The sequence below is a fragment of the Pyxicephalus adspersus genome, chromosome 6 (genome assembly GCF_032062135.1).
Source record: "Pyxicephalus adspersus chromosome 6, UCB_Pads_2.0, whole genome shotgun sequence".
Classification (NCBI taxonomy): Eukaryota; Metazoa; Chordata; class Amphibia; order Anura; family Pyxicephalidae; genus Pyxicephalus; species Pyxicephalus adspersus.
In genome coordinates, this window is record NC_092863.1 from 34598779 (window position 1) to 34670867 (window position 72089).

Below are 72089 nucleotides of genomic sequence, written 5' to 3' on the forward strand. Positions count from 1 at the left end.
ACATGTAAAAGTTTTTATATTAAAAATACAACATTAAATAAACTTTTAAAGGTGAACCTTCTGGTCTGATTGGGTGTAGTATCCATTACCTGATCTATGCCATGGAGAAAAATTTGAATCACAGTGCAGATTCTTGCTGCATAGGTGACAGGCCCCCCATCACTGATGGTGATTACAATATTCTGCAAATGGCACACATACATCTGCTTTATTTGATGAGCCTGTGCATGGGGAACACAACTTAAAGCAATTAGCACAGGTTATTCTTACCATTTCCTTGGAGACAATCAATCTTGTTCTAGAATAAACTTCTTTGAATGCACTTAAGTTTACATTAAAAAAAGAAAGTTTCAAGATTGGCAGAAACTTTTCCCTGTTCTGGTAAAAAAAACCTGTAGCATGTAGACTAGCATTGTCAGCATCCCCTAAAAATGCTAGGTTTGTTGTTATCTAAAGTAAACAGACTCATTTAGTGAAAAAAGTTTAAATTCTTTACTTAAAATGAATTATTGCTAACTTCAATTTTTCAATCATGCAGAAAAGAAAATTCCTATTATTTTTAGTTGCACATGATTGGATAATTGAACCCATTCTTCAATCTCTATTTAAGTCAAGCTTCGTAATCCTTTTAGTAAATTAGTTTGTTATGTTCAGAGGTTTCTAAGTAACTTACATGACACTTACTGGCATTTGTGACTTCATTGACTCAAGTATGCTGCGTATTTTTTCCAGTTCTGTGACTCAAAAGTCAGACACAGTCAAGCAACTGGGGTTTCTCAACCAGGGTTCCTCTAGAGAAGGGGTGTCAAACTCTGGCTCGCGAGTCAAATCTGGCTCGCAACATCCTTTTTTTGTGGCCCCCAAAGGAATCCCAAAATTGAATTGCAGCTGGCCCACCGCTACTACAATTCCCGGCATCATTTGCGTCTATAGACCAGCGGCCTCCCCGCCTATGTGTGGCCCTGCATTGGACTGTTTTATAGTCACAAGTAATGCTGGGAGTTGTAGTAGTGGCTTTACTTGCGTTTATAGACCAGTGGCCTCTCTGCCTATGCGTGGCCCCGCATTGGACTAATTTTGGCCCACTGTGTATTTGAGTTTGACACCCCTGACCTAGAGGTTGCTAGGCGTTCCTTGGGCAGTTTGTGGTCAGTTACCACTGACACCAAGGATCTTTTTGGCTGTGAGCACACAAATAAAGCACCATTTTGATCTTCCAAATAAAAAGATGTTTATTACCTATTAAGGTGGGGTTGCAGTATCATTACATAGTAATAAAATATCACAAACATTTGAAGATATGTCTCTTTTTTTCTAAATATTTAAATACATGTAAATATTAACAGATTGTATACTAACTCCTATAAACATTTCAGATATCGGTCTTACCACCATTACATATTTATAAAATCGTGAATACTCCTTCTTGATGTTACATTGGGTGCTCAGAGGAAATAAAAGTTAGTAAGACATAAACAAGATCTTTAAGAAAATCCACCCTTGCATATCTGCTTATTTGTGGTACACTATGGTACACTATATGTATGACTGATTATTGATGAGATGCATTTGGCTTTGTGGATAGTTGGGATTTTTTTATCCATATACGTTAGCTCCTAAACATCTTGTTACTTAAATATATTTTTTCTTTTTCCATAAGTATTTGTAGAGCTGACTATGTTAAGCATTCAGTTGCAGCATATATTACACCAGAATTCCTCCAGAAAGAAAACTAGCTTTAAAATTTGGCTTTGGGACTTTGGCATATACTGTGTAGTCACTGGTCACCCTGTAGACATTAGTCTGTATTTTCCATACCAAGGTGCCAAATATTCCATAGAGTTCCAGTAGTTTCATTTATATTTAAGTTAAAAACATGATTTTTTTTACCTGAAAATGCCATTAGAAAAAGAATCTTGGCTTATTATACTCAGGTCACACCACTAGATGGGTGATCCAGCAAACCTGAAAGGCATCTAGTCCAGGACTGAAAACATTTGCTAACAAATAGCAAATTACTTTTAGGAAATTTATTCCAGGTTAGCGTCACTGATGAAAATGTATTCTCTCCAGCCTTGGAGAGATTAAATAAATCAGGCCCAATTATGTCACTGTTACCAATTGGCAAAGTGTGACTTGTTATATTATTCATATTTATATATTTTATTGTGGTAAAATAGGTATTTAAGTCAATAAAGTGCTTGGAGTACATATTTTATACTACTGGCCAATGACAGTTACTGACAAATCCCTGAGTCAAATCTCTCCTCTGTGTGGTGCGGGAAATACCAAACCTCCTATTTAGCATAATGAATGCTTATCTATGATGAATATATATTCTTGTCATCACAGGTAAAGCAATGTCACATTTCTGGGGCAAACACATCGATTGATGTCGTTTCACTATGTTTTTTTGTACTATGCTGCTGTTGCTATTTCCTTAACAGGTAGTTTTAATATAAATTATGGTAAAGTATAGGAAATGGTAGTTTGTTTGCTTAATTCTCATTTATTGTCCTAAAACAGGGATCTGCAAAGCAGGAAATGTCACACAGTCAGAGAAAGCAATGAATGCAGAAACAGGGCAGAACATCACAATAGACTGTAAATATTCAGCAGGACATATCTCTGCTTTAATCTTCTGGTACATTCAGTACCCGGGGAAGAGTCCCACGTACATCCTAAAAAGTCTAGAAGACACAGAACAAGTAATGGAGAAAAACAAGTATTCAGCAAGGAACAACCTGATTAGGCAAATCTTCCCCCTGACGGTGCTTGATGTCAGTGTGTCTGACAGTGGGGTGTATTTCTGTGCTCTGTTATCCACCACAGTGCCTCAGAATAATATACTTCCTTGTCACAAACCTGTTTAGTGGAAAGAATAAGAAGAGATAAAACATCAATGTCTCCTACACCCAAAACCACCTGTTTTCATTATATAACGTTCAGCAATGCATACTTGTTCATAACAACAACCCATTCTACTCTAGTACTTATCTAAAAAAAAATTTCAATACGTGTTTAATTTATTTGGAATATTAGGTTTTATTTTCAAAGCTTTAATGTTTACTGTATTTTCTATTTTTATTATTTCATTAAGCCAGTGTTAAACTTCTATTCCAGAAACCTGGAGACATAAAACCCATTGTCCCAAAGGAGTACCATTCTAACCCCACTGCACTCTCGCACCTTGGTCCTCCTAGCTTTATATCCTAGCACCTTGCCTGCTGAAACCAACTAGCCCCCAAACATTAGTGGAGCGGCAAACTTTCCTTCTCCTGAGGTCTGAGAAGCTGATCAGGCTCCCTGGGACAGAACTCTAACAGGGACAGACATTTGGGGGCTTGTATTTCACTTGTATTTCAGGAAGATCAAACACTACCAACGTCTCAATCTTCCTATTACCCAGTGCCCTGATATCCTCAAAATTATCCCCAGTAGATGTTGTATATACAATTTTCACTAGTGTTAATATTTATTTATTTTTCTGTTTATATATATTGTTCATATTTTTCAGTGCAAAATTTAAAAAAATATTTGGCTGGAACACTGTATTCTTTGTCTTGGAGGGCCCAATGTTTTCTTTAATAGAAAACAGTAGATATTAGCAGATTACACTGGTCAACAAACATTTTCTTGCCAAACAAATTAAAGTAATTTAGGTTTTGTTTTTCATAGTTTTTGAAATAATTACCTCAATAATAACCTTATAGAAATCTAATGAAAAATGGAAATTAGGCAAAATAAAACTAGATACCTAAATACCTAATGTCAATAGATTCTATATTCTATATAATAGCACCCACATTTTTAAAGTTTAAGAGCAAGTTTTGTACCAGTTCTTCATAATTTTGTGCCTTATGGTTACCCAAGTTCTTGACAACCATGACATAGCTGTGCCAGGCAGAAGCTTCAGTATCAGTCATGTAACTTGTGAAATTTGAATCATTTATCAGTTTCTGAATCTGGGGTCCATCAAAGATTCCTGCCTTAAATTTTTCAGTTTTCTATCCAGGGGAGAATCTACAAATGTATTTGAAGCAATCACCGTCCTTGTTCAGAGCTCTAACAAATTGCTTCATTAATCCCAACTTTATGTGTAGTGGAGGGAGAATGATTTTTTCTTTGTCAACCTTTGGCTCGTTAATGATGCTCACTGCACCTTTTTTCATGTTTTCCCTTGGAGGCCATGTCACTTTTTTCCAGTGATCCTGCTTTGCTCTACTATCCCACAAGCTGATGAAACATGGGTACTTTGTGTATCCACTTTGCTGTCTAAGTAGGAAGTTCACCATTTTAAAATCAACATATACTGACCATTGGTGTTCATGACAGCAAATCTTTTGTAAGACCATTTTGATATTTATATATTCTTCTTTAAGTTTTGTTGAGTGACCAATTGGAATTGATGCATAGCAGTTGTCATTATGCAGTAAAACAGATTTCAAACTTGAGTGGAACTGTCTATGAAAAGCTGCCAGTCTTCTACTCGGTATTCTGGTACTCCCATATAGGCTAGTAGTCCAGGGATGTTACAACAGTACACAAAGTCTCCATCTTGACTGAAATATGGTAGGAGTGTCACCTCTCTTGTCCTATAAACCATTACTTTAACTTCCGATCTCAGGTAGCTCTTTACTTTCAGCTTGAATGCTAAAAGTTCAGATGCTTGTTTTGACAGACTTGGGTCACATATTAAATCATTGAGCTCTTCTTGGGAGAACTTCTGGTTTGATGAAACACTTCCTTCATATTCACTTCCACTTCATATTCAACACCTGGATTACACTCCAAACCCTGTAAATCCTCCATGTCAGATACAGGAATATTGGGGAGTGTACTGAACACTGGTATGGGAACATCAGCACCATGCGGCACAGGTTGTCTTGCTGATTCCAAATCACTCCCACTTGTTTTTCTTGTACCGATTAAAACCTTTTGCATTCACATGTATGAATAAAAAGAAAGCAAATGAAAGTGTCATGAAAATAAAGTTACATTACAAAGAATGCAAACCATCAGTGTAATAAAGATTGATAATAATATGCTGTGTTAACATTTGTTGTTGGTAAAATCGTCTACTCTGATTCCTGTATACCAAGAACTAGAGCCAATTCAATGAAACTGATGTCATTCCTGGATTCAGCAAACCTGAAATACACTAAATATTATAAAAAATCCTTGGCAAGTGAAAAAAAATGCTTTTTGTTGAGCTGTGTTATTATTCACTTTGCCTTTCCTAGCTCTGATACTTGCATACCCTTTTTTACATTTCTGCTATAAGCCTACTAATTGTGTATTGGTTTTGTTTTTGTTTATGGTATTGAAGTTAAATATATGTATGTTTTATACAATAAAATAACCCAGTACAATAATATTTCCTCTATTATTCTCTAACTTAGGTATGATTGATTTTTCTCATGAATATCTCCCTAGAGTGTTTTTTATTTCAGATGTAATCACTTTTTTCTGTATGTGTCCTTTTTTGGAGATTTCCTGACTTTATTTATAAAACAGGGAATCTGATATTCCCTAATAGGAATCAATTACTGCTATTGAAACACATCGACTTGGAAGGTTCCCAGGAGGGAATGTTTGAGGGAATATCTGACTCCATGTTTTATAAATAGCCCAAAATGTCTCATAGAAAAAAATAATGGGTGAGATAATCTATCCAAAGCAAGGGAAATTCTCTATAGATTTCTCCTCTGTGCATGTTTTAGTGAAAGTTTAGATTTCCCCCCACTTTTTATTCCACTGACCATAATTATTATGATAAATCTTCAATGGGAATCTTCCCAGTAGGAACACAGATAAAAAATAAATGACTTTACGTAAACTTAATTTTGTTATAAGATTCCGATACACATATTTCCTTTTTTCTAGGCTTTAGAAACAGTAAGAAATATAGAAAAATAGTAATTTATAGAATCTTATGGAAGTAATCTGTTTCCTTTCATAGACTGTAAACCCAACAGCTACTGCGCATCTCCAATGAACTTCGTTACTTTAATCTTTTTGTTAATACGTAGCATTAATTAGTAGCATCTCCTCTCTATGACAAAATACATGTAAAAAAAAGGTGTTTACAATAGAATACTTTTATTAGTAAACCAAAGGGTTAATAACTACACATGCAAACAGGAACCTGGAAACAGAGCCCGAAGAACTCCTTGTTCAGGCAACATCATGTTGCCAGTCACTTCCTTATATAGGGGAGGTCATGTGACAAATGGAGATCATGTGACCAGCAGGTAACAGAACCCATCCCCTGAGTCCTGCAGTAGAGGCAGCTCAGGTGATGTTCACACCTCCACCAGCATGAAGCGCTAGTCCTTTGGGATAAAGGGGCAACTCTCAGGAAGTCACATGATTCAGATCAGGAAGTGACCAGTGAATAGAATCCCTGGGTGGAGCTGCTGCTGCTGGCTGAAGAGGACTGCAAGGTGGGTGACACAGAAGACGGCACAGATCCCCAGGTCCTGAACATTCAGATCACTGAATTTGAATGCTTGAAGCTTTGGGGCACTACTGTATATAGAGTATCATTATAAACTAATTCCTGCTCCATTTTAATAAATATATCTCAATTTTTTTTATATTTACCTGGTATTTTTCAAAAAAAATAATGGTATAGTAAGTTTATTTAATTAAATTCATTAATTATTCTGAAAGTATTCCAAGAGAATTCCTTACCCAGGATACAACACAAGGGATTATATAAATAGGAGTTTAGGTAAATAATCATCGGGTAATATTGTGCTTGCATATGTCACCAATGCACATAGTCCACCACTGTTTATCTCAATAGTTTGTATTTCTCCACATTAACCTCCTGGGAGTTTCACTGATGTCTGGATTTCTGTACCAAAAGTGGTACACTGTTTTTCATGACATTTTTTTTTTTAAATTGTAGACCTGTAACTTACAGAAATATGTCCGAACAAGGGTCTAGTAGATATCGTGAATATAATAAAGTTTGAAACAAACAATCATGTAAAAAAAAAATTAGTTTTATTATTAAAATTAAAAAAACCCCACAAAAATCAGCCTAAACAAGAATGCATAAATAAATAAAAAATACTGAAAATGCAATAATTCGGTATACTGTATAGTAATATATTTTTCTAAAACACCTCCCTAGTGTGGTAAATTTTAAAACAGAGTCCAACATACCTATAGACAATACCACATAAATATATTTTGTATTATTTTGTATTGGATTGGATACAGGACTTTGTATTGAATCCAATACAAAATATTTGAATTTCCCGCTACGACCCCGTCGATAGGCGTATGTACTGACATCATCAAGAATCGAGGGAGAGGGACATCATCGAGTCGAGGGATGCGTACACGAACGCCGGGTGTTCTATCTCTTTCCGTACTTCCATGCAAAAAGGAAAAAAAAAAGAAAAAAATGTATTTTAGATTGTAGGCTATAATTCTTAGACATAACTCACTGAAATATGTCCAAAATTTAATAAATTTCATAATAAACTTTAAAAAAATTTTTTATAAAACATTATAAAAAAAAAATCTTTAAAAAAAAAAAATGTGTATAATGTAATGTAACTGTACAGTAGCTTATATAATATATATATATAATACAATTATATATATATATTATATAAAGATTTCTTTGTATTGGACTCAATACAGCTTTTTTGTATTGAGTTCAATGCAAAGTTATTTGAATTTCCCGCCCGTACCGACGCTTGCAGCAACGTCACCGGGAAACCCCGGAGATCGTCACTGCACACGTCGGGTGAAGGCTGAAGAGAGAAGACGTCTCCGGAGGAGCTGCAGGGACAAGGTAAGTGTTTTTTTTTCAGTTGTAATCCGATTGTCATACATTGTTGTATGACAATTGGATTGCACTTTAACACGTTTCTATTTTTAGCTACCCCGAGCCTGGTTCGGGGTAAACGATTGTAGCAAGTTTACTTACCCCGAACCAGGCTCGGGGTAAATGCCCAGGTGGTTAAGGACAAGGTGATTTTCTATCTCTTTATAGATTTCATCCAATGTATTAACAACTAGACAATTTTTCCAAGTTTTGGAAAAGATGTTAAAAAAAATTTTACTATTTTATTTTTCAATGTTACCAGAAAATTTTGTAAACGTTGAATTCCTAGTAATGTGGGGAAAAAATTAAATTTTGTTTTTTTTTTGTTAATATTTTTTACACACCTACACATTATGTAAATATTAAAAAAAATTACTAAATACGCTGGTGACATCATTTTTAATGATATATTAACAGTTATATATTGTATTTATGTTTTGTTTGTATGTTGTTGTTTTATTTTGTTTTTGTTTCCTAATTTATGTGTGTGTCTGTTCTTTTTACTGATTTCTGTTTAGTTTACCATTTATCTTCCATTAGGCTAAAGAAATAACATCAATCTTCAAAATCAAGGCTTTTTAAAAGAGTTTACTCTTAGTGGTCTCTCCTATTCACCTAAACTTCAGGTTATTTTCTTTGTCTTGTTTCTATCCTTATATTTGATGACATTATCAGGGAACCTTCTCATCATCACAGCAGTTTATGTTGATCCCAGTCTGCATTCCCCTATGTATTTTTTTTTCTCAGTAATATGGTATTTAACTGTCACCGTCTGAGTTATGCTAGGTTATGTTATATGAAATTGAAAGACTATTTTATTTAACCAGTGCATATCCCAACTACTCATTCTTCATCCATTTGGTGACACAGAGTGCTTTCTTCTGACTGTTATGGCATATGACTGCTATGTGGCTGGAATCCACTATGGTATCACGTTGTCATGAATTCCAAGTTTTGTTGTTGGCAAATGACAATTACTTGTCTTAGTGGTTTCTTATACTCCTTCTGTGGTCCAAACAAGATAAATCACTCATCTTCTGTGATGTTCACCTACTAGCTGCATTGGCCTGTTCAGACACATTCTTTATTAATATAGGCAACAGTGGAATTATTATTTTTTTTAAATATATTTTTATTGAGATTAACAGTAAAAAAATAAATTACAAACATTTCTTTTGTATTTTACAACCAGCAAACATGAATAAAAGAAAACAAAATAATGCAAAATAATAATTTACAACGCTGGTGTAAACATTACACGTTTTTATGGTAAACCCTGAAATAGGTCAATACTTGTCACAATAATGGTATTACAGAAAAAAAGACTGAACTAGAAGTTACATAACAATAGGGGGTCATTTGGTAATTCTCTTTCGAGGTACCATGTAGTGTGATGGAAACATTTGTACAATTTGGATTATTAGCTTAATTTAGTGTGTCAATAAAACTTTCCCAAGTCCCAAAAAATATTTGAGTTTTAAAATTCTTTATGGAAAGAAGTCTCCATCCATTCCATATTAAACAGGTCTTGTAGTTTAGTAAAAAAGAGAGGCATTGTTAAACAGTGGAATGATTTAACTTATTTGCTTTGTAGTGGTCTTGTTTTCCTACCTCATAATCATAACCATATTCCTAAAGATCCATTCATCAGAAGGGGGGCGTAAAGCATTCTCTACATGTGCTGCTAACCTCCTGGTTGTTGTCTTCTTCTTTGGGCCAGGTGTTTTCATCTATCTGAGGCCACTAGTGAACTATGCAGCAGATCATCTGTGCTGTCTACATTACTGACCCCCCCTACTAAATCCTATTATCTACACACTTAGAAACCAGGAGGTCCAAAATGCTATCATGAAATCTTTTAAAAACAGGTTTTCCCTACAAGATCTAAATAACAAAAATCAGCCAAGTACTACAGAAAAAAAACAAACAAAGGGATTTTCATTATTTCCATGTAACTGTAATTTGGTAAAGTTATATTTAAAGCTTGGGTTTAAGTCTTCCAACCGCCCCCTGTGTGATAGGGTAAAGTAAAAAAATTACAGCAAACTGTGCATCAGGTTTCAAGGGCTATTTGCAAATGTCTTTTATTACTATTATTATTATTAAACAGGATTTATATAGCGCCAACATATTACTCAGCGCTGTACATTAAATAGGGATTGCAAATGACAGACTAATACAGACAGTGATACAGGAGGAGAGGACCCTGCCCCGAAGAGCTTACAATCTTTACCTTATAACCAAAAAATACTCAAAAACTTAGCATTAAATCAACCCCGTAAATTTTTAGTACTAAATTATCATATATTATACTAGTGTTGGCCTATATATGCCTTGGGAGATTGCAGCAGTAGCAGGATCTGCTGAGGTTAGGGGACTTTTCTAATGTTATCAAAACACCAGATTATATTATCACATATTAGTAGACTCATTATGACTTTAACATCAGTTTGGCAATCGTGAATTGTGTTTTTAAAGCATATTTGCCACTCTAGAAGAGTAAAAGATATAAACCAATTTTGGAATTCAAATCCACTACCGTGACACACTTTTTTGGTGGGATGAGCAAAGGAATCAAGCTATATGAACGTAAGAAATAAGTCTTGCATCTGAGAACCACAAGCAATAAAAAGGGATATTGAAGGGCAAGGGATTAACAATCAGTGAGATTACTTTAAAGAAGATTAGACTTTAAGAAGTAAAAAAACATGACAGTCCTATTTCCTAAATACAAATATACTGAAGGCAGGACAATAAATATCTGGAAAAAAAAAACTCAGAAAACCTAACCAGGTAATCATTCTGAATATTTATAAGTTTGTGTCAATAAATAATAGCTATGTATAACAGGGTATATAGCTGTAGACTATTTTCTGGTTATGCTTTGTTCTTTTCTATAACTTTTTAGATATGTTATGACTGCTTCTCCTCAAGCGGATTCTGACCTATTTTAGAATGATTAAAAAAAATCATTATTTAGATCAAGGTGCTTCTGCCGTGTGTAAGCCAAGCTTATTGTTGCAGTTATAAAAATCCACAACCAGATACGCGCTACTGGTGATCTTACTGGAGACTGGAGAATGGGCTAAAGCCTTTCTTTAATTACTGTAAATAAACTGGGTCTTATTATGCATCTTCAAGGGCAACACTGAAATTACACACATTTAAAATACCATGCTTTTGGTATGTTATTTTAAATGTGTGTAATTTCAGTGTTGCCCTTGAAGATGTATAATGAGACCCAGTTTATTTACAGTAGGTAATGAAAGGCTCTTGCCCTCCGTCAGTGTTTGTCAGGACGCCAATTCTCCAATCTCCATTCTTCACGTTTAGCAAAGCTTACACTTTGGGGGGCCAGTTGCACTGTCTCAGCACACAGTTGCCCCCAGAACTTCTGCGCGCAAAGGATGGCATCTGGGGAAGGAATAATAGAGAATCAGGAGCCCGCAGATAACACAGTACAGGCCCAGCAGAGATGCCCAAAATACAGAACCAAAGGTCATACATAGGTAATCACTCCACCAAACAATATATCCAAAGGTAAGGACCAAGCAGATTCAGGGGTCACAGGCAATAGGAAACAGGAGAGTGAGCAACAGTAAATCCAACAGTTAAAGACACCAGCAGCAGGTCAGTCAAACTTTACACTGCAAAAGGCCCTGTGAGCAGAAAGGCTATAAAGTCCCAGCAGCCAATAGCAGGGCGGATGAAGCAAGGGACAAATCTGCTCCTAAAATCCCCTTCCGCTGTGCATGGCCTCAGAGTATGGGGTGTATGGGCCTGTAGAGTATGGGATGCCAACAACATATATCTCGGGCTGCACGGCTAAAGGGAACCAGGAGATGCTGTGAACTGCTGAGCAAAGGTCAGAAATATCCTTGTTCTCCCTGCTGTTTAAATTGACCGCACTAGAGATAATGGAGCGTTATATACAGGTAGTCCCCGAGTTAAGGACTTCCGATATCAGACAACTCTTAGATACGAACGTAGCTTCCCTGCTCCCTTGTGTGCAGGATGGAGGCTTGGAGCGGGCGGTTTGCATGACTTGCTGAAGAAATCTTTTTCTAAACATAGCTGAGGTCGTGGGTGATCTTAGGAGCTGAGCTGTGGTGATGCATAGCGCAGGATAGCCCAGATAAGCATCTCTTAACAGTAAAATAGAAAGAATTAATACATAAAGTTCGCCTGCTACAGTATTTAGTAGAGCTTGCCACGGATGGTAAATTACATTCACTGGAAATCTGGACATTAAGGCCCCCTGGAACAGGGTCAATTGACAACTGTGAGCGGTGACTTTCTAAGAGTGGTTTTAAGTTAAACAAGACCGTAATCTACTCCTTGCTATATCTAAACGACAGGAGGGAAAATCTCACCAATCAAATTCTCTACTAAAAATTAAAGGTAAAAAAAGTTCAAGCTTTTGACAGTAAACAGTAACGGGTTTAAGTACTTTACACTTTAAAGTACTCTTTATTTTTTATTATTTTTTTAATGATATAAATAAATACATATAATAATGTTATTGTTAATTTCATTTAATTAAATGAAATATTTCTTTTGACAAACACTCCAAGGGAATTTCTCATCTGAATACAACACAAGGGATTGTATAAATATCAGACAAGGTAAATCATTACACAAAGTTATGCTTGCCTGTGTTAACAATGCACATATTTTACCAGTGCTTATTTTACTGACAGCGTGTGTTTGTTTAGGTATGAGGTGCTTTTATATCTGTATTACCTGTATTCTATGTGCTTTATTGTTATTTTTGACTATTAGAATGCAATATTTTTTTAAGCTTTTCTCGTTTTAAAAAGAATTTAGTTTATTGATTTGCAAAAGTTAACAGAAATTGGTCCACTAAATATGTTATCAGGAAAACAATACATTTAAATGTTCTGTTGTAAGGAAGACAAGTTAATGTATTACACCTAACAACAGTCTAACAACAGTACTGTGCCAGAAAAGTAATAAAAATTACTAAGAATGTCAAATATTCATATGCAGGAGAATTTAAAAAGTTTCCCTGAACATGATTAAAATTTATAAAGTGAGCACAGCTTTACTGGGCTAAGTAAACATGTTGGTTACTTGCATTTTTATTGGTTGTATTTTGATTTTTGAAATATTTAAATACATATAGGTAAAAATTATCCACAAATGCCCCCCCCCCCCCCCCAAAAAAAAAAAAAAAGAAAAAACTAATACAATTTCACTTTACTGTACACAAAGAAAAAAATGTGATTTGTCCCAAAAAAATTTAAGCAGTAAAGGAAATGGCCCAGAAACATTAATTCCATTATTGTGTAACTTTTTTTTTTGTTTAAATTTCAAATTTTCAAAGTCAAAAAAGTAGTAAAAGAGTTCTGAAAAGTTCACTGGAATTGAAGTTCACTGGCAGATTTTCACCTTCTTTCATTAGCAGCAAGGACTTTGCAGCTTGGCCAAATGATAATTTAAAGGGAAAGAGAAATACTAGCCAACCTTTTTTTTATTTGGGTTATATACAGTAAAATTAAGTTGTATTAGTTGCATTAGGTCATGAAACACTGTGGATCATCCTTACCTGTATGTGTTTAAATATTTATGCAGTTAAAAACTAATTGAAACCAACTTTGAGTCCCTGCTGTTATCTGTGAAAATAAATTACTCAACAAAGCCTGCAGATACAGAGGAAAGTGAGAATATGTTTTAAAGTGAACTTTGAGAGTGTGCGTAGAAAAATATTTTTAAAATGTATATAATTTTGTGTCCAGAGGGTGGATACAAATGCACTCCAAATGCATTTGGAAATATTTCCTCATTTTGTTTTTAATCCAGCCTCCTGTAATGCCTTACACATCAGCAGACAATTTGAAACTGGAACTGGAAATTGAAGGGGTAGCATTATTAGCCAAACAAACTTTACTGAAATGCATAATGCTTTAACAATTCTAACAAATGCTGGTTAATGATGTCAGAGAAATGAGTACAAAATTGTATTTTTTAGTCATTGTTTTTAATTGCAGTACAAAGGAATGATCAGAAAATTATATATCACCTGGCAAGGTTGTCTGGATTAGAAAACCAACTGAACAGAATTAATATTATTATTATTTTGCAGGTAAGACAACTGTTTAACTGTGTATTTACTTGTCTGACTAGAAAAAAATTTTAAATACTTGTTTGAATTTTAAATTTGTTCTGTTGCAGATCTTCATAACTCTTCATAATTTCCTATATACCTGTAAGGCTGAGGGAACATGGATCTTCAAAATCAAAGCTCAGTCAAAGAGTTTACCCTTAGCGGACTCTCCCATTCACATGAATTTCAGGTTTTTTTCTTTGTCTTGTTTCTAGCCCTGTATTTGATGACATTATCAGGAAACCTTCTCATCATCACAGCAGTCAATGCTGATTCACGTTTGCATTCCCCTATGTATTTTTTTCTCAGTAACTTGTCTATCTTGGATATGTGTTACTCAACCGTCACCATCCCAAAGATGCTGGCTAATGTCATATCAAGTCAAAAGACTATTTCATTTAACCAGTGTATATCCCAGTTGTTCTTCCTTCATTTATTTGGAGGCACGGAGTGTTTCCTTCTGACTGTTATGGCGTATGACCGCTATGTGGCTATCTGTAATCCTTCATGCATTCCTTCACCCAAGCTTTTCTCACCTACCAGCTGCCATTCTGTGGTCCAAACAAGATTAATCACTTCTTCTGTGATGTCCATCCACTAGCTGTACTGGCCTGTTCAGACACTTTCTTTATTGATATGTTTATTATAGGCAACAGTGGAATGATTTCACTCAGTTGTTTTTTAGTGTTATTGTTATCCTATCTTGGAATTCTAACAACAATTTTAAAGATCCATTCATCAGAAGGGAGACGTAAAGCATTCTCCACATGTGCTGCTCACCTCCTGGTTGTTACCTTCTTCTTTGGACCGTGTGTTTTCATCTATCTGAGGCCACCAGTAAACTATCCAGCAGATAAACTGGTTTCTGTCCTGTATACAGTACTGACCCCCCTACTAAATCCTATTATCTACACACTTAGAAACCAGGAAGTCAAAAATGCTATAAGGAAATCTTTCAGAAACAAACTGTCCCCACAAAATCCAAAGCATACAGACACGAAGAACACCATAAAAGAATGAAACAAAGGCATGAAATTAAAATGAACTATTTCTACTGGGTATCAAAAGTGCAACCTGAAATATTAGTCATATCCCAAGAACTCCTACCCAAGAATAAAGTATGTTTTTGAGAGAGTTTCTGGACAATTTTTATACAACTGCTAAAAGAGGTGATGTAATGCATCATGGCCAGACTGATTGATTTTTCAACCTCACGTCATGTTTCCATGTCACGACAGTGCTGAATGATACCTGGCTAACTACCTACCTATTGTCTTTACATCCCTTTAAATTCTAATGTAAAATCTAGAGCAAACACTATAGTATTTTCCAGTCACAGTCCAGTCCTAGTATTCTTCTGCTGTCAGTCCCGTTCTTACCATAGAGGCATTTATACATCAGAATTGATTTAATACGGGAAGTTAGTCTGTTTTTTTTAGAAATCTATTTTTATTACTAATCTGTATTTATATAGCACAAACATATTACACCTTGTTCTACATTAAATAGGGGTTGCAAATGACAGACAGATACAAACAATGACACAGGAGGAGAGGATCTTACCCAAGCAAGCAACATATATTTATGAGGTTTTTTTTGCCTTCCTCTGGATCAACCAGGCATACAGGTTTCTATCTGGAGAATTTGTTTTTTTTAGATATTTCCTAACTCAATTTTCAGAGAATTCTAGAGATAAGAGGTTTCCTCCTGACAACACTTGTGGATGCCAGCAGCCACACTTGTTCTGTCTTTCTCTAATTGTACTGCCATGAATTTTAACATTTAAAATGTTAACTAAGGCCTGAGGAGTCTTAGATGTAGTTCTTTGTGTTTATTTGGGCAAATTCTCTGAACAATACACAGTCTGACCCTGGGGTTAATTTGGAAGGACAACCATTCCGGAGATGACTGACAATTGTTTTAAATGTTTTTCACATGCAAATTATCATTCTCACTGTACAATGATGGACTTTCAGTTGTTGAAAAATGGCATATATAACCTTTCTTCTTCCAGATTGAGGGGCAACAATTGTTTCTCCAAGATCATTGATGATGTCTTTCCTTCTTTGCATTGTGTTAACACACACCTAACTGTTCCTGACCTGTAAACTGCCAAAGTTTACAATTTTATGGAGGTCACACTTGTTGATGATCAGGTAAACAAGTGCATTAGATTAGCAGCACCTGGCTGCTACTTACCCTCTTTACTGCACCTTTTTGACTTATCATAGTCTTTGTTGAATAAACAATGACACAGTGTATATAATATCATGTGTCAATCTGGAATTGTATTTACCTAATTTTAAAACCTGCTAGGGACAACAATATTTTTTTTAATAAGTCTTAACCTCCCTGGCAGTATTCCCGAGTGTGGCCTGGGGTTAATTTTCAGTGCCAAAAGCAGTAACCCCGAGCCACACTCGGGGTGGAATTGCCAGGGAGTTTACTATGTCCTTCTTGGTTCCCACGTTCCAGTGGTGTCCTCCAGCAGTTCCCGCAGCATCCTCCAGCGAAGTCTGCGGCGTCCTCTAGCGGTGCCCGGCATCTACTTCCCCTGGCAATGCTGGCTGGGCATCGCCTCGCGAGCCTCAGGCTGGAGGGTGGGACTGTGAGGCTGGTAGGCTGGACTGGGCAGGAAATTCAAAATAATGAGGATTTTCGAATGTACTGCTTTTACATTTAAAAATTCTCATTTTTCAGACCGCCTTATCTCATTTTTCTCATGACGGCGTTGTTTAAGCAAAAAAATAGCTTGTCTTGCTTAAGCAAGTAAATACCTTTATGTACCTCTCAATTTGTGATGCAAAATCAGGTTTACAATCTTTAATGGAATGCATGAGATGTACCAGCGTAAGTTTTTGATCCAAGACAAACTAGAAAAGCAATTATAATTTGTTAGGTAAACATACAGTATGTTAAACTAAATTTGTTGTCCAAAATAATCATCACCATTATCTGATGTTTCGGTTGCATCAATACCATTGCTTTATAAGTAAAATATTGTTTTCACAACTGTTCTATATTTACCAGAGAGCATTAACTTTTATTTATTAAAATAATGGTAAAGTTTGTTTTATTTTAATGAATTTTTCTTCTAAAAAGTATTTCAATGGAATTTCTCACCCAGGATACAACACCAGGCATGATATAAATATGAGATCAGGCCAACTGTTAGACAAACTTGTGCTTGCCTATGTCTCCAATAAACATATCACACCAGTGTTTTTCCACCAACCCAAAGCTCTTTTCTTTTCCAATGCAACAATGTTATGTTCCTGTCTTCCTCAACCTCTCACCTCAACCCTTGCTCAGTAGCAAAAATTCAATAAAACACAACATTGGTAAGTCAGAATGAGTGTCATGTGACCTGACTGCTTCACCTCACCTGTGGGCCAAACCCAACTGAGCTAAACACATTCCGGTCAGCTAACCAACTAAGGGTCATTTTCCAAAGGCTCACATTAGCTCTTAGGTATAGTTGAAAGGACAATAGAGCATAGTCAGAGAATCTTTTAAAGAAGAGTCTACATCTACCATGTAGGAGATGATTTGTAATTAAATTAAAGTGGAACTTTAAAAAGTAAAAAATTGGGAGCAGGTAGGTCTTTTCTGAAACAGAGAGAAATGGAAACCTTTACCTTAGTTATCCAGTTGTGTAGATATAACAGGTCTGCAAAGGAGAGACAGTGTGCTTTGGTTTTTTCTCTTCAGCCACTTACCTAAAAGAAAAGAGAGAGTATTTACCATTTGCCACAGGCCTGACCTTGGTGGGGTATACCATAGTGTAAGCATTCAATTTATTTTTCCATGACGTCACTAAAGGGGAATTTTTTATTCCTTTTAAATGACACCCGGCTCTCTGCACATGCTTGGTCTGGAGCTAGTAAAACTTAGTGGTCTGCTGGTCCGAAAAGGTTGGCGACCACTGGTCACCTACTGGCCACCCTCCTAAGATGACCTCTTTGTCTCGGAAGTTAAAGAATTTGGTTAAAAGGGTCTCAGATTTGCTCCAGGACGATATGGTTTAAAATAAGTAGTACGAGTGGTAGGGAATCTGAGTTTTTTTAAACTAGGTCTTTAACAAATTTTTTGTCATGTTACATTTAGACCTTTCAGGTCATCAAATAAAGAGAAGGGTGTTTCAACTACAATTAATTTTATTTACAAGACATTAAATTGACTTCCATACGTGATACCATCTAAATATATAAATTGAATAAATATAATATATATATATATAAACTGGGATCGACTGTAGCTATGGGGAGGCAAAATGGTCCAACAATGAGACATCAGCCTTCCACCTAAAGGCTGTAGGCTCCTGGCCTGTATCTTTATTATAGCAAATATAGCACTTTTCAATGAAATGCATGGTATGTGCCAGCATTAAGTTTAGGGAAATCGTTTTACTTACTAGAAAAGTTTACTTACTAGAATAATTTGATTGGTATACATTCAGTACGTTAAACCAACTTTTATGTCCAAAATATTTATCATCATTTTCTGATGTTTAAGTTGCAATTTATTACTATTATTCCTATTGTTAAGCATTCCCATAAGTAAAATATTGGTTCCACAATTGTTCTTTATTTAGCAGATAGCATTTTTTTTTAAATTAAAACTATATTATAATTAGTTCAATTAGTTAAATAAATTATTTCTTTTTATAAGTATTTCAAGGGAATTTCTCCCATTACCCAGGACACAAGACAGAACATGATATAAATATGAGATTAGGCAAATCATTAGACAAAGTTGTGCTTGCCTATGTCACTCATGAATATACCCCACCAGTGTTTATTTAACTGTGTGCATCTCTTCATAAAGTAAAAGGTGTTTTTTTATTTTTAATATAGTCTCTTTTGTCCAATGCATTAACGACTACATTTTTTTTCTATTTTAGAAAAGTTAACAGAAAATTAGGCATGTGTTTCAGAAAAACAATATTTCTAAATGTACTGATTTACCAGCAACCAGAGAATATATTACACATATAAGGTACGTTACATACAGTAAAACAATAGTCAAATCAAAATTGATTTACTAATGGTAGAAAGTTCCTATATTCTAGTGACACTTTGTATACTTTAAATACCTAGTCATGTGAAAAGAAATTAGAAAATATAAACTTCCGATAAACTGGGCTATTGAATTGGACACAGGAGTGATTGAACATTACCCTCCATCAATAAATCAGCCACATGATTGTGTTATATATATATATTTGGGAACATTTTAAAACAAAGATTATTATTCAAGTGCAGTAACCGATAACAAACAATAGAATATCCCTTTATTGTACATCTAAGGGAAAAAATAATTCAAATGATTGGCCATAAATCATGTTCCGGATATTTAATTTTTGTTAAATATTATTTTGTGACATTGAATTTTTCCTATAAGTTATACAAATATTAAAATAAATTACAAATTAGTTATTAGTTACATTAGTTATATTAGTTACATAATTTCTCATTACACATATATATTTATTGCAATATATATTTTCTAACTTACATCTGTTTAGAGTCTGTTCTTGTTCCCTAACTGATTTCTGTTTTGTGTTTTCATCTAGAAGAATATGAGAAGACAGAAGAATATGGATATCCAAAATCAAAGCTTGGTAACAGAGTTTATTCTTATTGGTCTCTCGCATTCACATGAATTTCAGGTTATTTTCTTTGTCTTGTTTCTATCCCTGTATTTGATGACATTATCAGGGAACCTTCTCATCATCACAGCAGTTTATGTTGATCCAAGTCTGCACTCTCCTATGTATTTTTTTCTCAGCAACTTGTCTTTCTTGGATATATGTTACTCTACTGTCACCATCCCAAAGATGCTTGCTAATATCCTATCAAATCAAAAAACTATTTCATTTAACCAGTGTATATCCCAGCTGTTCTTTCTTCATTTATTTGGAGGCACGGAGTGCTTCCTTTTGACTGTTATGGCATATGATCGCTATGTGGCTATCTGTAATCCACTAAGATATCATGTTGTTATGAGCTTTAAATGTTGCTGTTGGCTGGTGGCATCCACTTGGCTTGGTGGTTTCTCACATTCCTTCACCCAAGCTTTTCTCACCTACCAGCTGCCATTCTGTGGTCCAAACAAGATTAATCACTTCTTCTGTGATGTCCACCCACTAGCTGTACTGGCCTGTTCAGACACTTTCTTTATTGATATGTTTATTATAGGCAACAGTGGAATGATTTCACTTAGTTGTTTTGTAGTGCTTTTGTTGTCCTACTTTGTAATCATAACCACAATCTTAAAGATCCATTCATCAGAAGGGAGACGTAAAGCATTCTCCACATGTGCTGCTCACCTCCTGGTTGTTATCTTCTTCTTTGGACCGTGTGTTTTCATCTATCTGAGGCCACCAGTAAACTATGCAGCGGATAAATTGGTTTCTGTGCTGTATACAGTACTGACCCCTCTACTAAATCCTATAATCTACACACTTAGAAACCAGGAGGTCAAAAATGCTATCATGAAATCTTTTAAAAACAAGTTTTCCCCACAAGATCTAAAGCAAAGAAATTTGACACATACTACAGAAATAAATCACACATAAGGGATTTTATTTATTTCTATGCAAGTGCAGCTTGGTAAAATATATTTAAAGCTCAGTTTTGGTTGTATTTTATACTTTATAAATTCACAGCGTGTTGCACAGTGGTGTTATTCTCCCAGTGGCGATGGGTTGTTTTTCATAATGCAGAAAGGGGCACTGAATCTCCCCTAAAGGGGGGGGGGGGGTACCAGACATGACAGGATGCCTTCTGGGTTGAATGAAGTTGGGTGTGTTATTCTGGAAGATATAGTCTATAGGTGGATTTTGCAGGAAAGCCCCAACAGATTCAATATCTGAATATCTGCCTAATTTTCTCACATGCCCAATTGCAGTGTAAAACTATGTTTTAGGGTACAGGAGCAAATAAATGTTGTACTACATTCATGCATGTAACAGTAATAGTTTGTAAATACTATTAAAAACAAGAAAAAAAAAGAGGTAGAAGTTTAGTTCTGTATAGGCATTCTTTGTCTAGGAATGGGGTGTAATCCTTCAATTGTACGTCTTGTGAGTGTGAACAACACCCTTTTAACCATTAAAGACTTTCCTCGCTGGGAGTTGCTGATGGATACATAAGAGGCTCATTGCAACTAGTGTCTTCTTGAGTTCTGTGTCCTGCTTTAATATTAGAAGAATTTGTTGTCTTTACTCCACTAAAAGGGTGCCAGTTGCCTGGATATTGGAGTATTTACCTTGAACATAGACAGTTAGCCCTTTGATGTATTAGGGTTACATAACCATAGGCTTACTGATTCTATACCTGTTCTGTTATTCTTAACTTGTTCCACTTCTGACAATGGCCCTGATTTATAAAAGCTCTCCTAGGCTGGAGAGAATACACTTTCATCAGTGAAGCTGGGTGGTCCACCAAACCTGGAATGGATCTGGTTCAGGATTCAAAACATTTGCTAGCAAATAGCAGATGATTTTTAAAATTCCATTCCATGTTTTCTGGACCACCCAGCTTCACTTCTGAAAGTGTATTCTCTTCAGCCTTGGAGAACTTTCATAAATCAGGGCCAATGTCCGCAAGAACAGCAGGGTGGCCTGTGTTTAGCAGTGAGCTTATCAAATGCAATGTTGCTATTAAGTCCCAAGAATATTACTGTTACTGTTGCTTCATCTCAGTTCAACATCTTTATGTTACTTATGTACTGTGGGAATATATATATATATATATATATATATATATAGATGTTTTTTTTTCCCACTCTCTGTGCATGCTTTTCCATGGTCCATGGAGGTGTTGACATTGGCGCTTGGTGACATTAGGCTAGGGGATTACTTTTCTCCTTCCACTGCCTCTTTGGTGAGCATAGGTATGCTATTGAAAGGGATAGCTTTGTCAATGATGTAGACATGGAGCTCCCTCATGGGGCCTCTTTATGTTTTTTTCTTGAAATGTTTTTTGGAGCTAGTAGTGCTCGTGGGTGGGGGTGTCCCTTTTACTTTTATTGGGCAGTCATCCATAGTTATCTTTGGCCCTCTTTTATGTGTCCTTTACCTCTTAGCATAGCGTGGGTGTCTAACAGCCTGCTCAGGTGCTTTTTGGCCCTTTTTGTCTCTTAACCTTCTCTATTCTCCTTTTCTGTAGAGTGCAGCTTTCCCTTAAGTGTCATTATTGCTACTAATTTATTATCTGTTTTTAGTTCTGATATGCCTCCCACAGCCAATACATTTCCAGTGCCTTTAGTTTGTCACAATTTTGGGTCCTGAGGTATGGGTCTGTTCTTCCAAACATGTTTTGATATTTTGTTTTTTAATATTTCTCCCCTCCTTCTGCCCCAGTCCTCCTTTTCTGGTGGAGCCTGCCTCACCAGATTCCATTTAATGTAGTGATTCCTACTTTTTGTTGCCATCATGGAGTATATTCTGGGTCTTAACTTTACTTTAAAATTCACTAAAACTGTCCACTATTTTAAATATATCTGGGCTGATGTGTTTGACTACAGGAGACCCACTTTTTTGAGACTTTGTTTCCTAAATTTGTGTGTCCACATTATCCACAGGCCTTCGGCTATTAGAACTTTAAAGCAGAGAAGTGTTTTAATAGCATTTCATGAGAAAAAAAATCAGGAGAACACAATGGTTTACAGTAATTATGAATGCCACATGCCTGATTTCAAAGTCCAATATTTTACATAAAAAATGGATGTTACATATAGGCATAAAAATATTGAAATACACTGGTACAAAGTTCTGATGAACTGACAAGTTTTTTTATAGATGTAGTCTGTCTTATTAAAGACTTAGCTTTAAGTACTTTTTTATATTTTCTTTCCTCTAAAGCCTCATCTTTCCCTTTCTCCTCTCCATTTCTTTCCAATTTGGGTCAATATTTTGCTTTTTGAGTTTTATCTCCTATAATTTCCCCTGGAACCCATTGACACATATCAGAACTGTCAAATAATCTTCTACCCTTGATGGTTGATCTGTTTTGTCTTTTTTATAATACATCATTTTGCTGGTTATATAAGGGGTCTTCAAAAAATTTCTGCACTTTAATATTTTCATTGGAAATGGTGAAGGCGAGAGGAGTAGCATTTGGTCATGTCTGAGAGTGTCTTGTGACTAGGAAAAATACATTGCAAATTATGGACCACATAAAAAAGTGATTTACTTTGTTTTTTTAAAATTCTTAATAAATAGAGTTTAAAAAGTGAGGAAACTGTTTAAATCTCTTTGTATATCTCTTTGATTGTACGCTCTTCGGGGCAGGGTCCTCTCCTCCTCCTGTGTTACTGTCTGTTTCTGTCTGTCATTTGCAATCCCTATTTATTGTACAGAGCTGTGTGATATGCTGGCACTATATAAATCCTGTTTAGGAACCCTTGTAGTATTATAGTATTTAATAGAGTTTGCCACGAATGTTAATTTGGAAAACTTTAACAAACATTTATTGGGCAACTGGACATTTAATCCGTGGGTTTGAAAGTAAAGATAAACTCAGTACTGGGTTGCCATTGGAACAGGAACAAAGAAAAAGCTTTACCTTATTTAGAAGAAATCTCCATTCACTACTTGCTTTATCTACAGGACAGGAAGGTCAGGGTCCGAAAAACTAGCCAATGGAGTACTCTATCTAAAAGTAAAGATGACAAAAAGTTTTAGCTTTGGACATACTTTATACAAGGAACTGTTTGCTTTTTATTTTTTCAAATACAAGAATAATGTTGTAGGTAATTAACTTAATTAAATAAGAAATTTCTTTTGACTAACACTCCAAGGGAATTTCTCAACTGAATACAACACAAGGGATGATATAAATATCAAACAAAGTAAATCATTACACAAAATGATGCTTGCCTGTTTTACCAATACACATATTTACCAGTGGTTTTCATACTGATAGTGTGTTTCTTTTGAAGTACAAGGTGCTTTTATATCTGTAATAGCTGTATTTTAAGTGCTTTATTGTTGTTTTATTGTGAATTTCACTATTAAAATGGAATTTTATTTCACATCTTTAGTAGGATTTAATATAATCAATCTCCCTAGATAATAAAAATTGAACCAATAAATATGTTATAAGGAACACAATATATTTAAATGTACTGTTGTAAACTAAACAAGATAAAATATTACACACACTGGATATATTGTATACAGGCTAATTTTATTGTTCCATAATTATAGATTTATGCATTTTGTAGTATTAAGAAATAAATAAAGTATAACTTGCAAATGACATATGTTACACAAACAGCATTATTAGACAATACATTATTCCCAAAAACTTAGCAGTATAATGGCTTTATTACAAACCATAACACACCCCTGTAGCTTCAGACCCTATGGATAAAATCATTTGCAAAGTCTACAGGAATTGCAGCTCCAATTTCCATTAGCAGTAGGGACATTGCAGCCTGATCATCTGCTAATGTAAACTGAAAAAAACTGATTGAAACCAACGTTAGAGACTCTGTAAACATGAATTACTGATCAGTGCCTGTAGACACACAGGTGAGGGTATGTTTTTAAAATATATAGGATATATTTATGAAATGATTAAAAAAATGTATATATTTTGTGTCTAGAAGCTGGGTACAAATGTACTCTGAATGTAAAAAAATCCCTCAATGTGTTTTTTGATCCAGTAATCTTACTCTTCAGCAAACAAACTGGCAATTGAATTGGCAGTATTATTAGCAAAACAAACTTTGCTGAAATGCATAATGCTGTAAATCTAGCAAATAATTTTTTCCATGTTAAAAGAATGAAAGGTGACTTTATTGGTCATTGTTTTTGATTGTAGTAGAAAAGAATGGTCAGAACATTAAATGTCATCTGGCAAGGTTGTCTGGATTACAAAACTGACAACAGAATTAATAATATTATTATTTTGCAGGTAAAACAGATTACCTGTGCATTTACTTGTCTGCCTAGAATTACATTTTAAATATTTTTAAATGTTTCTACTGTACTAAATTTGTTCTTTTGCAGATATACTTATTGTACATAATTTCCTATATACCTGTAAGGCTGAGGGAACATGGATCTTCAAAATCAAAGCTCAGTCAAAGAGTTTACCCTTAGCGGACTCTCCCATTTACATGAGTTTCAGGTAGTTTTCTTTGTCTTGTTTCTAGCCCTGTATTTGATGACATTATCAGGGAACCTTCTCATCATCACAGCAGTCAATGCTGATTCACGTTTGCATTCCCCCATGTATTTTTTTCTCAGTAACTTGTCTTTTTTGGATATGTGTTACTCAACCGTCACCATCCCAAAGATGCTGGCTAATGTCATATCAAGTCAAAAGACTATTTCATTTAACCAATGAATATCCCAGTTGTTCTTCCTTCATTTATTTGGAGGCACGGAGTGTTTCCTTCTGACTGTTATGGCGTATGACCGCTATGTGGCTATCTGTAATCCACTAAGATATCACATTGTCATGAATCACAAATGTTGCTGTTGGCTGGTGGCATCCACTTGGATCGGAGGCTTCATGCATTCCTTCACCCAAGCTTTTCTCACCTACCAGCTGCCATTCTGTGGTCCAAACAAGATTAATCACTTCTTCTGTGATGTCCAACCATTAGCTGTACTGGCCTGTTCAGACACTTTCTTTATTGACATGTTTATTATAGGCAACAGTGGAATGATTTCACTTAGTTGTTTTGTAGTGCTCTTGTTCTCATACCTTGGAATCATAACCACAATCTTAAAGATCCATTCATCAGAAGGGAGACGTAAAGCATTCTCCACATGTGCTGCTCACCTCCTGGTTATTACATTTTTTCTTGGACCATCTGTATTCATCTATTTAAGGCCACCAGTCAACTATCCAGCAGACAAGTTGGTTTCTGTCCTGTATACAGTACTGACCCCTTTACTAAATCCTATTATCTACACACTTAGAAACCAAGAAGTTAAATTTGCCATCAGGAAATCTTTTGGAAACAAACTTTCCCCACAAAATCCAAATCAAAAAGACGTAAGCAACAATATAAAAGAATAAAACAAAGGCATTAAAAAGGGAATCAACTTTTTTCTACAGAGTTTAAAAAGTACATGACATTTTCTTTTACATGACTTCATATCCCAAGTCCGCTCAGGAAAAAATATGCTTTTAGGACTTTTTTTTTTTTGGACACTTGACTTATAAACATTATAAAATGGTGTATTTAACAAAATAGCACACATTGTTATAATCTATAGCAGACATTCAGAATATATTTTTTCTGATATCATGACAGTGCTGAATAATTTAACTTTAAAAAGCCCAAATTAAAAAAATATATTTGACTTTTATGCCAACACATTCTCTCCTTGCCCACTGTAAAGTTCCATGCTATTCCTTATTCTGTAGCACCCACTGTCTGAGTATCAGATATTTCTCACAGCTCTCTAACAAATCGACAGTTAGGACAGGTACAAGGAGATCTGAGACAGGACTGAACTGTTTAAAACAAATGTTTCAGTTTTTCATTTTTAGAATGGGTTTGATAAAAAGACGTATTTGGCTTATAAAGAGGTACAAACTTATTACTGCTATATAGAACCTTTTAGGTTAGGTTAGGACCTTTTTACTAAGATTGGGCCTAATTTTGAGATTTATTAGACAAATGTAAAATAAAGGGTATGCAACTATATAACAAAAAATTAGGAGAGGGACATTTCTTTGGGGAAAGTAAAGTATTTTAGTTTCCTGAGAAACACAGGAAACACAACATGCTGAGAACAGTATATTGTGGGCAATTATGGTTCAAAGTTAAAAAGTATTCTTGCCATAAAGTGTAACATTTTATAATCTAAAAACAATAAGGGATTTTGTATTGCCAGGAGCTTTGCTGTTAACTTTTCAGACTCTCGACGTAAACTCTAGAAAAGAAAAAACTGAAAATGACATCTTCACAACAAGTTGGGTTCTGCAAACACAGTGACTAAGAAAGGAAGCAGAGTCATCCAATTACACAAGTCTGCCGCCTGATCATTACCATGGTGCAGAGAGTGAAGTAGAAGTGTAGGATTTGTTGTAGCGATTACCTGCATACTTCATGGTGTATAAACTAGGATTGGTTGGGTGGGGGAGGATATTGGATTGTTCATGTTGCAGCATATTTTATGAATGACATGGATATTAGGAAATTAAATTTAAGTGCAGAAATAAATATTTTTCTGATTACAAGGATACTGAGTAGCTAACTATGTGTCATACACATAGTTAGCTACTCAGCACTTAGACACATGTCATATGTGTCTAAGTGCATACATCTCTTGATGTATGAATAAAGGTAGAGATGAGGTTCAGGTTTGCCAATATTGTGTGTTAGAGGTGAGTCACATAGGTTTATTTGTAGTCATGGTAAATTTATGTACAGGTTAGTTCTGCATTATATGTACTGCATTATATCACACCTTCATGACCCACCCTTATCCCTATACACTAGGTAACCTTGTTATTCTTGACTACAAATGTCCTGCTGCTAGATATATTTACACTGCTTTATCCTGTGCAGTATCTTAATTCTTACAGCAAGGACTCAGAAAAGCCTTACTTGTCTTTTTGTGTAAAATTGTACTTCTGGCCAACTTTACACTGCTTTTGTATCTACTGTGTCTTAACTCTGGCACTAAAATATCTGCATGTACTCCCTTAAAAATTTCTAAATTCTTAATGAAATGTGTCAGAAATTGGCCAGTGGCAGGACAATTTTTGCATCAGCATGATTCTGGACAGCTTCATTGACCAGTTAACTCTGGAGAGGATACATTTTCATCAGTGAAGCTGGGTGATCCAGCAAACTTAGAATGGATCTGGTCCAGGATTCCAAACATTTGCTAGCAAATGCCTTCAAAGAAATCTATTCCAGGTTTTCTGGATCACCCAGCTTCACTGATGAAAGTCTATCCTCTCCAGCCTTGGAGAGCTTTATTAAACGAAATTGGCCAGTGGCAGGAGAATTTTTGCATCAGCATGAATCCAGACAGCCCCATTGGCACATTGGCCAAATACTTTCTGTTGGTTAAAATAAAAGAGTTTAGTATCTTTTGTGTAGTTATGCCACTTAAACTTTTAAATTTATCTCTATGTTGTGGAGAGTAGATATAAAATTTTCCATAATTTGGATTACTGGTACAGTACATAGCCATCAACTAATAAGACTGTTGAAGCTTGTTTTAATTTAGAAAAAATTACATAAATCAGGAGTTATTGCTTTTATTAATTCTTTGTTATGGGGATCAGATATAAGAGAAAGAAAAGCATCAGGAACATTTCCTAACTGGATACTTGTCAATTTGTTAAATATTGATTTTACTCTGGACAAGAAATTTCAAAGTATTGGCTAGTCCCAGGAAATAAGCATAGGACCCAGTTCTTTTTCCTAACATTTGATCCTATTAAAATGCAATTGAATAGTATCGTTTAAAATCACAGAGACTCTCACTATTGGTTGTAATACTTATTATTCCCCACAATGTGGCCCTGACAAATCTTAAAATAAATATGGATATAAGTCTACAGATTTATTATACCATTTGACTCTGATATAAAACATAAAAAATATATGTTCTTATGTTAAAAAAGTATTTTGGCAAAAGGTAGATTGAAATATGTACATGCTTTGTTTCAGCTCAGAAATAAAATAATGGAGGTTTTCATATTTGTATTATTTACTATTAGGTGGAAGTGTCCTCATTTGAACCACTAGGTGATGCTGTTGTTTAAACAAAGTTATTAGAATTTATTTCCTTAAAAGACAGCTAAAACATAATGGAGACTGTCATTGCTGACCTTCAGAATATGCACACTGTCTGGCTATCTCTGACTCAATATTTATGTCATTTACCTTGGCAAAGTTCCAGTGCCTCCTAATCTATGTCACTGTTCCAAGCCAGTAATGTAGCAATTATTAAGCAATTTGATCATTATAACCAGCAGAGAGCAGAAGAAGGTCAGCAATGTTGGGCTCTACATTACCTTTTAATTTAGCTTAAAGTGAACCATTTCCAAAGACAAAATACATTTCAACATTACTGGATAAATTATGTTTTGTTACATCTTACTCACTGCTCTGCGCTCATTCATGGTCCAAACAAGGATGGCATGACATTTTGGTGACAATTAGTATTTTGGCATATGACATCATTAGACATTTATCAGAAAACAAAATGTCAGAATAATGAATCAGAATGATGAAAATCCTTTTTGTGTCCCAAAGAAACATGGTTGTCCATATATAATTACTAAATGCATAAAAACTGTTTTTAATTTTAATTCATTTAGATTATTAGAATACAAGATTATTTGGAAGATATTTTCATATCTAAAACAATTTTGAAGCAGTTGATTAGATTTATATTTGTTTAAGTCTTTGGATGAAATTTAGAACAAAGTATTTATGTTTTGCATTTTTTAGGCTTTTAGGAAAAATGAAGCCTTTTGTGACACCATACTACTTATATTTTGTGTAAACACAAATGAATTAATACAAACACTGTAATTCATTTCCATGATAGATTCTTCCCCAGTCTTGCTGAGATCTAACTTGGACCATTTGCCCAGGGCTGACCAAGGATTGGGGTTGTTAGCTCATTCCCTAGTTCTTTGTTAGGGTTCCCTGTGTTCTCTATTCTAGTAACCTCACATGAATATATGGAATTAAATGTAAAGCTAAACAATAAACTTATGTTATATTCTTCCTTGTTATCTGGTGAATAAGCCATTTATATCTGTTTAATAAATGCACATAATATCTGTTGATCGTGTCAGAAAATTGATGTTGCATTGTGTCCTCTGCTTAGTACTTATATTATTTAGTAAGATAAATACCTACCAAAAGAAATTGTGGGCTTAACCATTCACTTTTTACATAATGATTTCTGCTGGTCCATACTACTGCCACTCACCACTACAATGGATTGCAGCGATTTATGCAGCTATATCACTACTGGTATTACTGGTATCACTTGCGTCTATTGACCAGCGGCCTCTCTGCCTATGCATGGCCACGCATTGGACGTAAGTAATGCCGGGAATTGTAGTAGCAGCATCACTCACATCCATGGAACAGCTCTCTGCCTATGCATGGCCCAGCATTGGAGTTTATACTGACAGGTAAGCTCATTATAAAACCTTAACAGAAATAATTAGGAATTGCATGTAGTAATTCATTTGGTTTCACATTGCATTCTCTGACAAAGTAAAACAATCTAAATAAGAAGAAACAAGAACACATGGGAAGAGCATGCAGTAATATGCAGTGGATAGATCTAAATTTGTTCCTCGGCACAGTAACCCTATTGCCACCCAATGCCCGATTCATCAATAAAATCCGCGCTCGCTGGAAGCGCGAAAGTACGCGCGGCCATCGATCGCGGATTACCGCGGTCCGGCCCTATTGCTTATTATTGTGAAGGCAGGAATCCGGCTGGCAGTGAGGCGAGTGTACGAGCACACTCGAGTCCGGACCGCGGTAAACCGCGATCGATGGCCGCGTGTACTTTCGCGCTTCCAGCGAGCGCGGATTTTATTGATGAATCAGGGGCATTATCTTACAACTTCATGCAGATGAATGACAGCAAAGCAAGAACAAGGCACTGTCATGCAATCCTATATCTAGGAGCACCTGTGCTTGCATTTATTTACTACCGGCATTATTATAATAATACAATACAATTCGTGCCACAAGATCCAGGTACATCAGTCTGCAAGAACCGGAAGGCAACTGTAAATTCAGTGCAAAGACAACACCATCCACCTCCATTTTAAATATCGCCAATCTGGGTCTGACAGACAGGGCATTGTAATATTGTACAGTTGGTGATGCTCACACTGGAACTATGCATTGTGAGACTGTGCAAATACATTAGTGTTGGCGTTTGAATTTGGGTTGTCCTTATATTTGACCCAAATATATCTGTTTGGATTCAGATAGACCCGACCTAAAAAAAACAAGATTCGATAGCAAAAAAAATGTGTCAAAAAAACTAAAATTAATGTTAAATTAATTTGAGTGTTTATGTTTACCTATTTTTTTTTACAGGTTATCCTACAATGACATGGGATATCTCTTACTCTGTAACACACTTTCCAGCACAGTAATATTATGATACCTTTGTTACATTTTTCTTTTATTCTTTTTACTGTGCTGGAAAGTGTGTTACAGAGTAAGAGATACTTGAGGGGCATCTTCTCAAGGATTGCAGCCGAGTCTGCAATCATTGAGAAGAGTGTGCAATCCCTGGGGCACTACAGGGTAATTAACCTGTAGTGCCCCAGGGATCGTAGTGGAACTGCAGAGTTTATCTGCAGTTCAGTTCAGTTCAGTTCCCACGGTCACATGACCGTGGGAACTTTGCTGTCACAGCTGTGACTTCAGGCGATCCCCGGGCACTGGAGGTTGAATGGGGACATCACATCTAGTGCCCTGTGTTCTTGGATAGAGAAACTCTATCCAAGAACTTATACAACTAGTAAAGGGCTGCAAGAGCAATCTGATTACCCTTGCAGCCCTTAATAGTCCCAAAAAATAACCCAAATTCTCCCACCATTGACTTCAACGGTGTTCAAATTCGGCATTCGATCACCTGAACAACATCTCACTATTCAATAAAATAGCTGTCGAATCGAATAGTGTGATATATTTAACCCACACTAGAATACATCACTTGGCCTTTAAGATTACATTGTTCATTTCACACCCAAAATCAATAAATATATGAAACTCAATATGGCTTTCTAATGGTAATTTGATTTCAGGGAGCTGGTAACGTGTTTCCTATGTATTAAAGGAGTCCATACAACATATAAAAGCTGGGTTAGGTTTTATATAGCACCAACATATTTTGCAGTGCTGTTCAGCTAGCTGCCCTACATCTGCTCCACATCTACACTAAGAAAAAAGTACTGTGGTACTTTTATTATTTATAATTAAATAAATTGTTTGCTGCTGGAATATTTATTTTTTTTTAGCACATTTTAGACCTGAGGGTTGTTTGAGACCCTGAAAACCCTACATTTTTGATGGCTTTAAAGCAGCCTTTCTTGACCCTTTATACATGGGGGAACTCTTGAAATAACTTTTATGTCTTTAGGGAACCCACGCTACATTAACAAAATGAGTATTGGTGTCAGCTAACCAGATCTGAGAAATTGCTCATTGCTCAAAGAACCTCTGGAGGAACATCAGCAAATGGATGAAGAATAAAATATATGCAGAAGGGTTGAAGCCTCCGCTTATATATGACAGGTTTATCTTGTTGGCTATGATGAGCATATCTTCCTCCTGGGATGGTAACGGGGTGATGAACTTGCCAATATTGAGTATGAGGTAGCTAGTGTCTGGTGGTGTTGGGGGGCATGAATATGTATGGCACTAAGGATTACTGCAATATTAAAAGGGAATGTGTGGGAAACCAACATTGGGTTTACTTACCATTCACTTTTGGATCAAGTCCTCCTGGTGCTGACCACCATATATTAAAAAATTGGTGATCCCCAGACACCTTACAAGAAAAATATTTTTTGAGAAGCGTTTTCCCTTTTCTGGGAATATTATTACATTTTCTTAACAAGCATAACTGAATATACGGAAAGATCTCTTAGTTTGCTTATTTTGCAAACCACCACCAAGAGGTTCCTAAACAGAAATATGAGAAATGTTTGTTATACACATGTGAGGATTTAGTATATTATGGTTGGTTTGCTAGAGGAGTACAGCATGTTCAGTTTGCAAAGTATATTTTCCCATTAGCACAATTTTTAAACAAAATAAAAATGAATTTTACTTTTAGTAAATCAAACTTATATTGCGTTCTTTTCTACCATTCTCCATTGATACATTTGAAGTAATGAGCTCTAAATATCTATAGATCTATTTATAAATTAGCTATGCCTTAGATTGAATGTAATCTGTTTTTTGTGTTTTTGATCTAAGTCCGTTGTATTGTTCTGTGGATGGTGTTAAACGCTGTTCTCCAACATCTATTTAATTCTAGTACCTAAATAATGAAGTTACCTATAGTGTTAACAGCCTGTACAGAAAAACCTTTTAACCCCTCCCAGATCAGCAGCATAACGTTATTTTCTGGGTGTGGTACATATAGTGGTTAAAAGCACAAAGCTCTGTATGCCGAAAAACATCTGCAGGAAGAATATCTAAAAACTCTCTGCTGCAGTGAAGACGTTTAAGGGCTATGATGGCTCTGAAATTCTACATATCCTTATTTTCAGCTTTTATTGCTGTGTTTTTATTTTCAGCTTTTGTGGTAGGCAATGATGTGACCCAAAATGAGCGTAGAATGACAATTCAGGAAGGCACTACAGTAACCTTGAACTGTAGTTATACATCTACTAAATATGTCTTGATCTGGTATTTACAGAAGTCTGATGAGTCTCTCAGATTCCTTCTGCATGATGAGTCTAAAAAAAATGATCTGGATGTGGAATACCGGGAGCGATTCTTTGCTTTTCATGACCCAGAGAAGAAGATCTTTCAGCTAACAATAAAAAACATTCAGTGGTCAGACACAGGGGCTTATTACTGTGCTCGTGAGCATGGCACTATGTGTAGAACACAGTCTGCAGCCACACTAGAACTTTCTCCATTGACATAAAACTTGCCCGCCCAAACAAATACACAATACACTTAGGGTCTGGCTGTAGTGTTCACACTACATCCAGACCCTACAAGAGTTGTATATTGATTTAACATGCATTTCTAACATTTTCTGATTTGTCCGTTTAGATAATGATATATTAAACAAATAGAGACATTTCACTTAGCAAAGTAAAACTTTTCTAAGCTTGGTGAATATGATAAACTTCTGGGTGTTTGAAGACTCACCACTGTCATTCACAACATTTATCCTAGTAATCTATCCACCAGAATTTATTAGCAGTGGATTTTGAAATTTAAAGCAACTGAATAAAAAAATATGGATTTTGTATTGGAAATCTCACAAACCCACACATTAAAGTACACAGAGAAACTTCCTTCAATGTCAGTTTTAGAAAATATAGGGCTCTGAACAAATATGAAGTGAGAGCCCCAAACTGCACAGCATTTCAGCTCCCTGCATCTTCTTCTGTCTTCCGTCTTATTCAACCCAGTGGGAATATACCTCTTAGTCTATTCTCATCTCCCTGCATTCTCTGTTTGTATATATATATATATATATATATATATATATATATATATATATATATATATTATGCTGATAGATACTTCTTTTTTTTGCATACTAAAGCTAAAGAAATGTTTCTCTTCTCAAAATTTGAAAAATGAAATAGTCTGAGTGTTAATGTTTCAGTTTATATCAACTTTATTTTTCCAAATAGCTTTTATAAAATTCCAGAATAAAGTCCTAATTAAAAAAAGCCCCACACCTCACAGATGTGCTATGTGGTGCGCCAGTTTTGGTACTCAAAAAAGAGCAAAGAGCACAACAGAACTGAACAAAAGATATGAAAGCTTGGTTGCTTTGGGCAGGGCCAGCCATACTGTGTACACATGTAAGGGCTCTTACATTTTCTGGTACTTTAAATCCACTTTCAACTGTTAACTTTTTATAGACAATATATCATACAGTATATACATGGGTAAAACAGAAAATCTATTTTTAATCATTTTTTTTTATTTCTGTACAAAAACATCATAAACTAATGCACAGTACCTTGATTTGAAGTATAAGTATGAAAACAAATCAATTTTCATTACCAATGCTATTAGTTTATACAAATAATTAATATTTGACCCAACTGTTATAATCTTTTCACTGTTGGCACTAGAAGCAACATGTATAGCCTATGATTTATTAAGAAGGCCAAAGCATATCACAGTGGCTGGCTGAGTAGTGTTTAATGCACATAGTGTGGGGTCAACTTCCTAATATTTACATATATAGAGGCACAATTTGTTTCTTGAGCTTGTTTTGGTTTGCAGCACAAAAACTTTGGAAACTTTGGGAATTTACATCTTAAGCCATTAGACTTCACTAGATTTCATTATAGAATAGAGTTCATTGAAAACTCCAGTTAGAACTAACTATCTGGCTTATTGTTAACACCACTGGTTAAGAGCACTGGTAAAACTTGTAAGGAGATTTGAGGGGAGAAATCTCTGATTTATCAGGAAAACAAAAGTAATACACACCCTGAGTCTTGCACAATGATATCTGTGGAGCTCCATACACATTCTATGATTTCACAATTTCAACAAAGGGTTGTTGGGGACCATGTTTGGTTTAACGATTTGAAATTTAAAACAAAATCAATTGTACTTCATTAGTCAAAGCAGATCAGCATTTTCTTCCTCTTTAAAAAAAAAGTATATTTTAAAAAAAATGGAAGTATTTGAAAACTTTAAGCATTTTTAGGAAACTACAAACATATACTATAAAATAAATATAACTATCTTAGACTTAAGATAACGTGCAGGTTTGGAATGTTTCACAAAAACAGCTGACTAACAAATAAATTACTTCATTTCATATTTCTATCTGGTAAGCATTCAATACTGTTCACTGAGAGGTACATTCCTAGAAATTCTGCCAAGTACTGTATTTTCCGGCCTATAAGATGACTTTTTAACCATGAAAAATATGTGCCAAAGTCTATTGGTTAGAGTGGTCTGCCAATTATTTGGCAGACCACTCTAACCAATCAGTTGGGGGTCGTCTTATACGCCCAGCCGTCCTATACGCCGGAAAATACGGTAAGTCATTTTTATTATTTAAGAACTATTAAAATAATATGTAATAAAACATTATGTGGATGGACATTTTAAATAAATTATTTACTAACACATGCAAATAGACAACATGGATAATACAGTGTAATAAACTATACAAGTATAAGAGGTGTATTAGGAATATCCTTTCCTTATATAATTACAAATACATTATTACAATACAACATAACAGTACCATATACAGTATAAACAATTTATATTTCACTGTATAATTTTGGTGGCAGCTCCCTTACTAAGAGCATTAAGTAATATCTGACATAAACAATTCTTCACAAACACTGCTACATTTAGCATGTTAATGTTAACATATAAATGTAACAAATGTACCCTGCTTTTAAAACAAAAGCAGTAAAAGATTTTATTTTAATCGAAAGCTATAAAATACTATTGTTAAAAATTAGTTTTCTTAGGGCTATGGGTAAAAGGTAGTAGAAAAAAGGATAATTCATCTGTCCATATATTCTTCAGTTGGGATTCATAAAACATACCAATAAATGTTGCAAAGGGTGAATGTATCTAACAAAAACAAATGAAGTAATCTAGAGTATCTTTATGCACAAACAAACTAGGGAAAAAATAGGAATAAAAGCATACGCATATAATACATTTATAATATATTATTACTATAGGAACATTTTAATAAATATTGGGAATTAAGAATAAACTGTTTATAAAAGCATGCATTAATATTCATTTATTCTGAAACATGATATACCAGTTACTTTGCAGCACTGCTTTAGTTACTCATCTGATCACATGCTTTCTGACTTATAACGGTCTTTTCCACATCCAAGATACAGGTGACCACATGAAAGCTGACATGTTTTGTACAGGATAAAACATATTCAGCAATTTGAGTACAACATGCATAAAGGCCTATCTTCTCCACTGGATAAAAAAATACTATTTACAATAAGCATTTTATCAGAGTTGAATATCATTACTGAACCAATATTCCACCACTTTTAAGGTATGGGATTTAGCCTTTAAAAAAAAGACCTTGTGCATGAATAATATTACATAATAGACTTTTTCACGTTGTACAAAACTAGATTTCTTTTGTAGGTCACATCTTGGCTGTATATACTTACATCTCAATGAAAATAAATATTTCTGCAAAGCATTGATTCACTGTGCATGTGGATGCGAGATCTCTGATCTTTGGACAGGGTACCAGACTGACAGTGAAAACAGGTGAGAATACAGATAAGACAGCTAATGATTTATATTGCAATAACAGAATTTAAAAAAGCTTAATATGGTGGTGACTAAATGTCCACTAAGCAAAGAAATATGTGCATTACAAAATATAGAAATACATATATTGCTGTTCTTCACCAGCAATGGTTTAAGTTTCCTGGTATGTTTCATAACTCTTCAAAACATTGATCAAGCAATTGCATTTTGTATTAGGCAATATCAAGCTTTAAATGATTAGAGGTTCATGGAGTGCCAGCCATAGAGATCTGCTTTAAATGATAGGTCGTTAGGCATGTTACTGACATTACTCACTTGTAGTCATTATAAAATAATATGCCTGTTACCCTTCAAATGTTTTCTCTTATAGGAGATAATACTCCCTCTCCACCCTCAGTGTTTGTGCTGCAGTCTAATATAACCGATTCTCCTACAGCCTGCTTTGTGAAAGATTTTTACCCTAAAGATGTTGAGATCTACATGAATACCACTAAACACAGCTCTGGGCCTACAAGGGTCCCCCCAGTTTTGACACGGAAGGGAAAGTACAGCGCTATCCTAATGGCCAATTTGGGAACCAAGAATGTGCAGTGTCAAGCAAAGCACCAAAACATATGGTTGGCAAACAATGATAATAATTTAGAATCAAAAGGTGAGCTTTTATATTTTCCCATGAATGTATTTTTATAACTATATTTTTTGTTTTCGTTCATCCTTGTTTATACATTTTAAAGCTAAACTAAACTAAAAAAGACAACTGTTTATGGGAACTGGTTTACCTGCAACATGATTGTATTTGTACCCAAGTCAAATTTGGATATTGGCATTATTTTCCTTAAAGCATTTTAATAGGGAGCTAATAATCTGAACACTATTAACACTCCTAGTCTTTGGTTAACAATTAATTTAAACTGAAGCTACATACAAGTATACATACATTGCTATACCCTATTGCAGTGTTTTTCAAGCAGGGTTCTGTAGAACCATAGGGTTCCTCGAGCAATGAACAATGTGTGCCTCTCAGGCAGTTTAAGTGACACCAATGATCTATTTGTAAAGCTGATATTCTTCCCGATGGCAAGCAATGTAAGAGGCATTCGTCCTACTGACCACCACACTAATGTACTGTGAATTGTGGATATAATAATTATAGAAGGGGTTTCCTGAGAACCTGAGAGTTATTTCAAGGGTTCCCCTATGTTAGAAAGGTCAATAAACTGTCATCAGCTAAAAGGGTCCCTTTATATCCACACAGACAAACTAAGTTTACTGTGACATACCCCAGTTAAACTTAAATAAAAAAAACCTAATAAACCTAATCTAACCTAATATAACTAGCTAAGTGTTGAATGTCTGCATCCATAAAAACCAGTGTAATGTTCAAATGTAAATGCCTTACAGCTCAAACAGTGCAAAAATAATTTCATGTTTTTCATGCCTAAAATTTTATTGTTAAAACAGAATTACCTATTGATCCGGAAGGTGAAAATATTCAAAAACAAATGGAATGTGAAAAATATGGTTAGTATAAAAAATATTTTAATTTTGACGACAACATTGTTGACTAAATTTGACAAAAGAACCAAAGAATGTCTCCTAAACATCCACCTATGTGCAAGTGATCGTTCAAAATAAATGTTCTATTGAAGCCTGCGTCTTGCACCATTTGTTATATAAACCAATATCTCTTGGAATAACACAATCCTTTCTGTACCTAATGGGAAAATTTACTTATACATTAGAACTTTTTTATATGTGTGACTCCTTAGGGTTTTTTATGGGCTTTGAATGTATTGTGTAAAATTATATATATATATATATATATATATATATATATATATATTGATTACATTGGATGCATAGGACTTTTTGTTTACTCACATACACTAATATATTGTAGTGAGAGAATATATACAGTATATATATATATATATATTTATATACAAATATGTATAGTATTTTTTGATAGTTACAAATTATGTTTTTAATAAAGCCTCAAGGAGACCAATATACCTTTGGGTCAATATGTCTGAAATGTTAGACTGTGATCCACGAAACGCGTAGCACCAATTTACCATCTGCTCTTTTGGCTGCCATTATTAACAGAAAACAATCACTGATGCTCACCAAGAATTATATTTGTGTAAATATGTATCATGTAATATGTAAATATATGAGGGGTTTTTTTTACCATATGTGACCTAAGTTACAATCATGTTTGACCCATGTAATTTACTTTGTGCTATGAAATGTTTTATGCCTGTTTTATGCTATGTTTAATGTTTATGATATAGTTTAATCTTTATGCCAAAAGCATGTTAATGTTATGATCCTGATGATCTAGTTTGGAGTTTGGATGATCTACACAGTTTAACATAATGTAATGTGTATGTAGTAACTCCCATTTCAAAGTGTCCGGAAATACAGTTTGTATTAGTTATATTATATACATTACATTTAATATAATTCTATATTACCTATACTAATTTTGTATGGTGCTATGCATCCACTACAAGTATCCTAAAATGTATTATTTAGGTCAAGTTAAATCCAAAATCTGGTATTAAAGCGTAACTAAACTTGTTGGTGGGTGGTGAGCTTCTGCCATATTCAGCAAGTATACACAGAATACTGGCCGATTATGGCACAAACATACCTGTGTGCAGTTGCCCTGCAGCAATCCGTTGTCCATATTATCAAGAAATGATCAATGCTCAGTGCAACAAAATTGTTAATGGCTAGAACAAAAAAATACAACAATAATTTAACAGTGTAGATTTAATAACAAAAACTTTGAAAACACTAACATGCCTTAAAAACATGGCATAACACAAGTTCAGCTTTGTGACCATGCTTAGTGAACCAACACAATTGAAACATTCTGACTTATGAACTGTAGTCTGTAGGGCTAGTGATCATAGCATTCAGAATTCAACTGACCTGCAGCTGACCCCCTTTTACTGAGGGGTCAATACAGACCCTTTTCTATTCTCTGGAAATTCTACATTAGCATAGAAAATCAAAACTTTGTCTTTCAGACTTGGAGTTAAAATTTAGGAAAATTTTATGGTCATATTTACAAACAAACTAATTCAAATGTTTTTTTTTTCCAGAAAAAATAAATATGCTTTCCTTGACTGTCCTGGGAGTTAGATTGCTGTTCACTAAGGCTGTAGCCCTCAGTTTCATAACGACAGCAAAGTTCTTTCTGAGGGGAGGTAAGGTATAAAGTTTAAAAAACCACAACAAATTAATGAGCTGTCTTGAATATATGTTTATATATTCTATATATAGGCATCTGATATATATATATTTACAGTATATATGTATATATTGACCTTTCAAGATATAAACTGTGCAACTTCATTGCATTAATTAACCTGTGGATGAAAACTCCTTAGTCTCCTTAGGTAATCCACAGTTTTCTTCTTTCCTGTGGAATACAATGTGTTTCCACAATAATTCTCTTCTTGTCTATCTGCCCTTATATGTGTTAAAATGTACCTAAACTCAGAAATTTCACTTTACATAAAAGTGTAGACAACCCTTTAATGTAGGGTAAAAATTCTGTTTTTTTTTTAGTGTAAAAAAAAGGGTGCAGCACCGGCTTCTTATGCGATCGAGAATGAATGGAAGAGCAAAGCCTCCCGGGATACCTATGTCACGCATCCCGAGAGGCTCTTGGGTGCTCCTTCTGCACATGCCCAAGCATCTCGGACATGCACAGAAAAAGCCTTTTCGAGCAAAGAAAAAAAAATGCTGATCTCAAGCATGCGCAGTGAGATTGGCAAGTTTTTTTTCCATCCTGTGTCACCCGATCTTGCGCCTGGGTCGGGTGATGTAGGACAAAGTACCCAGCAATATAGACGAAGATGGCGGCGCCCAAAGTGTCAGCTCCGGGACAGATGTTGGGACAACACAAGACCCGATGCAGGAAATTCCTGGATGGATAGGACTGCCCTGCAGTGTTGAAGGTAAGTTTATTTTTATTTTTTTGCAGTTTTGCAGTTTTCAGTTTAGTTCCTCTTTAAGTTATCCATAATTAGTTTTGCCTAACATTCCAACCTCTTTCTCATGCAAGTTGGTAAATTAGTCTCCTGCACCCCTCGCAACCACTACTGCTACTGCATAATTATGGGTAGCAGGGTATATAGCGCTGCCAATAAAAACCAGTAGGGAGCAAGTATTTATTAATTTTAATACAAACCAATAGGGGGGGGGGGATATTTATTGCTGCAAATAGGGAGGGGGTATAATTTATTATTTAATTCATTATTTTGATGGGGCTTTTATATATTCTATTCTGAAATATTATAATACAACGAAAAATGCACAGAGATATACATTGACTACTTATTAAATATAGAGCCAGCTCTTTCCTAACATTAGTGGGATATGGTATTTTTTATATTTGATATCACATTGTTACTTTTTTTTGTATACATGACTCCTTTTAGAAAATTCTCATGTTTATATATAATAACCCTGGCTCAATACCTGATACTCTTTCATGCCTTCAATTTTTTTGATAACTTAATAGTTATCCCTTGAAGCACCATTGTTCCACATCCCCTATTGTATACTGTTATCAGTACAAAGAACAATATATACATAAGTAACAATTTCTCTTTATTTCACTTTAGATGCTCCCAAGCCAATGAGGAACTAAACAAAAAAGGATGTTTCTCCATCAATGTAATGCAAACTGTATGCATAGCAAATATTGATTGAACAAAGATTTGATAAAAGTTAACAAATTTTGTTGGGAAATGATACAAGGACGAAGCATATTTTTCTAAAAATGCCATGCCAAGCTCATTCTTAGGTAACAGTTTAACCCTTCTATGCCATCACCCAGTAATTTCTTTTTCTTATGCTGCCACTAAATGTTTCTTATTCCTAGCCCGTGCCAACCATATTTGACCCAGAAAGTAATGATTCGGGGCACGGAGAGGACTCCTAACCAGGTGGTTAAATGTTTTCTAATAAGCCACCCCTTTTCATGCAACAAAAAATGTATAATATTTCTGGCCATGGTTTTCAAAAAACATAAATAATCCCTACCCCATGTATCAGTTAGTTAGAATGAGAGCAGATTTACCTTCCACTACTTTCCTTATTATTGTAAAAAAATGACTTGTTACTTATTAATAATAAAACTGTAATTAGTGCAAAGCAAAGACAATCAAGTAAAACATATGTTTTTTGAGAACTCTTTTTGTGTTGTATAAAGTTTTAAAATTAAAATAAATTTCCTGATTGCTATTGCCATTTCCTGATAACCTTTTTAATGTTGATTCTCAATTAAATATCTTGATACGTTTTTTTTAAGTCCGAGATATTATTATTTATTTTATTTGGTTTTGAATAATAACAGCATATACTTTCTGAACAACGTATAGACCTTCCTGTTTTCGGGCTGTTGATGGCCAATGAAGGACTGCAAAGAATGGAAGACTTTAAGTCATGTTTCAAAGTCTGTTTACTATTTGAACTGCATGTTTCAAGTCTTAACCAATGTCTTGTTTGAGCTAGTGGCTGGGGCTCTCACCTTTGCAGTACCTTGGCCTTGGCACTGCATGGAATTATTATGTTGTCCCCATATTTGCCTAGGTTTTCTCTGGGCACTCTGGTTTCCTCCAACATCCCCAAAACATGTTGTTAAGTTAATTAGCTTGCCCTCAAAATGTTATTATAGATATGACTATGAACTTTGTGCTGCATAATATATTGGTGCAATATATGTATATATACAAGTTGATTATAATAATAAAAAAAACAATAATCATAAAAACAGTGGTTTACTCGTAGTGGTTTGCCTTGTAATGGCCTCTCTGTGGAGTCTAACTTTTATTTATGAGAGCTTTATGCTGGAACATATAGCAATTATTAAATTGATGCCCATACCTTTCAATTGGTGCAGGGAGACACCAAAAGTCAAGCACAGCACAATGGCAACTGAAGACCTCCAGTGTATCCCCACACCAAAAAGCAAAGCACTGGAACGACGTTAATCAATTTATGACAAGCTTCTAAACCATAACTTTACTCATTCCTATGACATAATAAAAATACCTATTCTTTTTTCAGAAACTACTGCTTTCTCCATTCTTGCTTAGATGTGAATAATATAGGTGTTGCACCCCATGGCAACTTACAAAGGGATCCCTCAAGTGTATCCAGTGTTTAGATGCAATCATTTGGCTAACGTCTAAAGCTGATTGGGATGTATATTGCCAACCTATTCTGCTTACTTCACAAAACTGTAATGTTCATATGAAACGTTGCACTCAAAATTTACTTTTCAAATAGAGTATTAGGATTAATTAATGAAAAAAGCTGAATTAAACTCCTCGCCAGACACCCTGGGTTTTGCCATCATTTGCGAGTATGTACAACATATTTGAATAATATGCCAGACTTTACCTGTCCACATATATAACAGCCTCAATTGTTGCTTTGATGCCACTCCTGACATCTTCACCCGCTACTCTCACAGGATCAGCATCTTTCTGGCGGGGTTGGGATGACATCATTCCTTTTATGTGCACTGGCGTTTCTTCATCCCGACACAGATTCATGTCCAGGATGTACACTGAACTGTGAATGTCCAACAAAAGACTTTACAGTCTCATCTGTCATTAAAGTAAGTCTGCTTGTCAGGACTTTGGTTAAACAGGCTTTACTGACTAATCATTTTTTTTATCTGGAAAAACATAGATGACATGTACATGAAGATCTTACATGACAGGTGTTCAGCCCTAAACAATACACACAGTATGTCTTTTTGCAGCCCTGTATGAGCTGAAGCTTCTTTGTATTGCAACTCCTACTGTAGACTATTGATACAAGCAATAAACTCATCTTTAGAGAAGGAGGGGGTAAGGGAGAAGAGGAACAAAAGATAACCTAAACATTCCCATGGGATTCTTACAAAACATCCCTATAGTTCTAAAATTTTTGCAAACAGTACAATAGCATATTTTATGTAATTCTGATTAATGTGATAGTTTTAATTAACTTTAACTTTTTTTGTTCAAAATCACAATGGCACACGGTAAATAAGGAAAAAGTTTTCTATCCACACCACAGTGTTTATGCTAATGTTTGGAGAAAGTTTAGTAGCAGATTTTTTATGGAGTGAAATATACACCATACAGAATCTGCAGAAAAGACTTGTGTGATTCTATCATGCAAATCATATCTGGTGTGTTGCTGACCTACAAATTAGTAGATGTTTACTAATAAATTCCATTAGACTGTACAATGTTTCATAATTTTCTTTCCACAAAGAAATCCATTGCTGCTCTCTAATGGGTAAAACTTTGGTGCAAGTACATTGAAGAATTCTGGATATTGGATTAAGATTTCCAATAAAGCTTCAAGTTCAAACTACCACCACCTTCACAAGATGTTCCAAATCAGGGGTCAGCAAACTTTTTTGGCTACTAGGTCATTTTAGGAGGTCAAGTGTAATGCGCCTGGGCACACAAACCACAACCAACTCCAGATATCCTTGAATCAGGTTTATTCAAAGCGGCACAGCACAGCAAGGGTTAATTTCAATCAAGCAAGGTACAGAAGGATAAGGCAAATGCAGGTCAGTAACAATCCGAGGTCAGGGCTGGCAGCAGGCAGAATGGTCAATAACAATCCGAGGTCAGGGCTGGCAGAGTTCAATCAGAGTTAGTTTCAGACCAGGTCACTGAGGAGATGACAAGCAGATAAAGTTTAACATACACAAAGACACACCCAAGCACACTGTGGTAACAGAGGCTATATCGGGCAATGGTGTAATGGACAGGCTCTCCTTAAATGGCCAGGATGACCAATCACCTTGCGCCACCTGGCACTGTCTGATAGGAGACTGAGTAAATCCCCTGCAGCTGATTGGCCGCAGGGAATTCAAACTAACTCTGTCCCGCCCTAGGGCGAGGCAGCCGAGTGCCACGCCCTCGGGGGTTACAAGAGGGACGCATGGTGACACGCGCACCTCTTCCCACAGTACCCCTAGGACCTGCACTACTTTGCACTTGCAAAGGAGTGCTGGGAGCAGGAACCACATCCAAAGGGATGCAAGGGCTGCTGCCTGGCTGAACAGTACTTTGGCCAGGGCGGATCCCTCCGCCTGTAGAGACAGACAAGCTGCGAGCAGGACAGCAGCCTCGGCCATGCTGCCTGCTACTGTGGCTGGGAACCCCAGGGACACCGCGGGCTCGCAGGGCGGGTAAGTTCCTTACATCAAGAAGGCACACTAGGCCGGACTGTCTCTTGAGTACCACGCTGATAGCTCCGCCCCCCACCAGGAATGCCCCTGAAGGGAAATCCCTCCCCTCCACAATGCATATGAGGAGAGGAAATGTCCCCTTACCCCGGCAGCTGAAGTGTTAATGCCGGCTGCGGTAAATAGAGAAGGGACATCGACAAGGCCCAGGAGCCACAGGCGGCTCCGGAGCTGCGGGTTGACGACCCCTGCCAGCCTGGGATTAGGCCGGATCGACCAGGGGGGCATTAGGCCGGAACGGACTATTGGCTAGGCTGTATCTGGCTTAAAGGCCGGAGTTTGCCCACCCGTTTTAAATCCTTAAATTGTTTTGGTAATGCACTAAAAGTTATTTTTCCTTTCATCAAAGAATAATTTCAGCACTGAAATGTGTAAAATATAGATTTACATTTACCTTTGTAGACTTTTGCTTATGATAGAGTGTTATGATATTAGAACTTTACCTGATGTCTTTTAAAGACTGTTTTTTAATTTATATGCATGTGTAGTATACCTGAAAAGACAACATTTTTTGGAAAACAGCAGCTAAACCATTATACTGGATAAAGTTAGCCTAAGTATAGCTGGGATGATTGGGCATTCACATCACATTATACTAATAAAAGGAATTATAATATTGTAAAATTATATACCACAAATAAAAATATGTACCAACTTCCATGCTAACCATTTTTTTAGCCTTGTGTAAATAAAAACATATTTTTAAATGACAGGTTATGTTTCTAAACTTTAAGATGAGCAAAACATTAAACTAAAAATGTCAGCTTATTATTAGCGTACTATAGGCTTTGTGGTATTAAACTACTTATGATTAATAACTAAGGTTATAGTATGATTAGCAAGGCTACAGAATTAATTAGTGTATTCCATAACAGTTACTCTTTATAACTGATTCATTGTAAATTAGTGAATAAAACTGCAGATCATACTCTTATCTATAAAGTATACTATTTCTTTTGGTATAGCTATGCCCCTCTCATATGATTTTGTAAATATATGATATGGTAAAACGGAATGCAGTTTAGGGAAAGGATGACATATATTGGTGTACAATGACAAGCCATAAAAGCAATTTTGTGAAGCATAGAGCTACAATGTAACAAAACACCTTGGCACACACATCTTTGAAACCAAATTGCCTATAAATCCCCGTGAGTACGTATTTGCATTGATTTTACATTTCAGTGAAAAGCTTTCCTTTAGATATGAGTTCCATAGAGAGCTAACACCCCAGGATAGAAATACTTGGAGATAGTTATTTTCCAGCCAGTTCAAATAGATTCTAAAATAACATGCATATGGCTAAAATAAAAACAACCATGTTGTGTTAAAGCTTCATGTATTAAATCTATAGTATTTATTATATTGCTATTCTCCAATACCTACATGCTGCTTTATCCGTCAGCAAAAAAAAAAAAAAAACATGAACTTGCTTATGTGCCATAGGGGGCTGTAACTGTGGCACTGGCATGTTAGGTTGTTTCCTTACTTGTATGTCCAGTTTTAGGATAATGGCATATTTTTTAACTTAACTATCTAAACAAAATGGTTTTAGTTATTTGGATTGCCTATTTGACAAAAAAGATCAAGATTTGTTTTCAGTTTCAACATTTTTTCCTATTCAGGAAACCTTTTACTATATCGAATGAAAGCGGTATTTATTTAGCAACGATTTTATTGGCAAATAAAATTAAATTATTTTGTTCCATTTCTTCAAATTTACACAATCCTTTTCCTAGCATAATCTAATATTCCCCCTAAAAAGTAGCATTTATTGGCAAGACAATTGTACCCCTTATTACGATTTACTTCTTTTTAAGAAAATAAAAGTCACTGAGACTGAAATAAAAAGGAGTTATATTGCTGTAAGTATTCTAAATAAGAATTGAGACCTCACTGGATTATGTGTACCTGTGCTGATGGAACATTTTTGATATCTCGTAATGATGTCTAATAGTGTGTTAATGCCAACTATAGAATGACATTTGGATTGGGGACTCTAATATTGGAGAACCACCAGTGGATTGGAACCACTAATATTTTTTTATGATGCTGAACACAGTGTTCTTTGTAAATCTCACCAAAAGTTATTGCAATTTAGGTACAAAAACTTTTATTTAAAACTTTGTTTTAATAAAAACTGATAATCAAGATGCACTGGCAATGAAATTATTTATTTTTCACATTTCACATGTCTTCTCATCCTTTTCTATTTAGATAACCAGAGACCTAATGCAAAGCAATAAAAAAAACTCATATGAGAAATCCTAACCTTAAGTTTTTATAACAAATTATAGATGTATGGCTTATTCAAGTTTATGTTAAAACCACTATTAGCATAAGCTTGGATTTATAAAAAAACATGCAATCACTTTTTCTCACTGAGATTGACCTTACTTTGGGTAATGCCTAAAGTTGAATACATTTACAAATGTACAGAGTTTGTAAGAGTGTTAGTAGACCTGTGTACAGTAAAGTTATTGTTCTGCAGAATGCAGATGTCATTATGCTAAATTTTAAGAAATATGCTGTGGGATTCCTGAGGTTTCTGTAAAGCCAACAATAAATGTGTGCACACAGCTTCTCTCTGGGGAAAAATGTTCTTTGGATCTGGAACAGAATTACGTGTATTTCCAAGTAAGTAATATCATAGTGATATCTAATAACTGTCCATTATGTTGGTGTTAGAGTTGTCCAGTTGTGTGGCATATAGAAGTAATAATTGAAGCTTCTGCCATATACATTATTCAGCGGTCAGTGTACATACACTACTACTCATTACAACTTTTTAAGGTATTTATCATTCATATACCATTTTATCATACAAGGCAAGCTGCATATTACATGTATGTGCAGATGTAGCAGAGAACTGACAGTGTGTAATTTTGCATATACAATATACAGTAATTCTATACCAATGAAAGGTTTACATACACCAATAAAAATTGCATAAAGAACTAATGTGCATGCTGACAACATATACCTGTTTCAATATATATCTTTTTTTTACTTTTTTATTTCATTTTTCACTCTTTTACTTACTATACTACTACAACTTTCATTATCCTAATAGTAAGAAAGCAATTTTGTATAAATACTTACATAGTGTATTAACAAAATGCTTCTAATTATTTATAGGAGAAATGAGAGTAGTCACATGAGATGATTAATATACTGGATTATCTAACTTTAGGTAGGACATATTTAGCAAAGAAAGATGCCTAATGTAAATGCAAATGGAAAGGATGTAAAAGAATTTATATAAATTAACGCTATGAATAACTAATTTAACCCCTTTGTAAAAGCAATAAAATTCAGGAAAAAAGTTTAAGTTTAAGCACCTAAAAAATTTAGGTTTAATAAATAAACCCTCCCCAAAAACCTCACAAGCCGTCTTGCCCCCATTTATGAATTTAAATATGCATGTTGTTTGTGAACACTTACGAAAATGACAATTGAGCCACAAATTTGATATTGCTGTGCACATGGAAGTAAAAACAACAATTTTTGAAACAGACCTCCCATTTACTTGAAACCGATGGAAGTGTCCTTGGATAATATTGAGTATAACATTTTCTTGCCATTTTATGGCCACAGGCATTTTGAGGCTGGCATGTTTGGTATCTCTGTACTCGGTGTAACCTCGTTTTTAATGTAATACAAATTGGGGGATTACATTTTGTTTGCCTGAACTAAAACTAATTTGAGTGCATATTTTACTGAAAGTTTGCCTGTGATAAACAGTATCACAAATATTATTTGACATAAAACCTGCAACTACTATTTCATTTTATAAGATCTCTACTTTTCTACTTTCGGAAAACATTTAAAGTTTTCAGGATTTTAAGTAATGTTCTGGCCTAAAAATTTTAACATACCGACATGAATAAAAGGCTCTGACAGTGAAAGGGTTATACAGTAGGAGGGTGATAATTGTATGTGTATCTTTCACCTTTATTGTATGTGTACTTTCACCATTAGTGCCTCATTACATCATTTGCCTTATTGATAGCCATTTGAAGCAAAGTTCTCTAAATACAAGCATCAAAAACAAGCATTGTGCATTCCAAGTCCGTATGGTCATGCTTCACTAATGTGTATGCATTATATGGATTGTATAATGAGCCTTATATTATAGATTTAATCACTGTTTTGTAATGTGATCATGTAAACAGTCTGAAAACAGTCTAAATTCAATTGTTCGTGTTTGTTTTTAGAAACAGAGAGAACTGTGCCTTCCTTATATGAACTTAAGTCATCTCAGCAAGTTGATGGACTGCCAGACACTGTCTGCTTCGTCACAGATTTTCCATTTCCTAATACATCTTTGAAGTTGGATGGGAGCAAAACTATTAACCTAAATACAGAAGCCGTGCTGGATAAGTCAGAAAATGATGTGTGGCGATACAGTACAGTTGTATGGGATAACAACAACCCTTCTGAAAGTCTTTCTTGTAATATGGAGTATGAAGGACAATCCATATATCCAACCCCAATTACAAGTATGCTATTAAATTTATTAAATGCACATAGTCCAAAATATTTAAAAAGCTAGGGAATATCGCTGTAGGATAGGGAAAGAGGCAAACTCTTTCTGTTTATTATGTTATCTTATTTAGTGATCTAATAAACTTTATAGAAAATCAAAGTTAAAATTTCATATTGTAAAGAATTTAATTTCATTTAATTTTGTATAGAATGTGTGTATTTATATTATTTAAATATAGTACTACAACCAAAATCTGTGGTTACAACTGCCACATGTTAGTTTGGGCTTCAACATTCAGAATTGCATACAGTTTATTGTTCCCCAAATAAAATAGAAGGGTAAACCCACATAAAACTTGTATATGCTATCAGTTACTGTGTAGCCAGTACTTAAGAATCTAGCTTTTAGTCTATAAAACTAAAAGGTAGATTTGGAACTTAGAACTGCAATATTGGGTCCAAGAGGATATGCAACCATTTTTTCATAGCTGGCATCATTATTACACAGTATTTATATAGCACCATCATATTAGGCAGCGCTGTACAAAGTCTATAGTCATATCACTAGCTGTCCCTTAAAGGGGCTCACAATCTAATGTCCCTACCACAGTCATATGTCTTTATTAAGGTCAACTTTAGGGGGTAGTCAATTAACCTAACTGCTTGCTAATGGAATGTGGGAGGAAACACACACAGACCCAGGGAGAACCTGTGAACTCCATGTAGATATCATCCTGGCTGAGATTCAAACTTGGGAGCCAGCGCTGCAAAGGCCAGAATGCTAACCACTGAGCCACCGTGCCACCCATATTTTGTGGACATTTCAGAAGGCATAGTACACAAGGGAGCATGACAGATATAACAAATTAATATTTCAGTTTCACAAAAAGCCTGCCCCATGTATTTTCATCCTTCAGATTTACACCAATTGTTACTCCCACTTAGACATCCCAAGGCCAGGGCAGAATTAATGCATATGATCTCCTACAATAACAACTGGAAATATTTAGCTTATGTTTCTTCCACTGTTATATTATGGAAAAAAACGATATATAGTTCTGTATGAGTGGTTTTATCTATACAGATTAGCTGTAGACAAATACTCCTAAATAATATGTGCACTAGTAAAATAAAATAATGTTTTTATTTTTTAGATGGAACTATCCAGCAATGTTCATTCGGGTCTGGTGTCAGGAATTTTAAAACAGGTAAACATTTTAAATGTAAACTTGATATTTTTTTACAATAATCTATTTATTTTTCTATCTATTATTTGGAAACAATTAAACCACTGTGCAAACCCCCTGTTTACTATTCAGTTCATGTAAACTAATATATGAAAAGGGGATAAGCCAGGTTATCTCCAGTCATCTCTGCAGAGTTATTGCTATTTATTTTTCATTTTAAAATAACTTAGGCAAAATATTTTTAGTTAGAGAGCATAATACAGATGAATGACATTGTCCCTAATTCATTAAGACATAGGGCTTGATTTATTAAAGCTATCCAAGGCTGGAGAGGATACATTTTCATCAGTAAAGTTGGTTGATCCAGCAAACCTGGAATGGATTTCTTAAGAGTCATTTGTTGTTTGTTAGCAAAAGTACATATGTAACTCAACAAGATGTATTCACATCAACACATTACTATGAGAAGACTTGCATTTTCTAATTGAAGTCATCTGACTTTTCCTACGTATCTGGTGCATTTTTAACACTTTTAAAATACACTAAAATGTGATTGTTTCAAATGGGTATTGCAAACCTATACAGCTCTATGGGAATGCAACCGTCAAACACAGGCTATAGAAAGGCAAACTGCACGTTAAATACACCCGTCGATGAATACTGAATAATCCCAAATGGGTCTAGAACTCAAACAATTCCAGGGCCCATCAACTCAGGCCCTAAAGTAGGTGGTGTGTCTGAAAAGTCTCTGTACATTGTAATTTTAGTATCACTTCTACATGTAAGTATGGAGAAATTAAGTGCAATATTAAGAGTAAATTTATTTGATATAATATTTCTTTTAAAATATTAACTCCTATTAAACCAATTTGTGATGGAAGCTCTACACACTTATGAAAGCATACCACATACCATACCACACACATGTGTAGTAGCATCAAAATAATGAATGTGGTTGTCAAAAAGACATTTCTGCCTCTCTTCTTTGTACATCAATGTGTGTGTGTGCGTGTGTGTATATATATATATGTGTGTGTTTGTGTGTGTAATATGCAAAAAATAACTTCATTTGATCCATGGAGTGTATTTAGTGTTTGCATTGTGAATTACCACCAGAAAGGGAGCCCACCATATAATCTCATCACTTTTTATTTTAGAGCTGCTATTCATCCTTTCCATCTATTGATGTACAAGAGAACCTCATCTTCATGTCTAGGTATCTCCCAATGACTTAGCAGCTGGCATATAAAATTATATATATATATATATATATATATATATATATATATAGTAATATATTTGTTTTTTGCTACCAAATCACCTACTTTGATGCCTCGCAAGAGTGACTATTTTTTTGTATTTGTTTGTCATATAAGCGAGTATTGGGTCAGATCTGACACTATTCACTATACTTCCTATTTTGGTGTTTCTTTGTGTCACCGCTGTTTCTTTGTTTAAGTCCTGTAACTATAGCATTTCTATTTATCGTTGCATTCAAATATTTTCTTTTCTTACAGATATAACCTTAAACAATTTGTCATTTTCAGTACTTGGATTAAGGCTCCTGACCATTAACCACCTGAGCGTTACACTGAGGTCTAGATTTCTGTACCAAAAGTGATCCACTGTTTTTCATGAAATTTTTTTTTTAAATTGTAGACCTGTAACTTACAGAAATATGTCCGAACAGGGGTTCTAGTAGATAATATGAATATAAAAAATGTATTTACTTTTATTTTTTTTTTTATTTTTTTGTATTGGATTGGATACCGGAGTTTGTATTCAATCCAATACAAAATGAGAGTTTGAATTTACCAGTTATGTACTTTGTATTAATTTTATATTATTTTGTATTGGATTGGATATGCAAGTTTGTATCCAATCAAATACAAAATATAAATTTGAATTTCCAAGTTATTTACTTTTATTTTATTTTTTTTTATTTTTTGTATTGGATTGGATACGGGAGTTTGTATTCAATCCAATACAAAATGACAGTTTGAATTTACCAATTACAAACTTTGTATTTATTTGAATTATTTTGTATTGGATTGAATACAGGAGTTTGTATTGAATCCAATACAAAATGAATGAATGAGTTTCTATTTGAATTTCCCGCACACGCGTCAACGTCATCACGCACGCAGAAGCCTTCCGGTTTTTTTTCTCCGCCGGACAGCTTCTCGCTTCAGAGATCATCCGGCGCTGGACGAAGAAGGACGTGGACGATCAGCGGGACCAGGTAAGATGCCGGCCGGTATCTTGTGTTCAGCCGGCCGGGATCTTGTGTTCAGCCGGCCGGGATCTTGTGTTCAGCGGGACGCTGGCACCCGACGCTGGAGAGGGAGATCGACGGACGACGATGGACGGAGGACGACGCTGGAATAGGAACACGACGCTGGAATCCTTACCTCCATGGTCCCGCTGGATGTGCACAGCGGGACCATGGAGGTAAGGCTGTGACAAAATTACGGGGTTAACCATCCTAGCCATTTTTTTTTTGCCCGACCTTCGTACGGGCATAACGGCTAGGTGGTTAAAGGAATGCTATTGAATATAATAACAACAATAAAGCTTTGGCAAGTTTAAGGTAAAGATATAATCTATAGTGCTTTTTGTAACTTAAAGACCATATAGATTGTAATATGTTTGGTCGTTTGACAATAAATAAGAAACGACAGTTGGAATGTGCAATGTAGTGTGTTGCAAAAAAGTAGTGCAGGTGGATTATTTTGTGTTTTTGATTCTCCTAATGTAAATGCGCTGTGTTTGAATAATTTGTAAATATGCCCTTAAAATAATGCATAAATGCTATGTGTATCTGAACGAATTATTTGTGTAAAATACCTCTGTAAACCAGTAGCTGGTACTTTTGGGTTCAATAGTTTCTCATGACATAGATCCCATACTGCTCCAATTCTGTAAATACCGACTTCAAACAAAGCCAGCCCATGGCCTTGGCACTTATCACACCTCAGGATTTCTCTATTAATGTGATAGGCAGCCTCACTAATCAATAATGAGGCGTGGAGGATGGGACCAAGTGTATACTTTTACCAAAACATTGTATTCATAATAAAGAAGTACTACTCTATGAAAACAGGGGACTTGAAACACACCATCGGTTGGTGCATTTGAGATTGTTAACCTTCAGTATCGACCATTTGAAGCCCTTATCTTCACTAGTTGTATAACATCTAAACTAGAAGCTTGTGATCTTGTGATCCACTGAAAGCACAACATACCTTATTGATGTGACTGTCTGGTGTCATAAGATTAGATCCTTTTTATTTGACTTAACGTGAAATGCAATAATGTGTATTATTTGTATTTTTCTCTTTTTATTGTAGTTATATAAACTGCCTGTTTGATATTGATATTTCCCCTAAAGAAGCAGGATGTTCCAGCAAAATGCGTTGGATTTTTCCACAAGTATCAAAAATGTGTCAACCATGAGTTATTCTTTGTTGCTTTGGGTTTTACCATGCTTGATTTTATTTGACAAACAAATAAAACTTACTGTAATTTTATCTTGTAAAGCTACGTATCTCCTACGTAACAGTTACTATGCCTTTTGGCCAATTCTCTGCTTTGTCTTGAAGTAATAATCTAACTTTTTATGCACCTAATAAACATTTAAATTATGTAGAAAATGTTCAGAGAAAAATTGCCATTTTTTTACTGTATCTTTGTTTCTATAGGTTTTCCAAACTGTGCATGGTAAATCATGGAATTTAAATATATGAATCAATTATTTTGAATAATTTATATTTGAAAAAAACAAAGCAAAGTATCATGTGCATATAATGAGCTTCTCATTTTGACCAAATAAAAGTTTACATTTTTAACATTTTCTCTCAATTAAAAAAAATAGAGGAGTTCTGTTTTACATAATTTAGTAAGGCTTGGCAGGTGTTTTGCTTCTTTGTTGTTGTGTGCAAAATATGTATGCTATGTTTGAAGCCTTTCACACTCCTACATCTACTTCCTTTGGTAAATAAGAGAGGTAAGAATATATCACTGAACAGTAAACCATCATCAACAGGAAATGATAAGCAGAACAGGTGGTGGAGGATATAAATATAGTGCAGAACCTACTCAGATTACACTGGGGAACACATTTTTTGTTGAGTTAGAACTTACATTTTTTTTTTTAGTAATGTTTTAGTAGTGAACCCAGAAATGGCCCCAGTTTTTTGCTATCACATCCAGTTTTTCTGATACAATGATCCATTTTTGTCAAACATACACATTTTACTTACAATGAAAAAATAATGAAATAATAACTTGAATGTACTGTTTATTTAAATTTCATTTGTTCATGCAAAGGATTTATTGTTACTCTATGACATTTTTTTTACAGTAAAACATTTGAAAATTATTCGGGTAAGTGGTTAAGGTAAAAATGTTTATAACCTTATAGCTTTTCCTGGAGTGTTCAGTGTTAGGACAATCCCACCGCATGCTCCAACAATAGTCAGCCATCATATGTACATCCCATCTAACCTGATACCGTCCTTCCATGACCTTCAAATCTTGGTGGATTCGTTCACCTTGCTCATCACTGACTGCACCAAGGTTTTCTGGGAAGTTAGAATGATGGCTATGCAGAAAATGCACCTTGATGCTCATATTGCAACCAAGCATTTTGTAGCTCTCCAAGAGTTTCTGGACAATTTCTGTGTAATTATTTGCTCGTGTGTTTCCAAGAAAGTCCTTGACAATGGCTTTGAATGATAACCAAGCATTCTTTTTGATTTCTGACATTGTCCTGATTAAATGTTCATCTTTGATGAGCTGCCGAATCTGTGGACCATCAAACACACCGGTCTTTATTTTTTCAAATGACAGGCTAGGAAATGCCAAAATGAGGTACTTGAAACATTCTCCTTCAGTAGGCAAAGCTTTAACAAACCGCTTCATCATACCCAGTTTCATGTGCAGAGGCGGGAATATAATATTCTTTCTATCAACAAGTGGCTCATGTAGAATGCTTGGATCACCTGGTTTTAGGGCAGACCTTGGAGGCCAATTCCTTTCCACCCAATGCCTCTCACAAGCTCTGTTGTCCCACATGCACAGATAACAGGGATACTTGGTGTATCCGCATTGCTGACCAAGAAGGAAGCATACCATTTTAGGGTTAACACAGATGACCCAATTGTGTTGGTGATATTGCAACAACTCAATGACTCTCTTTATATCTGCATATTCTTCACAAAGAAACTGAATGCTCAATTTGGACTGACCCAAATATATTGCCATTGTGAAGGAGGACACACTTTAAGCTCCGCTTTGAGCTATCGATGAATAGTCGCCATTCAGTTGCGTTATAGATTGGAATTCCCAATTCCTCCATTAACCTCCCTAGCAGTACTTTTCTTTCCGGATTTATATATTATGCCTAAAAGCAGTACATCGTTTTTCATGAAAATTTATTTTACAGTATAATATAATAGTATGAGTATAATAAAGTTTGAAACACAAAATCATATAAAAGTAATAAATAAATTTATTAAATAAATAAATAAATAAATATTTATATATTTTTTTTAAAATAAATATTATACTTATAGTATAATATATACAGTAAAATAAATGTTCTTGAAAACAATTTACTGCTTTTACACATATAAATCCAATACAAATGGATTTTGAATTTCCCGCCCCGCCGGCAACGTACACACGCACCAATGTCACCGGGAACTCCCCCGGTGACTCATCGTGTGCAGAAGCCGCCGGAGGAAGAAGAAAGAAGACTGGGATCACGGCGATGGACAACGCAGGACGCTGGCGGATCGGGTAAGTGCTGTATTTATTTCTATCTTTCCAATAGGATTACCTACCCCGAGTCTGACTCGGGGTTACCACTTTCAGCAACTTTTTTCTGAGTTCTGAAGCCTTCCTCGATAGTTCCAAATCACGTGCCAAATCACTCAACTCATGCTGATCAAATCCCCTACGAACAGAGTCCTCTTCAATTTCAAACTTCATCATTGTTGTCACCTAGTTCATCACCATAATCATGTTCTTTAAGAGAGGGTAGTGTAACGAAAACCGGCACTGGGATTTCATCTGAATGAGCCACTGGGCGTATAGCCGATGGTAGACCAGGATACTCTATGTTACATTTATTTTTCTTGTTATATCCTGAAGTTTTCACTATACAAAAGTAACCGTCACTGAAATGATCTCCTGGCTCTCAGCAAACCATAGGTATACCACATAGCATCTTATCACGTGTTCCCTTTGTACACATCCGTAAACCCTCCACACACTGTTTGCATACCTTATGAGGGGCCCAAGACTTATCTTGATCACCAAGTTTAACTTTGAAATATGCCAAATAGGCTTGCCCTACAAATGTTCTGATGTTCGCCCTTTGACCGAGAATGGTGAAACTGCCACAGATATAACTAAATGAATCAGGGTTGTTTAGGCACTTATGACAAGAAACAGCAGAGCCAGACATGATCTAAAAGAAAGGAAATAAGTGTGTGAGTAGAAAAATATATTTTGCTTATTCACTACGTAGAGCAGCGCAAAACCTCTGACCACACTTGCGTGTAAATGAAACGCCTATACAAATCCACATTACAGTAATGGCATTATTATAAACAGTAGAGAAAAAACCTGACGTGATAGAAAAAAACTAACTGCACCTTCAGAATCAGCATACCTATTTTAGTATAAATAAGCTTAAAAATTGAAGTCAACAAAAATTGTGTTTAAAATTGTTCCCCAGTATTATAAGAATGCAAGTAGATATTTAGGTAGCATGTTGATTTATGATACCAGCAGGTTGCAGTAAGAAACAAAGCTAACCTTTAACTCTGGAACATAAGAAAACCTTGTCACCTTGTCATGAACCTCCCAGGGTGCATATCTACATGAAGCACTGCACCAAATGTAGTAGGGGCCAAACTATGCTGAATATCAGACATGGCTTAAAGGAACATGGTGAAATAACACAAAACATGGTGAAAGACACAAAAAGATATATATAAAAGATCCTAACACATTGGGCCTGATTTAATAAAGCTCTCCAAGACTGAAGAGCATACACTTTTATCAGTGAATCTGGGTGATCCAGCAAACCTGAAATGGATCTTTTCTAAGATTGAAAACAAATAGCAAGACTTTTAGGAAATGCAGTCCAGGTTTGCTGGATCACCCAGCTTCTCTGATGAAAGTGTACGCTTCCTTGGAGAGCTTTAATAAATCAGGCCCTCTGTCTGAGTCCTTGTTTAACAAAAGGACCTAATTCATTGCAAACTCTAAAGCAAAGGGGACATAGGTCCTGTTTTGCAAGGTTAGTATTGGTTCCTGGAGCAGTCGCTTTCCCCCAGCATTCCGTGTAAAAATACTTGTAAAAATCCTATAATGTACAGCATACACTTGGGTGTAATTTGGCCAGCTGTTCAATACCCCATACAGTTATAGTTATTTCGTAAATAGATAATGCTGATCTCAGCACCCATCATTTCTCCTTCAACATGGTCATGCTTGTGTAAAGGAGCCCACCATGAAAAATGCGTCTATCCAAGGATGAGCTCGGTGTGAACATGGCAACGACCCTGGAGAAGAAGCTATCATCTCTGGATGGATAAATGGATGGGTTATCCATTGTGGGTGTATACACACATTTCTGGATTCTGAAAAGTATTGGTTAAAATCAGAAAAAATAAAGATTTTTTAAACATGGTGTCATGTCCTCATTTCTAGTGCTGTTTTATCCATTATGGGAAATGGTACTATATATGTCTGTAATCATTCTCCAGAGTGGGGTGGCTGATACCTAATTAGTAAAGAGGGCTTCCAGATTCCCACCCACCCCTAGCTGTGTCATTTACCTTGTTTTTACACAACTTACCTTGTAAAGGACATAACTAAAAATTAATCTCTTAAAATGACAACACATTTTACTTTATGATTACTGACAAGCAATATGTTTTAGGCTTAACAGGAGTGACCTACATCACAAAAATAATCTTAGATGAACAACTTTTGTAACCTGAAATAACTGCGTATCTGTTTTCGAGCTTTGGGGTTTTCTAACTCACAAGCAGCACATCTAAATATGTAAAATGTAGAATGTATGTAACACCACAGTGCCATCCACAGAGGAGTTAACAAATTACAGGGTATTGTCATAGATTTATAATTTAAATTTATAAATAAAATTGATCAATCAACAAAATTAGTCTCAGGGACATAATTATATTATATATTTTACAATACAATATTTTACTTAAAGGTACTTGTATGCTAATTTTAAAAATTGGGTGTACATAGTAAGGCCCCTTTAAAAGTCATTGCTGTGGTGCAGTTTTTCAATGTGCATGCTCTAATGTGCGTTGTGTTGCATGCATTAAGGTACATTAGCCATAGGTTGCCTATTTATTCTGAAACAATGCACTGAAGAGAGTGATGTCCATTATCTACTAGATTGTAAGCTCTTCGGGGCAGGGTTCTCTCCTCCTGTATCATTGTCTGTATTAGTCTGTCCTTTGCAATCCCTATTTATTGTACAGTGCTGCATAATATGTTGGCGCTATATAAATCCTGTTTAATAATAATTATCAGGGATTGGATTAACATGGAGTAAATCACGACACACTTTGGTGATTTTCATAAAGTGTGCATTTTACAGTATATTAATAGGGTTTTATAATAAATTAATAAAAAAAAATTTCAAATTAAATTGCTTACTTCACATTAATACATCACCTAAAGGTGTTATAGACCTAGAAAGACATTGGTACGTTTTAGGTTACAGAAAACATATATTGTTACAAACTGTTAGAAATGTGTGGGGTGATTTCCTTACATGAGTTTTTTAGTTCAGGATAACATTGCTCATGTTTAGCAGTACGAATGGCAAATCATTTATTACATTTGATCGGGTAATATACAGGCTATGGATTAATTTTTTGTGTTATCACATGTAATAGGCTACTCATAACCTATGAAATGTATCATATACATTATCATATGTTTAACCAATTAGGCGAAACTCATCAACACAGGAAGAATTTTTAAATTCTGCTTTCCAAATAACTAGGAGTTTACTAGATGATGTGCAATAATATTTTATAAAGCATTCATCTGAATACATAATTCCTATATTACTTAACTACTAGACACCATCCTCTAGGTTTTCACATAAAATCAATAGTTTCTGCTGAACTTTGAATTGGAAGCTGTTCATACATTCAGGTCACCAATGTAAACAGAAATTGGTTCTGTTCACTATACGGATAAAATAAAAGATAACCAAGAGCAAATAGGAGGCTGATGTGTGAACTAGCAGCATACACAGGCTATGATGATTCACAAATTCCAATCAATTTTCTTATGTAATAAATGTTTTCATGTGGTTTTAGTTCAAATCCTGGAAAAAGATAAATAACATTTCACAGAAACATAAAAATACAATCATCAGTAAAAAAAGAATTCTAATAGCCGCAAGACCAATTCATAAATAATGATACACAAGAACAATTACAAGTAAGGGCTTTAACTTTTCAATTAATACTTTTCTGGAGAGTTCCAAATTTAAAGCGGAAGTCAATTAGATATAACATACAATATAGCCTGTCTCCCATTTTTGCCTATATAGTTTTCGTACCTGCCTTTGTCTCATGTAGTCATTTTATTTTTTCACCACTATCCCTGCTTGTTTGCAATGCAATTTTAAATCTTATCCTATTCTCTCTATACATCAGAAAGTTAGGTAAACCTTTGGGATACTTAGTTTTAAATAAAATTCTGTTACTAAGAGTATTACTGGGTAATTGCTGGCTAATAATAATGGCATGACAAATTCATAGGAATTTTGACTATAGCTCTGCTTTAAGAAATATACACAAAGAGAGAGGAATAGTGACTAGGGTCACAATATTTGGCTTCTGAATTTTTGAAAAGGAAAGACAACAATGTTGTTGATACAGAAGTTTAACCCTTTAAAGTCTTGAGTGGTTTACAGTTTATAGTAAGGGGAGTAAAATGCTAAAACAATGTAGTGATGCCATGACATACTTTATTTTTACAATATAGTAAAATATTCTGACCTACATACATTAAGTCTCATATTAATGTACAGCAGTGACACACAGTGGCTTCCTTATGAGCCCACATTTTAGGGGGAGATATCTCAATGTCATACTGAACCTATTGTGTAATTGTAATTGTAATGTGAGTTTTATGTGTGTTATATATATATATATTCCATTATACCTATTTCTTTCCTTCTTTAACTTCCTTTTTTTTCTTCTTTGTTCAATATCCACTTATATATCTACAGTATCTACTAAACCAACCTACCTGTTGAAATGTATGTTGTATTAATATGTATAAAACAGCTTTTATGTGTGGATTGAAAAAGTATATATAATTTTTTGTCATCTTAGGTGTCACAGATCCCCGCAGGTCCAGGTCACCTGTGCCTCCTTCTTGCTCAACCTCCTTGCAGCCCCCTGCTGCCAGCACCATCTCTGCCTCTGGATCCAACACTCTGCAAACTTCCTGCTCCAGGTCAGGTGATTCTCTGTTAGCTGCTCGCTGGCCTCAGAGAACCAGCCTCGCTGGCTCGTTTGACTACTCTTTTGGATTTCCCTCTGACACTAGGTTTTAGTTCCTGCTTGTTAGCAGTCTCCTGCCTTGGCGGGCGAGCACAAGGGCTGCAACTTGGCAGTAGCTTGCCACACAACAACCCCACCTCTAGAGGCTCTGGAGAAGACCAAACTACTGCTTAGACCCTGCGCCCCGTTGGGTTGGTGACACAGTGGGTCCACCCCTTGGCATTGTGGAGCCGTGACATTAGCTTAGAGTCCACCTGATCCCCTTTACTAATGACTGCCCCATCCAACCAACCAACCCCCCACCGCCCCTAACAAAACACACTAACACAAAATTATGGACAAAAACTTAATTATTAACATATAAAACATAATTTACAATAATAACAACAGTACACCCAATATTAACAATAACTTAATCATACCATACTGGTCGAAAGTTCCTGGAAGGTATCCAAGACCACTGTCTTCCAAAGCATTAAACACCTCACACTTGTGTGCTCCTCCACACCCCACTGCCCACTGAATAGCATCCTGCAACCCCAGAAACCACATGTCTGTACCCACAGCTTTAAGATGGACCCGATCCCCCTGAGATACTCCACCTTCTTGTGCCACACAACCAGTCGCCCAAGTAAACCTCCTTCTTCACCTTAATCCAAGCCTTATTCAGATGATCAACAGAACAAGCCATCCACCACTGGGTGCGCACCACCATATCGGACCACACAAACACAAGGCCTTGAAAACTCAAGTGAGGCGTCAAAAAATCTAACTTTATATCTCGTACCAGACTCTGCATTGAGTGCAAACCTGAATCTTTACTTCCCGCATGAATGATTACAACATTTGAAGGCCAATCCAACCTAGCAAACCACCCACCACTGCATGCCTGGCTCTTCTATCCAGCGATACATCCCAACCTCCCTGGCAATACCCAGTTGCCCACAATTAGGACAAATGTCTGCTCTCCTTGTACCCCTTTAGACATACAAGTGAGTGACCCACAATCCACAAATACTCTGTAGTTCCTAAGAAAAACAAAGACCACAAAATAACAAAATTAAAACATGCTCCACAAGAAATACTCAACACACTCCCCCTCCCTATTGCCCTAACCCTGTCTTCAAAAATCCCTACACTAACAAACCTCAAATCATGTGAGGACGCACATACAACCACTATCTACAAACCCCCACTGTGCAGCCTCCGTATTTGCCCAAATGCAAAAAGAATGAGAGAAATAATCCTTAGCCTGGAAATCCATTGCCACTAAAAACTTCCTGAAAACAGTAACAACTGATAACAAGACAAGGCAGTGCCATCGTTGTGAAGAAGGAAAGGAGCATCAAGTGTTGGCTGAACTTGCAGAAACCAAATTTGTAGAGGTATGAACTATGCCTAAAGTATCACAATAAAACCTTACCTTCCTATTGCTCAAATCCTGCCTCCACAGCTCCATCACAACAACTCCTGGGAAAAACTCCAGAACCAGAACCAGGTTTGACAGAAAACCAGCCGCCATCCACTGCTCAGGCCATGGGCCATAAGGCCCTCCAACCATAGGGACCAGCAATTACAGGAGGACAAAAACAAGTCTCTGACCTACAAATTCTCCCTAATGTCCCTGGACAACCTCAATGAGTAGACGCCTGCCGTTGCAGCACCCTGCTAAAAGACCCTGCCATTGCAGCACCCTGCTAAAAACCTGTCCCATTGGCATAATCCGACAAACAAAATTTATCTTACCCAAGAGCAACTGCAACTATTTCAATGCCCTTGTACTTCCCCCACCATAGCACTTAATGGCAACAACTTGTCTTCTGGCAACCGACTTTTCATTGCCCAGAGTCCAGAGGAATGCCTAAGATACCACTAACTGTCCCAAGACCCCCTGTCTTCTAAGCCACAAAGGGGATCCCAAAAAGCTCCACCACATGCTGCAATGTAGCCAAAAGAACCATACATTTCTCATTACCTGGAGGCTCTACCTGGAAAGCACAGCCTCCTGGGGTATATATGTTACGTATCCCAGAAGGCTTCAGGCTTCACCTTCTGCACATGCCCAATCTATGGTATGCGCAGAAGGGGCTTTTTCCTGCAATGGCAAGGTCAGGCACGTGCAGTGAGACTGGCACCTGATATGGCACCTGCGCTGTGCAGTATAGCGTGACATAGCTTGAAGAAAGGTAGCTTGAAAAAGAAGAAAGAAGACAGAAGAAGATGGCAGCACCCTCGATTTTGCCAGAGCTTTCCTCGATTAATCAGAATTGAGCACTGGAGAGTTTAAGGGCTATGCGGAACTAAAGATAAATGTGATTTTGAGGATAGTTCCACTTTATTGCAATTTCCAATAGCTACTGCATAGCTGGTGCTAAAATAATTATTTTCCTGTGTCCTTCGAGTGGGATGAAATGGGGCCTTACTATAAATACTAGGTACAAATATTTTTCTACAAAATATACAAAGCTTGAAAAATTCACCAGTATTTTTTAACTGTATTGCTCTGGCTCCACAACATGGAGCCATGCCAAAGTTTTTTTTTTAATGAATTCTTGTACAAAAAAATATTATTTTGCCTGCACAGATCCTGCAAAGAAGTTGAAAAACAAGTCTTTCAAAACAATAATAAAATACATTTTATTTCATTAGCTGGATTATTAAATACATTACTTGTTCTACAAAATGTGCCAAAAAAAGCCATATTCAATGTATGGGGCCCTGCTAACATTTCTAGATAATTGCAAAAGACTGATTCTCTCTGATATTTTTCTTAGACTTAGTAGTAGTAGAGTTGTAGTAATGGGATCCTGGTAAAGCTTTTTCTTTCAAATTCTAAAAATAAAAAAATTCTATTTAAAGATTCTAGGCCTTGCTCTAAATATTGGGCCTCATAATTACCGGTACAAACTTGTATTGCATATTTGCATAAAATATTATTTCTCCAGTGTTCCTAAACTATTTAAAGCAGGGCCACGTTTTATATAAAAGGCCCTGCTAATGCTTGTTCTACAAAATTCAAAGTAAAACAAATATCTCTTCTGTATTATGCCCACGGGTCTTCCATGGGTCATCAAGCATGTGGAAAAAAGTTTTTTAAATTTTCAATTTTGTTTTTTTTTTTTAAATTATACTTAGTAATGTGAGACAGAGACTAAAAGGAGAAATTCCAATGCTTGTTTTAGAAAATTCTGAATTTAGAAATATTTGGTGTAATTATAGTGGATAAAGTCAGGTCCTGTTGTGATATGTGACAACTGATAATTCATAAAGCATATTTCATAAAGTTTCTACAAACCTGGAAATAAAAGTGCTGCAATGGATCAGTCCTTACAATGCAGTGCTGTTTTTCTGTTTTTTATTTGCATTTAATAGATGTATCTAAAATACATATTAATCATGTCAGCTTGGGCTTGATCTCTGCAATTCTTGTATTAACTGATAACTATATCCACAGGTGCCTAATGCATCTGCATCAGCATTTGCACTCTGCCATACATATTCCTGTATATGGGTTACATAGAATGTCACTTAGTCACTGCCAAAAGCCACCAACACCTACAACTTTTGTGAAGTCTAAAAGAGTTTATTAGGCAATGGAGTCCTAAAATTGGGACTTCGACAGTTCTGTCAGTCATGGTCCTACACTCCTGGTAAGTTTCTCTGCAAGTCCTTGGTCTAGGCTACCATTGAGAAGGAAGCAAAACATAGCAGGTCCTTGTAGTCCACCCTGGTAAATTAATACTCCTCATTTACTGCACTAACAGTTTATAAGTGGAATAATGGTTGTAAAACTATTTAAGATTCCTGTCCCTTAAAGCAATACCTTTGTCCTGACTGTCATGGAGGAATTATGGAAACTGTATTACCAAAAGTAATTTTACAGTTTTGTGTCACCAGCATTCCATAAAAATATGTCCTTGGATGAAAAACCTAAATCATACCTTTTGTTAAATGACTTTACTTTTATTGTTTTTACAATTGCTTTAATTTTGTTACGAGTATTGCAGTAAACCGTTGTTACACCACAATTTCTTAAGAGGGTACTTAGGAAATAGGCTGACCTAAACACGTTCCTTATTCTGTAACAGCAAACATATTGCATAGTTGTTTTCACAGATTAATAATGTTTTCTCTAGGGTAGAAAAAAAAACAACTGTTTGTTTAGCTTTGTATACCACAAAACTAACACGGACAAAAGTTTTCATATTCTGTAAATAGATAATACTATGTACAACCCTGGCCAAAGTAGTTGGTGCTCTCAGAGCTCAATGAAATAGTGTTGTGTAGCTCTTAAATAGTGATTAAATGTCAGGCAGTTGTCTTGTTTAAATCTGCATGCTTTGATAAGTCAACAAGTAAACCAAAGCAAATGTGAAAAGAGATAAAATAAAAATTCTGCAAACATTTAAAGATTTCTTTTAGGTAATTAGTATTAAATGTCAATATAAGCTGAAGCCACTGAGCTGTGTTATTCTTAGTCATTCTTAAAAACTGTCCAGAGATTTCAACAAAATCCGTGTGTAAAAGTACTGGAATCCTTGTTTCGGCTCTTGACACGGGAACTTTGCAAATACTGTTGGGTGGTGGAGTTTCCTGACCATGAAAAAGTGCTGATACACGTCATGTTTGCTTCAAATGATGTTGGCATTTTTTTCACCAACTGATGACTCACAGCTGGACATTTCGTCTGCTTACAGCCAACATTGATGCACTCTTTTCTTTCCATGGATGCTGTAGCATGTTTCCCTTTTACTGATTTGTAAGAAGCCCTATAATACATATGTTAGGCTCCTGCATAAATGTTGTTGTAGGTTATAAAGTCCTCACACTCTATTCCACATTTTTCAACCATTTTACCCTACTAGAAACCTTTTAAACAGTTTTTAGGTCTTAGTGAACCCCTGCCAAACCAATTAGGAATAAGTGGCAACAATTCCCCTATACCAGTGACCTGTGGGATAAGTGCCACTCTTACGAATAAAACAATCATTAGTGTCCTGGTTATGCCAAGTGTCTCTGACCTTGGAACTACACAGGCACCATCAAATGGGAGGTGAATCAGCCTCAGCTCAAGGAACCCCTAGCAACATCTGGAGGAACCCTAATTGAAAATGGCTACAATAAGAGGTGTGTTTATAAAGCAGTGAATCTGACATTCAGTGAAACATTCTTTGGAGGCAAATCAGTCACTGCCATTGAAACACATGGACCTGGAGGACTCTCTACTAGGGAATGTTTCAGTAAATGTAAGATTCACTACTTTATAAACAGACTTGTAAGTAATACATTATTTCCTATTCTACATGTGATGTAGTCTAATACAGAAGTCTGGTTAAAGTGTTTCAAAATGTCAGTGTGTAATTTGCAATTTTTTAATATGCATTTATTTTATATTTTCATCCATTTGTGTTGTGTGTCTCTTTATCTCGCATAGCACAGTAAATATTATTTTCTGCATACCATGTAAAGCACACACTACAAGTAGGCTCAGAAAATATTTCTACATTTTTAGGCCACAATACATTTTTTGAGCGGTTTGCTACGAATGTTTTGTTTTTTCCCACACCTCTATCAAGTTTTATGTTCAGGTATTAGAAGATATTGAAATCTTTAACTGCCTTGGCATCACACCCAACACTAATGCACATCAGCCATCACGTGTTCTTACACCAGAGTACATACAGCCTCCATTATTGAGGACAAAAGGTGGTTTACTTAGAGCAGAGTCAGTAATAATAAGTGTTGCTGCATTTTATCCATAAAGAGGAAATGAAACGCGTCTGTCAGAACCCCCCTGCTCTCTGACATGCAACACTACACATTACAACATCCACCTGGCTTCCCTGACCGGGAGCCACGTGTAAACCCTCGCCCCACTTCACACCCATAATCCTCTGCGCTGAAAATGCCGCCTGTCACCGGAAGTGACGACCAAACAGGAAGTGGCTGCGTGCAGGCGGAAGCACGTTGCTGAAGATTGTAGTGGAGATTTGTGGAGCAGACGGAGAGTGCTTGACGGCAAGATGTTTCTGCAATATTACCTGAACGAACAAGGGGATCGGGTGTACACCATGAAGGTGAGTGGAGTGCTCAGAGCCCGAGTGTGCTGGGGACATTTAGAGGGCTTTACCTTCCCGGGGCTCGAACAACGTGCTGGTAGTTTATGCCGAGCTGCAGCATCTGGGGAGTTAGAAGAATCTTCTCTCACAATGAGTTATGTATTGTCTGTATGTCTCTGCTGCTGTGAAGGCCTTTCGTCAGCAATCGTCCCATTTGATGCCTTGGTGTTCATATTGGTTAAAGAGAACCTGTCCCCCTCCCATGCGGATCACTCCCAGATTCCCCGCTATTGCCATGAGGAGGGCGGGCTGTGGTGTACTAGCAAAGCCTCTGATGTGGAATATTCAATACCGGCTCTGGTATCAAAAAATAAAGGCCCACTGATGTCTGTATGATCACATTTTGCTGCTATGTTTACCATGTTGTGGCGACAGGGCCTCTTTAAACTGAAACTGCAGATAAAAATGTTTTTAAAAAGTGCAGACTTATTTGTCATTCCAATTTTTGCCTCACATGGTAGTAGGGATAGTGGCCTGCACCATTGTAAATCAAGTCTGCAATGGCTGGTTGCACCTAGTTTCATAAACATGCAATTAAGAACTAATAATGAAAATAGAACTTTTAAAACTATACATATAGGTGTAAAGTCAACTCATGACTGACCCTCACACTCCTATAGATAATGGCAGCCATTGTGCTCATTGGTTCCCCCAACAACTCCTACAATGCTGCAAGATACATTAGGGATGTAGAGGTTCAGCAACAGGAATTGCAAAACACTGTGAACCAACAGTCCCAGATGTGTCACTTTCCAGAGACTTTAGTGAAAGAAGTGGTGGGAGGAAATTGTAGGTGGATGGAAGCCTCTGTGTTGTGACCATATGTTCAGTAAACGCACAAAAACAGCTAGGTGGACGCTGAAAAGTGCTGGGTGGTGCAACCAGCTAAAAGGGGCTGGGGAGAACACTGTGAACCTAAAGGTAAATAATAGATATACTTTATAGCTAAACCTGAATTTTGTTTCTAATTTCCCGTTTTAATTGGGAAAATAAAAGACAGCATAAAGAATTGGATATCATATATACTTTGCCCTAACTGGGCAGAACACAGGATCACATTAGGCAGTGGGATGGCACGGTGCCAGTAGGAATAACATGACCATGGCAGATATTTCTTTTATTCAACAAATGAACCAATCCTGCATATCTGGCCATCAATATAGGACTCTACAAGATTTGGACGAGAAAATGTAACGTCTTATTTTTCTTTTTTTCTTATAGAAAGTAGCTCCAGATGGACAGCCAACCTCTTCAGCCCACCCGGCACGCTTCTCCCCAGATGACAAGTACTCACGACACCGTATTACCGTCAAGAAACGGTTTGGTCTACTTCTGACACAGCAACCAAGACCTATTTTGTGAGCCTTGTGGAAAATTACAGTCTTTTGACTTTGGCAGAAAGTTGAATTCATCAAATGGCTGACGGACAATAAAGGATCAAGTGTTGGAAGCGTCTTTACATTGTGGACATAACAATCCAAACTTTTGTACATTTCTCTTTTTTTTTTAACAATGTTCACGCCTTTGTGATAAATCCATTACTGCTTTGAATTCAATAAAATAGCAGAGGCAATGTTTATTTTAACATTGTACATTTCTACTTTGTTTAAAATAGTGTTGCTGAAATGCAGCAAATACTAATGGTGTGTTTGTGTGTTGTGTGTGTATGCTGTGGGTCAACAAGTAGAGTATTAATCCTTGGCTATGCCCAACTAAAAAAACATAATGGGGGGGGGGGGACTATTTTATAGTATAACTGTCACTCCTGCAGTCATGTGACTTTGGGGGCTAACAATTGGCTGCTAGAATCCAGCACTGGCATTAGGTAACACGATCCCCTCATATCTGGGAGCATTCTTTTAATTTGTTACATTCAGCAATGAGAGTGTTTGTTGTATCTGTTTGATACATTTGTTATTATGTAACTTCAGAACATCTTTTCCTTATATTATGAACAATAGCAGAGGATTTCAGAACACAACTCCCTATCATACTTTCTGTTTTGGGGTGAAATGCTGTGAGTATTGCATCCTAGGATGGAAAGTGTATCACTGAGTGAAAGTAACTGAGCCACCACATCTAAGGACTTGTAAACTACAACATTGCAGTTCTATCCTAGGTGTACTGTGAGGTTGAGATGTTCAAATCTCAGGAATATAATTTTTTGGCAAGTAAAATGGCTCACACATCTGTATTCTGGGAACATTTTTGATTGCTTGAAACTCAGCTTTGACATTTGCTTTAACTGCTTTAACTCTTATGATTGTCACAATGTATTCTCTACATCACTTCCAATGAACAGGGACAACCATTGTGTTTTAAAGTTGTTTTGCAGTCAAATGGAAATGATGTGTACACAGTAGATCACAGTAGGAAATGATGTGTACACAGTAGATCACAGTAGGAAATGATGTGTACACAGTAGATCACTTGCCCACTGTGGAGTTGGTCAGCTGTACTTATTTCCTAGTTTCAGAATTCAGTTTCCAGGTTGAGCTCTGTGACCATCACCCCTCTACTTCTTGTAACCTGGACATTCACTCCCCATGATCTCCTTTTGCTTGGGTGTGTGTATGTGACTCAGGAAGCAGTAATGCTAACCCAGAAGGTACCAAAAGTGTAGCTCAACAACAGTTTGTCAAAATCACACATCCCTTGACAGTCAACAACAATATGCATTTTAATTGGTTGAATCAATGTGTTTGCATCAGCTTAAGTTGCTTCGGCTCCCCAAGTGGTTTAAGTAAAAATGAGATGTAATAGGGTGGGCTAGGGGGATCTCTGGTTGTTGGAAACATTCACCTGGTACCCCTACCACCTGCTAATACTCCAGTTACTGCTGGTTACTCTGTACAAACATGAGGAACTCTTGCAAACTAGCACTGGGTAGAAATAAACATGCTGTAGTTTGAGTATATTCCTTCAGATGAAACGCAAGAAAAGATGGATGCCACCAGGTAGGAGTGCTTTATTTGGGGCTTGTAAGTAATCAGCTTTTTCATGGGCAGGCTACATTCTGTCTGGTAAAGAGCAGGGTCTCACTTTATTGTTGTGCTTGCTTGCAGCTTCATTTATTTATATGATCCTGGAACTCTCCTAATGCTCATAATAAACGACAAGGGGTATATTATCCAATGTATACTCACTACAAGTTAGCTACACTTGTTCAATTGATTGTTGATACAATTATCTAATCAACCAATCACATGGCAGCAGCGCAATGCATTTAGTTATGTAGACATGAAGATACTGAAAACTGAACATCAGGATGGGGAGAAAAGGTGATTAAATGACTTTGAACATGCCATGGCAGTTGGTGCCAGGATCAATGGTCTCAGTATTTCTGAAACTACTGATCTGTGGAGATTTTCATGCACAACAATCTGTAGGGGGGATGCAGTGAACATACCAAAATAGGGAAAATATCCAGCAAGTGGCAGTTCTCCGGTGAAAATGCCTTGTTATTAATAATAATAAACAGGATGTAAATAATGCAACATATTACGCGACATTGTACATTAAATGGGGGTTGCAAATGACAGATATGGACAGTGACAAATACAATACAGTCAAAATACAGAAAAAGACGGGTAGGCAAGTTTAAAAAAATGGGTTTTGAGTTTTCCTAAATAAGCAAGTAGGAGCGAGCTGAAAAGGATAAGAGACCGTTCCAGAGAGTTTGGGGCAGCTCTAGAAAAGTCTTGGAGCCGTGCGTGTGATGAGGTTATAAGCGAGTTGGCTCCATATGTCAGAGGAGAATGGCCACACTGCTTTGAGCTAACAGATAATGGTAAATCAAATAACCACGTTATCATTTCTTACCATCAAGGTATGCAGAAGAGTATCTCTGAACATACATGTCAAACTTTGAAGCTGACGGGCAGCAGCAGCAGAATTTGGTACCAACAACACAAAAGTATACATTTGTCCTGCCTTGTATCAATGGTTCAGGCTGGTAGTGGTGATGTATTGGTGTGGGGGATATTTTCATCACACTTTGGGTCCTTAAGTACCAAGTGAACATCATTTACTTCTACAGTCTTTTTGCTGACCATGTTCATCCCCTATGACTGCAGTGTACCCATCTTCTGGTGATCACGTCACAATGCACAAATGACAATGAGTTCACCCCAATCACCTCCACAGTCACCAGTTCTCAATCTAATGGATCACCTTTGAGATGGGAGATTCATATTATAAATGTGCATGCTTTCATGGCAATATGGACCCTGACAGCACTTTGCTGAATCTGTGCCTCAAGGAATGATGGCAGCTTTGCATAAGTGGTGGACCAACCCAGTGCTAATGAGGTGTACCCTCACTTCAGACAGATTCCCTCTCACTTCCTATGGAGTCCCCCTGACAGGAAGTGATGACTCCACAGAGGGGAATAGGTAGGAAAAAGTGACAGGATTTTACCCTTCCTTACTGTATCTGAGCCCTGACACCACAATGACATTGGTTTGTATATATGC

At 35.9% G+C, this 72089-nt stretch overlaps 3 protein-coding genes and 3 pseudogenes across 3 annotated transcripts; all 6 read left to right on the forward strand.

Annotated features, from left to right (window-relative positions):
- The first annotated feature begins 2567 nt into the window (after positions 1 to 2567).
- LOC140332670 (olfactory receptor 4E2-like) lies at positions 2568 to 14064 on the forward strand (annotated as a pseudogene).
- LOC140332518 (olfactory receptor 4E2-like) lies at positions 13885 to 15185 on the forward strand (annotated as a pseudogene).
- Positions 15186 to 19575: 4390 nt separating this feature from the next.
- On the forward strand, positions 19576 to 20556 carry LOC140332671 (olfactory receptor 4E2-like). The gene has a single exon (XM_072413863.1). It carries the CDS (start codon positions 19576 to 19578, stop codon positions 20554 to 20556), a length of 981 nt encoding a protein of 326 aa, XP_072269964.1.
- A 4492-nt stretch (positions 20557 to 25048) lies between these two features.
- LOC140332672 (olfactory receptor 4E1-like) lies at positions 25049 to 26020 on the forward strand (annotated as a pseudogene).
- Positions 26021 to 33079: 7059 nt separating this feature from the next.
- Positions 33080 to 42740, forward strand: LOC140333504 (T cell receptor alpha chain MC.7.G5-like). The gene is made up of 6 exons (XM_072415188.1): positions 33080 to 33560; positions 36892 to 36950; positions 37324 to 37605; positions 38415 to 38474; positions 40067 to 40171; positions 41597 to 42740. Exons 1-6 carry the CDS (start codon positions 33202 to 33204, stop codon positions 41620 to 41622), a joined length of 891 nt encoding a protein of 296 aa, XP_072271289.1. The 5' UTR covers positions 33080 to 33201; the 3' UTR covers positions 41623 to 42740.
- A 24672-nt stretch (positions 42741 to 67412) lies between these two features.
- On the forward strand, positions 67413 to 69199 carry NOP10 (NOP10 ribonucleoprotein). The gene is made up of 2 exons (XM_072413754.1): positions 67413 to 67572; positions 68836 to 69199. Exons 1-2 carry the CDS (start codon positions 67519 to 67521, stop codon positions 68974 to 68976), a joined length of 195 nt encoding a protein of 64 aa, XP_072269855.1. The 5' UTR covers positions 67413 to 67518; the 3' UTR covers positions 68977 to 69199.
- Positions 69200 to 72089: the final 2890 nt, after the last annotated feature.

Bases quoted from the DNA above. Each gene is read 5' to 3' on its own strand.
- LOC140333504 (XM_072415188.1), top strand. From the start codon at position 33,202: ATGATGGCTCTGAAATTCTACATATCCTTATTTTCAGCTTTTATTGCT. The intron at 33,561-36,891 runs GCATGGCACTAT...TTGATTCACTGT, and splicing joins GCTTATTACTGTGCTCGTGA to GCATGTGGATGCGAGATCTC. The intron at 37,606-38,414 runs GTGAGCTTTTAT...TTGTTAAAACAG, and splicing joins TAATAATTTAGAATCAAAAG to AATTACCTATTGATCCGGAA.
- NOP10 (XM_072413754.1), top strand. From the start codon at position 67,519: ATGTTTCTGCAATATTACCTGAACGAACAAGGGGATCGGGTGTACACC. The intron at 67,573-68,835 runs GTGAGTGGAGTG...TTTTTCTTATAG, and splicing joins ATCGGGTGTACACCATGAAG to AAAGTAGCTCCAGATGGACA.
- LOC140332671 (XM_072413863.1), top strand. From the start codon at position 19,576: ATGGATATCCAAAATCAAAGCTTGGTAACAGAGTTTATTCTTATTGGT.